The following is a 72,089-nucleotide window of genomic DNA, read 5'->3' on the forward strand; positions in this document are numbered from 1 at the left end:
CTCCGGAAGCCATCCTACAACTCATCCGCTTCATCCTGGATCACAATGTCTTCACCTTCGATAACCAGTTCTTTACCCAAACACACGGAACAGCCATGGGGACCAAATTCGCACCCCAATACGCCAACATTTTCATGCACAAGTTCGAGCAGGACTTCTTCACTGCACAAGACCTCCAACCAACACTATACACCAGATACATCGACGACATTTTCTTTCTATGGACCCACGGCAAGGAATCACTAAAGAGACTACACGATAACATCAACAAGTTCCATCCCACCATCAAGCTCACCATGGACTACTCCTCAGAATCAGTTTCTTTCTTGGACACACGAATCTCCATCAAAGACGGGCACCTCAGCACCTCACTCTACCGCAAGCCCACGGACAACCTCACGATGCTCCACTTTTCCAGCTTCCACCCTAACCACGTCAAAGAGGCCATCCCCTATGGACAGGCCCTGCGAATACACAGGGTCTGCTCAGACGAGGAGGAACGCGATGGACACCTACAGACGCTGAAAGACGCCCTAGTAAGAACGGGATATGACGCTCGACTCATCGATCGACAGTTCCGACGGGCCACAGCAAAAAATCGCATAGACCTCCTCAGGAGACTAACACGGGACGCAACCAACAGAGTACCCTTTGTCGTCCAGTACTTCCCCGGAGCGGAGAAACTACGCCATGTTCTCCGCAGCCTTCAACATGTCATCAATGAGGACAAACACCTCGCTATGGCCATCCCCACACCTCCACTACTCGCCTTTAAACAGCCACCCAACCTCAAACAGACCATCGTTCGCAGCAAACTACCTAGCTTTCAAGAGAACAGCGTCCACGACGCCACACAACCCTGCCACGGTAACCTCTGCAAGACATGCCAGATCATCGACACAGATACCACCATCACACGAGATGACACCACCCACCAGGTGCATGGTTCATACTCCTGTGACTCAGCCAACGTTGTCTACCTCATACGTTGCAGGAAAGGATGCCCCAGAGCATGGTACATTGGCGAGACCATGCAGACGCTGCGACAACGGATGAACGGACACCGCGCAACAATCGCCAAACAGGAGGGTTCCCTCCCAGTCGGGGAACACTTCAGCAGTCATGGACATTCATCCACCGACCTTCGGGTAAGCGTACTCCAAGGCGGCCTTCGAGACACACGACAACGCAAAATTGTCGAGCAGAAATTGATAGCCAAGTTCCGCACCCATGAGGACGGCCTCAACCGGGATCTTGGGTTCATGTCACGCTACACGTTACCCCACCAGCGAACAAATGTTATCTGTTTTTAATATAATGGGTCATTTGCTGGCTCTCTCTGCCTTCCGGATGTTTCTGCCTCTCTCTGTGTTTTTTTTTCTGTTTTTTTTCCCTGTTTGTTTTTTTGTTGAATGTGTATTCGGAGGTTCTGCAGGTAACACCTCTCTGTCTGAACACGGTGATTGCCTTGGCAACGGGCAGTTGCAGGGGCAGTCTGTAAACACCATGTTTTATTGTTCAATATGTATAAATGCGTAGGCTTCAAGGAGATCTTGAAACATTTGCCTGAGGAAGGAGAAAATCTCCGAAAGCTTGTGAATTTAAAATAAAATTGCTGGACTATAACTTGGTGTTGTAAAATTGTTTACAATTATCTTAGAACCAGTATCCCAACATGGTCACTTTTCTGTCACTGTAGGTGTGAAACAGCATTCTGCTAACATAGCAAGTGTCCCAGAACGAGGCAACACTGCATCCCTCTCTGCAAATTTTGGCAAATACCAATAAAGCTACACCAATCCCACAGAATAGTTAGTGAGCTTCAGAAGGTAGCATCAGGTGAGTCAGTGAAAATGTGAGGACAAGCAGATGGCCACGACTACCATAAATAACCCCCACACCATGGAAATTGAAGCAGTACAAAAACATCGGGCAGCTGCGTTATGCCGCTGATACTAGTGGGAAAGAAAATGAAATTGCTGACTGTGCTGACTGATGGGTTAGTCATGTATTATATGTGAGCAGTACATTGGCTGATTCTAAAAGAGATGATCCCTAAATTAGCCTGGAATGACGCAGACACAAATAAAAATTTGATGACACTAATGACTATGTTTGTGATGTCCTTGTAGCAGATTCAATAGCTATGCAACTGGTTCTGTGTTAGCCCAGAGCCTGTTGCCCTCAGTTACTGGCAGGTGGGTGTGCCTGCAGATATGATTTGTAGAATAAGGACAGAAACAGCCAGTCTCACTCTAGTGCCAACTGATCTGCCTGGCAGTTTTCTTTCCTCTTATACTTCAACCATGAAAAACTGCAATTGGATTACATTAAAAGCAACCCATATCATCAATATAAAAATTGTCCAGGCAGCTGTCACAGAACTCTAACTACCCGTTAATTTTTTGGTATAGTCCCAATGGAAAATCAGCTTGCAGCAGGGACTGAGTGCTATGCAATTTTGCAGAAACCAGTAGGCAGGAAATATGTCCAATGTTTATGGAGTGATCCTTCATAAATTGAAACCCTCTCTGCAGAAGGCACACTGGGGCTTTTTAAAATATATTTGTTCTCCGCCTATTGACAACGCTGATAAGGCTGCATTTATTGCCCATCCCTAGTGGGCCTGAGGGCATTAAGAGTCAGCCATGTGGTATGGTGCTGGAATCACAACAGCAGCACCGGTAATTCCAGTCCTGAACCATTAACATGGCCCAGGAGCACTCCTCAGCAAAGACCCATCCCCTGGCAAGGCAAGGAAATCTGAGCAAAGCTGCAGCTGTGGGTCTTGGGAATCAGGGCCTTCTTGCTGCTGATGGAAATTTTGAGCCAGAATACTTGAGTTAACTCTAAACATTATAGGGGAGAGGTTCCCCTGGAAAGCCCAAAGGCAAAATAAACAGGGTAGATATCCAGCAAAATAGGGTTCAACCTCTTCCTCCCTGTGCCAGGAGAAATGGGGGGGGGGGGGGGCAAAGGTCAGGAAAATCTTTCCCATTATTTCAGATACCTATAATACTATATTAATAATGGATCAGTACAAAGTTTTAGTTAGCCCTTATATCGTGCATGATCATTTATATAAGGATAGTTAGAAAAAGGTTTACTCAAAAAAAAAAGCAAACTTTTGTGACTATTGAGACATAAGGAACAGTAATCAGCTTGATAGATTTGCAATTATAGCTGCGAACAATAAGATTAACAAAGCACCCAAGTTCAAAGGTCATGAGTTCAAGTCTTAGTCCAGAACTTGAGCACATAATCTTGCCTGACACTTCAATGCAGCACTGCAGGAATTCTGCATTGCTGGAGGTGCTGTCTTTTGAATAATGATTCCCATGGCACTATTCACTATTCACAAAAGAGCAGTGGAGTTTTTCCTTTGTACTGGCCAACATGTACCTCTCAACCAACAGCACCAGAATGGATTAATGGGTCATTTATCTCATTGCTGTAGGACTTTGCTGTGTGCAAACTGTCTGCCACATTTGTCTACAAACAGCACGTACACTTCAGCAGTAATTCATTGGCTGTGAAATGTTTTGGGACATCTTGGGATGTGAAAGGTGCTATATAAAACCCAATTTTGTCTATACCATAATTACCAGCAAAACAAAATATAAAGCTGCCTCATGTCATAAATATAGAGTTGAGAATGCAGGGACCTCATTCAAATACCTTATTTATGTATGATTGTTAATCATGAAAAGTAAATATTTCTGCTCAATGTAACTCGAGGATGCTCAAATCTCTAGGTCACTAATAAGTTCTGCACAATAGAGACACAAGTCTACTGCTGCATTTTAATTGAACAGGATTAAAAACAAAGTATAGAACTCTGGCAAAAACCAGTCTGAAAAATTCTACACAAATACATAAATACAAAAGGAACACTGCTGAACATAGATGAACATTTTATTAAGAGCATAAAATGCTCGAACAGAATTCACATTTCGCCCCCATCATAAATCTAGGATTTTCTTTCTTCAGTTTTCCATGTATGTGACAGGCAACATGTTACTATACAATTTTCCATAGCTGTTCATGTTAGAGAAGTTATTATTCAGAGAAGCATTTTAAGCATGTTTCCACTAGGCCACCATCAAGTTTTCTGCTTGCAGGTTACACATCAACTCTCTAATCCAATGTTTTGAGCCCTCATTTTTCTCTCCAGATCCTCCAAAATCTTCTTCAGTTGGTCAGGATCTTGGAAGAAATAAACATAAAGAACTCTCTCGCCTTTAAGATTCAAGTTGCTCGCCAACATTTGCCGTTTTGACTTTATATCATCAGCTATATTCCCAATGATCTGGGGCAGTCTCTGTAATTGGCATTCCAATTTTTGAAGAGGTTCGGTCAAGTCCTTCAAAAGAAACAAAAATAATCAAAGCTTAGATTGGTGCCGGTGAACACTATGGTTAATCACTAAAAGGTCATTGAAAATGTATACTTAAAGCAGTACAGGTATAAATAATTACTATGGCAACATTTTGTCATTCATTTATTCTAAATACACAAACATTTTCTAGGGGTCAATTTTTGCACTCAAGGAGAGGAATAGAACATTTTAGTTAATCAGTATTGTGCACTCCTAAGACAGATAGATCACAAGCCAGATAGCAGAACTCTGTACTCCACCCCAACTCTGGAAAAGCACCTATATTGTGCCAGTGCCCTTTCGTTTTTTTTCTCATTTCAACCCCAGCTCTCCGTGGTCTCTTCGACCTCCTAGTAGAGCCAGATTAGGGTTAGTTTTGTATTGTCAACCATGTCTAATAGAAACGGTTTCAAATTTGATTCTTATTCAGATCCAGTAGCAAGAGACTTCCATCCTCTCATGTCTGGGAAGGATTTATAACCAGGTCTCAGCAGGCAAATCATAATATGCAAACCAACCAATAGTCCAGTTAGCAAGTTAGAATCATAGAAAATTTAAGGCACAGAAGGAGGACATTCAGCCCATCATGTCCACGCCGGCTGAAAATGAGCCACGCAGCCTAATCCCACTTTCCAGCACTTGGTCTGTAGCCTTGTAGGTCATGACACTTCAGGTGCATGTTCCAGGTACTTTAAATTTCTGCCTCTACCACCCTTTCAGGCAGTGAGTTCCAGACCTCTACCACCCTCTGGGTGAAAAAACTTTTCCTCAGTTCCCCTCTAATCCTTCTACCAATCACTTCAAATCTATGCCCCCTGGTTATTGACTTCACTGCTAAGGGAAGTAGGTCCTTCCTATCCACTCTATCTAGGCCCCTCAATTTTGTACTCCTCAATTAAATCACCCCTCAGCCTCCTCTGTTCCAAAGAGAACAACCCCAGCCTATCCAATCTTTCCTCGTGGCTAAAATTCTCCGGTCCTGGCAACATCCTCGTAAATCTCCTCTGTACAATTACACCCTTCTTGTAATGTGGTGACCAGATCTGTATTCAAGCTGTGGCTATGGAGGAACTGTATATCTTATATACTATGCCTCGGCTAATAAAGGAAAGTATTCCAAATGCCTTCTTAACCAACTTATCTACCTATCCTGCTACCTTCAGGGATCTGTGGACATGCACTCCAAGGTCCCTCGCTTCATCTACACCTTTCAATATCCTCTTATTTATTTTGTATTTCCTTGTCTTGTTTGCCCTCCAAGTGCATTACCTCCCACTTCTCTGGGCTGAATTCCATTTGTCACTTTTCTGCCCACCTGACCAGTCCATTGATATCTTCCTGCAGTCTACAGCTTTCTTCCTCACTATCAACCACATGGCCAATTTTTGTATCATCTGCAAACTTCTTAATCATGCCCCCTGCATTACTGTCCAAATCATTAATATATATCACAAAAGGCAAGGAACCTAGTATTGAGCCCTGCGGAACCCCACTGGAAACAGCCTTCGTGTCACAAAAACACCCGTCGAGCATCACCCTTTGCTTCCTGCCACTGAGCCAATTTTGGATCCAACTTGCTACTCTCCCTTGGATCCCATGGGCTTTTACTTTTTTGACCAGTCTGCCATGCGGGACCTTGTCAAAAGCCTTGCTAAAATCCATGTAGACTACATCAAATGCATTACCCTCGTCGACCCCCACCTTGTTACCGCCACAAAAAATTCAAATCAAGTTAGTCAGACACGACCTTCCCTTAACAAATCCATGCTGACTGTCCTTGATTACTTCGTGCCTTTCTAAGTGACTGTTAATCCTGTCTCTCAGAATTGATTCCAATAATTTGCCCACAACCGAGATGAGACTGACTGGCCTGTAATTACTCAGTCTATCCCTCGTTCCCTTTTTAAACAATGGTACAACGTTAGCAGTCCTCCAATCCTCCTGCACCACGCCTGTATCCAGAGAGGATTGGAAAATGATGGTCAGAGCCTCCACTATTTTGTCCTTTGCTTCTTTTAACAGCCTGGGCTACATTTCATTCGGCCCTGGTGATTTATCTACTTTCAAATATGCTAATCCCCTTAATACTTCCTCTCACTAAATTTATCCCATCCAATATTTCACTTCTCCTTAACTACAATGTCTGCATCATCCCTCTCTTTTGTGAAGACAGACACAAAGTATTCATTAAGAACCATACCAACATCTTCTGCCTCCTCTTGGTCTCTAATAGCCCCTACTCTTTCCTTAGTTATCCTCTTGCTCTTAATGTATTTATAAAACATCTTTGGGTTTTCTTTAATTTTATTTGCCAATATTTTTTTCAAAAAGGAATTTACATCACATCTGGATATTAAATACTGAGATCAATATCCATGAACTATTTCTGGTAAATTAGCTGTAAAATAATCTGCAAACCAACTATTGGTTGTATATAGTTCTGCAGCAAAACAAACCATTCCCGCTCCTGGTACATAAAATACATTGCAAATTTCATTCAAATCTGTATTTTCTGAATATAGGTACACTAAAAAAAGTTCTCATATTATAACCTAATTCCATGCAAAATTACCTCACAACGAAGTAAAAGTTGCTTGGAACCAGAATACATAACACCCTGAAGTTTCTCAATATCAGTTTCCAGTGCAGACCGGAGGTATGACTGCTCACGCATGGTTGTTCCCAACTGGTCCTTTAATGAAATATCTTCCTGCTGTAGATTTCTGGCTTCCTGTTCCAGACCACTGTACGTTCTGAACAGCTGCTGTTTGTTGTCTCTATCGAAAATCCGACAGAGTCTGAAATAAAGGACAAGAAAAAAATCATGTTTTAAAAGTACAACGTTTAGATGGAAGTAGAAAATAAAACACCACCCATTAATGCTGCAGCAAGCGGGTTTTCAAAAAGATTAGAATGCTTAAAATACAAGAAATTTTGTTTATCATTTTCACATACATTATTTTACATTTCTAAACATTGCATTTTTCCCCTACAAGTGAACATTGTCAACTTATGGAGAAAGTTACTACATTAAAATCAATATAATTTAGTTTCCCCTAAACATTTCTATGATTTATCTGTCTTTAATATCTTCAATGTACAAGATTTTCATTCCAGTAGTGAAACAAATCAAGCAAGGTTTGGCTAGATTTTCAAACTATTGACTATAATTGGATGGAAAGCTAACCCCTTCCCAGCAAACCAAAGACCAATAACATTGGTACATGCATGAGTTGTGTTCCATTTTTAAATGACTCACACAAATAGTGGCAAAGAATCAAGGCTACTACAATAGCAACAATGGAAGCCATTACAAGAACCAGGATATTTCCTCCATTAGAAGAAAAAAATTCTGGGCAAGCTACCTTAAGTTGCTCTTGTACACTGCACAGTGCTTTGTGCAGTAGTGAGCTAGAGGCTTAGAAACAAGTCATTTGCTGAATAGTATTTAGTAGGGTGGGAAAATTAAGTACCATCCAATAAGAAAAAGAAAAGATCCCACCATAAAACAGACATACTACTGAGTAATCTTGGATTAATAGAGTAAATAGTGAAAGATTGCTTTTGCCAGTTACCAAATTAGTAACAAGAGGCACACTCTGAGGAAGAGTAAAAGAACAAAAGGCAGAAGTTAGAAGACATTTTTCCACACAGGTTTATTAGAACATGCACTTCACGTGTAGTAGATTGTTGAAGATGCTACCTTTCGGTGCTCCATTGGAGATTGGTGCATAAGTTTAGAAAGCATGGCATAGCTAAAGTGCTTCTGAAATGGATCAAATATGGAGAAAAGGAAGCAAAGGTCATTGTATGCACAAATGGATTGGCCTGGAAGGAGTTAATTAGAATGGTTCCACAGGATTCAGTGCTGGATCCACTGTTGTTTACAATGCAAGTATAAATGACTTTGCATGAGGAAAGAAATGTGGCAGATGTCATTTAATATGAGCAAATGCAGTTATGAGATTGGAAAAGGATAATAGCTGGTTTTAAAATAAACCAAATATTATTCTACAGGACACAATAGAAGAGCAATTGGGGGTATTAGTAGATAGATCGCTGAAGCCATCAGCATAATATGCAGCAGCAGTGAAGACAGCAAACGGGATCTTGGGCTGTACAACCAGAGGAATAGAGCACAAATCTCAAAGTGATTCAGAGTTTGTAGAGTGTTGGTCCAGCACCACCTAGAGCAGTACCATGCACAATTCTGGTTACGGTATTACAAAAAAGGCATTGGAGAGCAGCATCCTAATTGATGTTGGGATTAGGTAATGTGGCAGTGTTCACATTGGAGAAAAAGGCTATGTGCTAAAGATCTGTTGAGGCTAAATTAATTGAAAATTTTAAAAACTGAGATGGATAGATGTATCCATCTCAGAGAGATGCATGGCTGTTAGGGAACTTGGGGAAATAAATAGTGATGTCTTGAGGAGTGTACATATTACAGAGAGGGAAGTGCTGGAAGTCTTAACGCGCATCAAGGTAGATAAATCTCCGGGACCTGATGAAATGTATCCCAGGACGTTATGGGAGGTCAGGGAGGAAATTGCAGGACCCCTAGCAGAGATATCTGAATCATCGACAGCTACAGGTGAGGTGCCTGAAGATTGGAGGATAGCAAATGTTGTGCCTTTGTTTAAGAAGGGTGGCAAGGAAAAGCCTGGGAACTACAGACCGGTGAGCCTGACATCCGTAGTGAGTAAGTTGTTAGAGGGTATTCTGAGACAGGATCTACGGGCATTTGGAGAGGCAGGGACTGATTAGGAACAGTCAGCATGGTTTTGTGAGAGGAAAATCATGTCTCACAAATTTGATTGAGTTTTTTGAAGGGGTAACCAAGAAGATAGATGAGGGCTGTGCAGTAGACGTGGTCTACATGGACTTCAGCAAAGCCTTTGACAAGGTACCGCATGTTAGGTTGTTACATAAGGTTAGATCTCACGGGGTCCAAGGTGAGGCAGCCAATTGGATACAAAATTGGATTGACGACAGAAGACAGAGGGTGGTTGTAGAGGGTTGTTTTTCAAATTGGAGGCCTGTGACCAGCGATGTGCCTCAGGGATCGGTGCTGGGTCCGCTGTTATTTGTTATTTATATTAATGATTTGGATGAGAATTTAGGAGGCATGGTTAGTAAGTTTGCAGATGACACCAAGATTGGTGGCATTGTGGACAGTGAAGAAGGTTATCTAGGATTGCAACGGGATCTTGATAAATTGGGCCAGTGGGCCGATGAATGGCAGATGGAGTTTAATTTAGATAAATGTGAGGTGATGCATTTTGGTAGATCGAATCGGGCCAGGACCTTCTCCGTTAATGGTAGGGCATTGGGGAGAGTTATAGAACAAAGAGATCTGGGAGTACAGGTTCATAGCTCCTTGAAAGTGGAGTCACAGGTGGATAGGGTAGTGAAGAAGGCATTCAGCATGCTTGGTTTCATTGATCAGAACACTGAATACAGGAGTTGGGATGTCTTGTTGAAGTTGTACAAGACATTAGTTAGGCCACACTTGGAATACTGTGTACAGTTCTGGTCACCCTATTATAGAAAGGATATTATTAAACTAGAAAGAGTGCAGAAAAGATTTACTAGGATGCTACCGGGACTTGATGGTTTGACTTATAGGGAGAAGTTGGATAGACTGAGACTTTTTTCCCTGGAGAGTAGGAGGTTTAGGGGTGATCTTATAGAAGTCTATAAAATAATGAGGGGCATAGATAGGGTAGATAGTCAAAATCTTTTCCCAAAGGTAGGGGAGTCTATAACGAGGGGGCATAGATTTAAGGTGAGAGGGGAGAGATACAAAAGGGTCCAGAGGGGCAATTTTTTCACTCAAAGGGTGGTGAGTGTCTGGAACGAGCTGCCAGAGGCAGTAGTAGAGGCGGGTACAATTTTGTCTTTTAAAAAGCATTTGGACAGTTACATGGGTAAGATGGGTATAGAGGGATATGGGCCAAGTGCAGGCAACTGGGACTAGCTTAGTGGTATAAACTGGGTGACATGGACATGTTGGGCTGAAGGGCCTGTTTCCATGTTGTAAACTTCTATGATTCTATGATAGATTTTTGTTAGGCAAGGGTATCAAAGAATATGGAACCAAGGCAGGTAAATGGAGTTACGATACAGATCAGCCATAATCTAATTCAATGGCAGAACAGGCTCAAGGAGCTGAACAGCCTACTCCTGTTCCTATGATCCTAAAAGTTTTTTTAAATTTGTGCCCATCCCTAATTTCCATGAGGGCTTAAGAGTCAACCATGTTGGTGGGACTGGAGTTATATACAGGTCAAATTAGGTAGGGGTGGCAGGTCCCTCCTTGAAGGATATTAATGACAGTTAGGTTTTTACAACAAAACAGCAAATTTCATGGTAATTTTTCTGGTGCCAGTCCATAAACAGAGATTTTTTAAAAATTCAATTTCATAACTTGCCATTTGGGGATTTGAACTCATGCATTTGCTCAGGTGGCTCTGTAAATGGTTACCACAAGGTTTGCAAGATCATCCCACCACGTTACCCACAGGGGGAAGCATCTTTCCTACCCACCCTCAATTGACTCCGACCGGGATGGTCTTCACAAGATTTTTATTTGCTCTTGGGAGGTAGGCAAGGCCGTATTAATTGCCCACCCCTGGCTGCCCTAAGTCCACCATATCACGCAGGACTGGAGTCACATGTCGGCCAGACCAGGTACAGGGTCTCTTCTTTGAAGGACATTAGTGAACCAGTTAGGTTTTTACAACAATCCAGCATCTTCTGTGATCATTTTTTTTTTAGTCTGCTAGCTCATAAATTACTAAATTTATTGAATTCAATTTCACAACTTTCCATGATGCGATTTGAACTCTTAATCTCTGGGTTGCTAGTCCAGTAACAAAACACCTAGGTTAAGCATAAGTAAGCAAGAAATTGAACCCACAGTCTTTCTATTGTATATTTTCAACCTTATTTTTACCTGACAGTAGAGGTATCGCTTGAATCAATTATGTTTCGTTGTTTACTGCTTGGTGATAGAGACTGATCAGACAGCATCTCTAAACGTTGAAAGAGGTCTCCCCTGCTTTGTTCAAGCTCTGCGGTCAGATTCTCAAGCTGTCGGTGGACATCTCTGTGTTTACACAATTCCATTTCATACGCTAGCTGAAGAAGTTCAAATCGGGTTTTCTGTCTGATCAGCTGGCTTGCAACCTGATCCTGCTTGGAGGTATAGTAGTCTTGGCGAGACATCTGCAGGTCAAAATTTCCCTTCACCACAGGCATATTCAAGAGTTGCGCATTCTCCACAATCAGATCAGGAAGCTCCTTGTTAATTAGGTGCTCCACGTGGACATTTATCGGAATCAGTTCTTTGGTTAGACTGTTCTTCTTGGCTTTTGCACCATTTACGTCATCAATCACCTATCAAAAAATTGATCAAACTACAGTTTCTATAACATTTAAAGTTACAGTTGCTCCCAATATTTCACACCAGTTATATGCTTTTAGTTCCTTATTCTCTTTTCCCTCCCAACATTATTCCCTAACAACATGTCATCTGTGCATTTTCAGCCAAAGTTATTTAGAAAATTACAAGCGTCTTTTTTTAAAAAAACATTCTCTCCTGAAGGCAGTGATTCTGCTGAAGTAGAGTGCCACTGGTGCTGGTAGATCTCAAACTAGTGATCATTCAGCCTGTACACACTTCACCAGTCTAAACAGAGCCCTTTCCATAGTACATCAACCTAAATTTTCAACTGTGGCGGCATTCTCGCCTCTAAAATCAGAAGGTCATAAATTAAAGCCTCAATCCAGGTATTGAGCATGTAATGTAGGATGACACTTCAGTGTAGTACTGAGACTCCTGCACTGTCAGAGGTGTCATCTTTCAGATCAGATGTTAAACCAAGAGGTGCCCTCAGGTGGACGTAAAAGATCTGAGAGCAAGGCAGCTCTCCCAGTATCCTGGCCAACATTTATTCCCTCACTAACACCATCAAAAACAAATGACCCGGTCACCGATCCCATTACTGATTGTGGGAGCTTGCTATGCACAAATCGGCTGCTGCGTTTTACCTACAAAACGGTGACTGCACTTCAAAAGTATTTCACTGGATGTAAAGCACTTTTGCAACATCTCAAGGTCATGAAATATGTAAAGTTCCAGCAGACAAGCTAGATCCACTTCAATAGAATCAGATTTGCAGCACGTCGAGAAGATGTGTAAGATTGCGCATTCACCAACCCTCAAATGTGATCTATGCAACGAGAGTGGAATACACTGTTCTACCCTAATTTCAATTTGTTGCACATGTGCTGCTTTAGACAGCTTCCCACCCATCAGTTAACATGCTTTGAATTTCTCTGCCAGGCTCTTCATCAAATTTACATTGTTGCACAAGTGAATAAAGACTGTTTATCCCCATAAAACCAGAAAGATTCAAGTTCCCATCTCAGCTCTATGTGAATCTACATGACTCCAACTAAGGTATTAATGGAGTGCTAGAATTGGGCTCAGCATTTTGAGCAGAGAAAGGAGGGGGGGGGAGGAGGAGGAGGAGGAGGAGGAGAAGGAGAAGGAGAAGTGAAGAAAGGCATTTCCCTGTTCCTGCCTGCTATCTGTTGACCACTGTTCAAAGTGCACTTGTGGATCTCAGTGAGGAAAGGGTCAGGCCCAAAGACTACGTTCATTGTCAACTGGTCTAGAGGCTCACCATCTAGACTAGAATATAAAGATTTGTTTCTTGGATGAGGGGCAAACAGAAAAAGTAATTCCTGTGAGCTTGTGAAACCGCAAGATGAAAAATAAAATTAGAAGTAGAACTTGACAATTCTTTTAAAAATAAAACGTTTTACCCTTGTATTGGATGGCTGCAGCTTACTTTCAAATCAAATTAATACTCAGTAATGTAGGAGTGCTAAATTTAGTCCAGTAATGGTCAACTTCAGCAATGCCACAGTAAAATATTATGAGGACTTTATTGACCTCCCAACAACGATCTCACTAAATGTCTAAAATATTGCCTACTGGGAAAGCAACATACTCCATTATGGCAATCAGAACTTGCTTGGCACACCGCTAAAGTTGAAGACTGGAACAGGGGAAATTGTTGTGGCTATCCTGATGAAACACAATCATTGGAATTTTTTTTTTAAAAAACAATAATTTTCATCTCATCTCAGTCCTTAAGGAAAAGCTCCAACATGATTTTCAACTTTCCTTGGGAGTATTTCTTTAATGCACTTACTGTTCTGGAAAAATCCACCCTCCACCCCACCCCACATAGTGGGATGGTTTGCCAGCAGCTGCAACTGCCACGGCAACGGCAACATTTATTGCCTCCGTAAACCACTGCAACTGCTGGGTGAGCACAATCCAGAAGGTATTTGCAACGTCTGTGTTGTGAGAAAAAAAAGTTTCTATTGGCTCAATGACTCACACCATATGTCACAAAGGCTGAAAGGCAGACATGGAGGCAAACAGAAATAAACACGTCAATGTATCAAAATGTAAATTCAAACGCCATCAGTAAAAGGAAAGGAGATAGTAGACAACAGGAATCGCAGACAAAGGATGAATTCTATTCTTAGGTCAGTGGCTTAATTAATAGGTATCCTACAAAGCTGCTGACTCCAGACAAACAGAAACTCCCACCTATACTCAAAACGCAGCAAGATTACTGCAATTGCATACTGCAACACAGTGGTAGGTTTTTAAGCTTATACCCATAATGCACCAAACCATAAGCTCCAACGAATGAGAGATTAATTTTAAAACAAGTAAAAGGGGATATCAACCAATACCACATCTGTCCATTTCTTAATGGCCAATTGAAGTTAGCTGTCTGCCTATTCTTTTGTCCAAGTAATGCTGCACAAGGATTGGCATCAGGGGATGAAAATTATTTTTTCTCCCTCCCAAAAAGGAGGGTAGCAAGAATATCAAAATTAACTTTGGGAATGACGTGAAACAGTAACAAAACGTCTGGCCATTTGCCAAAGAAACCAGATTTCATTTACCAGTGACTAATTAGGTTTTAGTCTAAATGGACAAGTTGATTTTAACTACAAAATTCCCTTTTTTCTTTAGTTTTAGCTCATGTTCAAAAACTACATGGTTTCCAGAAACTAAAAGTAGGCCAATATATAAAATGTCTTAAATACTTCATTAAAGCTGCACTTCTATTTCTGGTATCCAACAATTTCCTTTCATAGTTACTTTTTAATACTTTCTTTAAACTGAAAAGCAGCAAAACCTCCAAAATCTAAGTTTCTCCCCCTGAAAAAAATTAACTGACACAGTTCATGTTACCATCACAGCCTGTGAAATTATTCAGAGCAAACAAGTGCATGCCCAAGAGGACGAACAACAGCCATAAACAAAGGCCCATCAAATGGCTCAGCAAGTATTCCATCCTGGAAAGCAACCAATTCAATTCTCAAACTGTGCTGAGTTACCTGATGTCAACTGGGGATGAAACATGGACACAATTAGTCCCAGCACCCCAGGGGAGAAATAAACTCAGTTTATACAATAACCTCTGCTAAAACAGCATAAACACGGATGTCAAGAGGACAGGATCAGGTTTGCCTGTCCGATGCCAATTAATTACTTTTGAAGTGTAGTCATTTTCTCGTGTAGGCATACGCAGCAGTCAATTTGCAGACAGAAAGGGCCCACAAACAGCAAATGAGATTAAGTGACAGTTAACCTTTTGGATCTAGTTTTATTCAATGCTTTCACTTTTATTCTTGATTTGGACTCAGGCATAATGAGCGTGACATTGAAATTTGCTGATAACACAAAAATTGGGAGTTTGCCAAACAGTGAGGAGGATGGTAAAATATTTCAGGAGGACAAAACACAGGTTGGCAAAATGGCCAGGCAGGTGGCAGATACAATTTAATGCAAGTGTGAGGTAATACATTTTGGGAGGCAAAACAAGGAATGAGAGTATATGTTCAATAGATAAATGAAGGAACAGAGCGCTCAAATACATAATTCCCTAAAAATGCAAGTAACAGGTAGATAAAGCACCATAAAAGTGGTCAATAGCATTTTGGGTTTTATAAATGGGGGCATAGAGTATAAGAGCAAAGAAGTAATCATAAATTCTTACATGGCAACGGTGAGACCAGAGAAATGTGGGTAGTTTTGGGCACATAGAAAGGGCATTAAGCTATGAAGTATGTGCAGTGCAGATTCATCAGGATGATGCCACGGATAGGAGACTACAGTTATGAGAGGAGACTTGAGATACTAAGACTTTTTTCCTGCTAGATCAGAGAACGCAAAGAGGAAATTTAATAGAAGTTATTGAAATCATGATGGGTTTTGATAGTGAATAAGGGCGGGCTACTTCCTCTGGCTGGAGAGTCATGGGGCCATCAATTTAAAATACTGGGAGTGCATAGAGCTGTTGGAGCATGGAATGGTTTGCCACAGGGAGTAGCTGAAACAGAAACAATTGTATCTTTTAAGAGAAAAGTAGATAAAATTTGAAACAGTAAAATATATGCACACAGAGCAAGGCAGTGGGATTAGCTTTGGATTGCAAAAGATAATGAGATAAATGGCTTTTCATTGATCTGTAAACTTCTATCATTCCATGATTTTTGAGGGTGTTGGTTGAGAGATAGGAATGTTGGCCAGGACACTCGAGAGTTGCCCGCTCTTCTTCAAAAAGCGCCATTGAGTCTTTTACATCCACCTGAATAAGCAAATGGAGTCTTATCACATCACATCCTAAAGATGTCATGTCCAACAATGTAGCAGTGCACTGAGTATCAGCCTAGATTGCATGCTCAAGTCCTGGAGTAAGGTTTAAACCCACAACCTTCCAAATGAGTGCTGAGCGTGCTACCACTGAGCTAAACTGACACCATTCTATTACAACTACATTCAAGTATTACATTGAAATTGTTTACCTAAACAAAAAAGCACATTAATATTGGATTAAAACATAGCCTCCCAATCTTCCTTATTAAGCTCTAAAGAAAATACTTGCCAAGCAATGGTACCACAAACATTTGTTACACGCTCACAGTGACACTATTTTAGCTGATCACATGCTTATACACAGTAGACATTTTATGCACTTGTTGCTGAAAATTAAAACCACAATTGACCAGCCCTTTCAATGTGCAATAGTCTACCAAAATTTGTTTTACAAGGCCAGCCAGCATAAATTTGTTCAGTAAACTTTGGTGAGGAAAGAAAGCCGGACAGCCAAGTACCTTTTTTATAACGGTACAGACAAGTGACACAATGGAGCTTCAATAAACCTTCCACCATACATGTCACAAGATAGCTATTGATGAGGACATCCATTCAGAGGCCTGGACTAATAATCCAGAGATTGAGTATTCAAATCCCACCATGGCAGTTTGAAATTTTGAATTAAGATTTTTTTTAAATCTGGAAATAAAAACTGCTATCAGTAAAAATGATCATGAAGCTGCCAGATTGTTATAAAAACCCAATCGGTTCACTAATGTCCTTTAGGGAAGGAAACCTGTTGTCCTTACCTGGTCTGGTCTTTATGACTCCAGTCCTACACCAACCTGGTTGACTCTTAACTACCCTCTGCAGTGATCTAGCAAGCCAATCAGTTGTATCAAACTGCTATTTGGGAAACTAGGGATGGGCAAAAATACCGGCCTTGCCAACATCCGCATCTCGAGAATAAATTTTTTTTTTTTTTTTTTTAAAAGCCCATCCTACATCATCTGCCCAGAAGGAACCCACATTCTTACCAAGCATCCAGTTATAAATACAGTTTACCAAAAAAAAAATTGAGGAAATAGTTGTAACAATTACTTTTCGTCAGATTCCAGTACTCAAAAAATATCCTACCTTTCTGTTTCGTATCGAGGAGATTAGCTGCTCCATATACTGAAGTCTAGCCTTGGTGCTCTGTTCCTTCGCTTTTGCCAAAATTAACTGTCGTTGGCTGCTGGTATATGCTGCTTGGATTCTAGCCATTTGTTGCTGATACTCCTTGCGTACCTCATTAGACTCTCCCTGTATAGGTTGCGAAGTTAAGTCCACTAGTTGAAATTTTTCTATGTCAGAGCTTTCAACCAGCTCCGCTATGCCTTTAAAAAGCTGTTTCTTTGTATATTCAGTGAGAGCTGCTGTGCATTGTTCTTCCTGTTGCAGATAGTTGTCCAATACAAGCTGTGACAGAAAGATTATAGGTTGCCCTGGTCTCCTTTCTGACCCACTGGAATACATAGCACTCAGCTGCTGAACCTCTTCAATTACCTTCAACAGAGTAATATTTAATTTAGCATTTTCAGCAGCCAAAAGTTCCTGTGTCTCTCTCAATAGTTTGGCACTTTCTTCCTCCTCATCTCTTAGTCTCATTGGCATATGATGTATTCCCGAAGCCATCAATTGCTGCTTATTTCGTCGCTGGATTTTAAGATTTCGAATCAACTGTAATGCCTTAACCTCCTCTTCCAATTCCTCTACCGTGATCTCTGACAGGTTGCCATATTTTGTTTCTGCATCTTTAGGACGTGTCTCCAAGGCCTGATCCAAGGCTTTCTGATCCAACAGACAATCTTTAGATTTAAGTTTTTGGAACCCGTTTAGCTCCTCTACAGTCAACACATTCTGTTCATTTATGCTATTGCAGAACCATTCCACAAATTTCTTTTCATCTCCAATGTCAAACCACCAATCAAAATGCTCCCCATTCAATTGATTGGCTTTAGGATAAGCAATTTTCTTTAATGTCTCTACAAATATCTTCCCACCACTCATAGTGGTTAGCACATTATTATTTTTTTCTGGGGTCTGAATGAAAGGAGTTTTTAATATATCCAACTGCAACAAAGTGGGATGCTGGATGTCTGTTTTAATCCCAAGCAGAAACAATATATTAACTTAATTTACAAAAAACAAAGAGCAGATCAGTATTTCTAAAATCAAAACAGAACCAGAGACCAAAGGGATCAAGTTTCACAGAGTTGCACTCACTTTGTAGATACCAATTGTAAACAATTTTACAACACCAAGTTAGTTATAGTCCAACGATTTTATTTTTAATCCCACAAGCTTTCGGGGGCTTTCCCCTTCCTCAGGCAGTGTGGAAAAGACAATTTCGAATCCTTTGCATTTTAAGATCACAGAACAAAGCCTGGTGATTACTGCCCGTTGCCAAGGCAATCACAGTGAGCAGACAGAGAGGTGTCATCTAAAAGGCCACTGAATATACAACCCCCCAAAAAAAGAGAGAGAGAGATAAGGAAGACAGTCAATGACCCGTTATATTAATTGTAAACAATTTTACAACACCAAGTTATAGTCCAGCAATTTTATTTTAAATTCACAAGCTTTCGGAGGCTTCCTCCTTCGTCAGGTAAATTAAAAACAGATAACATGTAACAATTTGTAGATACCGACAGTGACATTTCCCTTAATGGAAAAAGTGCCCATTTTCCTCTATATTTAAACAACAACTAAAAGAAATCGCATTCTCACAAATCATACATTTCAAAGCCACACATTCACGTGATTTAGTCAGATCTTGAATTATGTTGAAAATTAGAGCATGTCCTTTCTCATGTCAAGATGAATTTCCCCATCACTGATCGTTGGAATGCTACTTGGAAAAAAAGATATCACTTCATGGGGACGCAAACACAATTACACTTATCAGAATAGGCCCTTCTGGCCATCAGCACTGACAGCGATCATTGTGAGGCCCAGTCGCTTCTAGAGAAGAATGATGAATCTCAGAAATTACAGCACAGACAAGCCATCCAGCCCACTGTGGCTGTGCTAACACTAATTGGAGCTACCTACTGCAATCACATTTCTCAACCCCATACAATATCCATTAATATCCTTTTCAAATACCTATCCAATTTATTTTTAAATTATTATATGTTCTAATAATTGTGAAATTTAACTTCCACCTTCATTCTTCCAGTGATAATCGTGAGTCTGCTGCCCCTTGTTACCAATTCAACAACCAATGGAGACAATCTTATTATTTACCTTCTCAAAATATTTCATCCTAGTTCTATTAAATTTCTCCCTATTCTATTCCAGCTAAAAAAAAACAAATTCTTTTCTTTTAGGGGAAAAGGTAGGCCAACCAAAGCCAGAGCTCCCTGGATGACGAAAGAGGTAGAGAGTAAGATGAAGCAGGAAAAAGGGGGCGTATGACAGATGTCAGGTTGGTAATACAAGCGAGAACCAGGCTGAATATAGAAAATACAGAGAAGTGAAAAAGGAAATAAGAGGGGCAAAGAGAGAATATGAGAATAGACTGGCGGCCAACATAAAAGGAAATCCAAAAGTCTTCTACAGGCATATAAAATAGTAAACGGGCAGTAAGAAGAGAGGCGGAGCGGATTAGGGACCAAAAAGGAGATCTACGCATGGACGCAGAGGGCATGGCTGAGGTACTAAATGAGTACTTTGCATCTGTCTTTACCAAGGAAGATGGTGCTGCCAAAGTCACAGTAAAAGAAGAAGTAGTTGAGATACTGGATGGAGTGAAAATTGATAAAAAAGGAGGTACTAGAAAGGCTGACTATGCTTAAAGTCACCAGGTCCAGGTGAGATGCATCCTAGGTTGCTGAGGGAAGTAAGGGTGGAAATTGCAGAGGTGCTGGTCATAATCTTCCAATCCTCCTTAGATACGGGGGGTGGTGCCAGAGGACTGGAGAATTGCAAATGTTACACCCTTGTTCAAAAAAGGGTGCAAGGGTAAACCCAGCAGCTACAGGCCAGTCAGTTTAACCTCGGTGGTTGGGAAGCTTTTAGATACAATAATCCTGGAAAAATTAAGAGTCACTTGGACAAGTGTGGATTAATAAAGGAAAGCAAGCACAGATTTGTTAAAGGCAAATCGTGTTTAACTAACTTGATTTGAGTTTTTTGATGAGGTAACAGAGAGGGTTGATGTTGTGCATATGGACTTTCAAAAGGTATTTGATAAAGTGCCACATAATAGGCTTGTCAGCAAAATTGAAGCCCATGGAATAAAAGGGGCAATGGCAGCACAGATACGAAATTGACTAAGTCACAGGAAAGAGAGAATAGTGGCAAACGGTTGTTTGTCGGACTGGAGAAAGGTATCCAGAGGTGTTCCCCAGGGAGCGATACTAGGACCACTGCTTTTTATGATATATATTAATGACTTGGACTTGGGTGTACAGGGCACAATTTCAAAATTTGCAAACTTGGAAGTATAGTAAACAGTAAGGAGGATAGTAATAGACTTCAAGAGGACATAGACAAGCTGGTGGAATGGGTGGGCACATGGCAGATGCAATTTAATTGCGAAGTGATACATTTCGGCAGGAAGAACGAGGAGAGGCAATATAAACTAAATGGTACAATTTTAAAGGGGGTGCAGGAACAGAGAGACCTGGGGGTATATGTACACAAATCTTTGAAGGTGGCAGGACAGGTTGAGAAAGCGGTTTAAAAAAAAGCATATGGGATCCTGGGCTTCATAAATATAAGAGGCATAGAATACAAAAGCAAGAAATTTATGTTGAACCTTTATAAAACACTAGTTCAGCCACAACTGGCGTATTGTGTCCAATTCTGGGCACTGCACTTTAGGGAGTATGTGAATGCCTTAGAGAGGGTGCAGAAAAGATTTACAAGAATGGTTCCAGGATGAGGGACTTCAATTACATGGACAGACTGGAGAAGCTAGGGTTGTTTCCTTAGAACAGAGAAGGTTGAGAGGAGATTTGCTAGAAGTGTTCAAAATCATGACAGGTTTAGATAAAGTAAATAAATAAAGAGAAACTGTTCCCATTGGCGGAAGGATCAAGAACTTGAGGACACAGATTGGCAAAAGAGCCAAAAGGCGAAGCAAGGAACCTTTTTTTTGGAAGGGTGGTGGATGCAGATTCAATCGTGGCTTTCAAAAAGGAATTCGATAAATATTTGAAGGGAAAAAATTTGCAGGGCTACAGGGAAAGAGCAGGGGAATAAGACTAACTGGATTGCTCTTACAAAGAGCTCAATGGGCTGAATGGCCTCCTTCTGTGCTGTAACAATTCTATGATTCTAAAGTCTGCCTGCATAACTATTACCTCATGCCAGATCATCGACACAGATACCACCATCACACGAGAGGACACCACCCACCAGGTGCATGGTTCATACTCCTGTGACTCGGCCAACGTTGTCTACCTCATACGTTGCAGGAAAGGATGCCCCAGAGCATGGTACATTGGCGAGACCATGCAGACACTGCGACAACGGATGAACGGACACCGCGCAACAATCGCCAAACAGGAGGGTTCCCTCCCAGTCGGGGAACACTTCAGCAGTCAAGGACATTCAGACACCGACCTTCGGGTAAGCGTACTCCAAGGCGGCCTTCGAGACACACGACAATGCAAAATCGTCGAGCAGAAATTGATAGCCAAGTTCCGCACCCATGAGGACGGCCTCAACCGGGATCTTGGGTTCATGTCACGCTACACGTTACCCCACCAGCGAACAAATGTTATCTGTTTTTAATATAACGGGTCAGTTGCTGTCTTTTCTATGTTTCTACCTCTCTATCTCTGTTTTTTTTTGTTTGTTGTTTTTTTTGGTGATTTGTATATTCTGAGACCTGGCAGGTAACACCTGTCTGTCTGCACACTGATTGCCTTGGCAACGGGCAGTTGAAAAAACTGTCTATAATCACCAAGCATTGTTCTGTGAATTATAAATGCGACTTCATTTCGAGGATTTCATTTCCACATCGTTCACCTGAGGAAGGAGGTAGCCTCCGAAAGCTTGTGAATTTAAAATAAAATTGCTGGACTATAACTTGGTGTTGTAAAATTGTTTACAATTGTCAACCCCAGTCCATCACCGGCAACTCCACATCATTCTAATATATTAAGCGAAAGAGGGTGGCTAAGAGTAATGTGGACCTCTTAATGACAGGCGCATTATGGCAGGAAATGGCAGACTTACTAAATAGCTACTTTATATCGGTCTTCAAATAGACAATTGATAAAATACCAGAGATACAAGGAGAACTAAAAATAAATCAAGGGGAGGAACTAACTAGATTTAATATAAAAGTAAAAAAAAGGGCAAAAATGGAGAAATTAAAGATAGCAAATCTCCAGGGCCTGATGGTTTCCAGCCTAGGGTATTAATAAAGTAAGTGAGGAAATTGTTGATGCGTTAGTCTTGATCTTCCAAAACTCTCGATTCAGGAATTTTCCCTGTGGATTGGAAAACTGCCAATGTCACTCCACTATTTAAAGAAGGGAAGGAGAAACGAAGGAAATTATAGGCCTATTAGACTAACATCAGTTGTAGGGAAGTTACTGGAATCTGTTATTAGGGACAGAGTGACTGAGCATTTTGACAAATATGAGCTGATCAGAGAACTGGCATGGATTTGTAACAGGTAAGTCATGTCTAACAAAACAAGTTTGAGGAGGTAACAAATGTGGTAGATATGGGAGTGTCTATAGATGTTAAATATATGGACTTCCAGAAGGCATTTGATAATGTTCCACATAAGAGACTGTTAACAAAAATGAGAGCTCATGGAATTGGAGGCAACCTATTGGCTTGGAAAGGAAATTGGTTAGGAGATAGGAGACAGACTGGGAATAATGGGTATGTACTCAAATTGGCAGGATGTGACTAGTGGTGTCCCCCTGGGATCTGAACTGGGGCTTCAGCTTTTCTATATTTATAAGTGACTTGGATGAAGGAATAGAGCTCCGTATATCTAAAATCGCTGATGACACTAAGTTAGGTGGCACAGTATATAGTGTAGATGGGAGCAGAAAGTTGCAAAGGGACATTGATAGATTAAGTGAGTGGGCAAAACTATGGCAGATGGCATTCAATATGGGAAAGCGTGAGGTCATCCACCGTTGGGCCCAAGAAAGATAGATCAGAGTATTTTCTGAATGGCGAGAAGCTAGGAACTGTGGATGAGCAGTGATTATGGGGTCTAAGTACATAAATCACTAAAAGCTAGTGCACAGGTACAAAAAAAAATTTAAAGGCTAATGGAATGTTAGCATTTAACTCAAGAGGGCTGGAATATAAAAAGGGTGGAAGTTATGTTACAGATGTAACGAGCTCTGGTCAGACCTCATCTGGAGTACTGCCTTCAGTTCTGGGCACATTTCAGGAAGGATATATTGGCCTTGGAGGGGATGCAGCACAGATTCACCAGGATGAATACATAGAATTTACAGCACAAACAGGCCATTCAGCCCAACTGATGCATGCCAGTGTTCATGTTCCACACAAGCCTCCTCCCATCCCTATTCATCTAACCCTATCACCATAACCTTCTTTTCCTTACTTCCTCTTGTGTTTATCTAGCTTCCCCTTAAGGCTACCACAAGGAGTAGTTATTTGCATTAACTACTCCTTGTGGTTGCCAATTCCACATTCTAACCACTCTCTGGGTGAAAAGGGGCTAAATTATGAGGACAGGTTACATAGACTAGGCTTGTATTCCCTTGAGTATAGAAGATTATGGGGTGATCTAATTGAGGTGTTTAAAATGATTAAAGGATGTGATATGGTAGAGAGAGAGAAAGAAACTATTTCCTCTGGTGGCGGAGTCCAGAACAAGGGGGCAGAACCTTAAAATTAGAGCTAGGCCATTCAGGGGTGATGTCAGAAAGCACTTCTTCACACAAGGTAGTGGAAATCTGGAACTCTCCTCCAAAAAGCTGGTGAGGCTGGGGGTCAATTGAAAATTTCAAAACTGAGATTGATAGATTTTTGTTACATAAGGGTATTAAGGGTTACAGAACCAAGGTGGGTAGAGTTTAGATACAGATCAGCCATGTTCTAACTGAATGACGGAAAAGGCTCAAGGGGCTGAATGGCCTACTCCTATGTTCCAATTATTCTAGTAAATCTTCACTGTACGCTTCCAATGCCTCTAATATGTCCAGAATGGCATACATTACTCCAACTATGGTCTAGCCGATGTCTTATACCAATTTAACATGACTGCAAGAGTAGCTTATGTGAAAAAGAGTTGTCTCAGCTTTTATCTTCTAGATGTACTTTTGAAAAAACTGATCACCACCATCTTTTGAATGAAATCTGATTGGAGTGTTTCCTTATTCAACCAATGTGTACTCCTCTGGAAGATCTCTTATTACTTTACAAAAGGTTATTCAAATACTATGTTTCACAAGGTAGTTTGAGTTTTGGATTTGAATATAGTATTTGCAATTAAAGTATCATGAAATCAAGAGCATTTTTTTTAAAAAATTAACGTTAATTTAAATTTATTAAAAAGGAGCCATAGTTAGTTCATCTCCTCGGAGTGGGCAAAAATTATGACTTGATGGTAATAATAGCTAATTGGGTTACATTGCAACATTAGTGTTCTAATGATTTAAAGCAGAAATGTTATTGCCATAGTTGAGATAACATAAAATGCTTCAGTATTCTAGATTGAATGTACATATTTTTATGCTGAAACATTTTTCCATGGCAAATTTCACACTATTTTGAGCTCCTCTGCAAATCACTCCTTTAAAATAGCTGGAAGACACATTTTGTCTATCTACAATGAGGTAACAATGCTTAACAGAATTGAATATGCAAACAATTTGAAATTGGGAAAATTGTTAAAAAAACTCAACTCAACACTATAATAAGCCAAATTCTATGGTCAGTAAGCCTATCTTTTGAGATGTTTCCAACATTTTCAGTATTTTCCCCTTTTTATTTAGAATATATTTCTTATTAAAAAATCTTCATCTACACATACTTCCCGTCAATTTTTCCATTAGAAATTCTGCCATCCACATTTGTAATGGAAACTGGCTATGTAAACTTTGTCATGTTGTAAATATACCCATTCCTCCAGAGGCACTGCAGTGCTATTGTGAGTAAGAGGGTGCAATCACAATATGATAGGTTTACACACAGTTTTCATTATAAAATGTGGGCAAATAGATTAATTCCTGGGATGAGAGGGTTGTCCTGTGAGGACAGATTGAGTAGAATGGGCCTATACTCCTGGAGTTTAGAAGAATGAGAGGGGATCTCATTGAAACATATAAGATTCTGAGAGGTCTTGACAGGGTAGATGCTGAGAGGATGTTTCCCCTGGCTGGAGAGTCCAGAACTAGAGGGTCATAGTCACAGGAGAAGGGGTCGGACATTTAAGACTGAGGTGAGGAGGAATTTCTTCACTCAGAGGTTTGTGAATCTTTGGAATTCTCTACCCCAGAGGGCTGTGGATGCTGAACCGTTGACTATATTCATGGTAGTTGAGATAGATTTTTGGACTCTCGGGGAATCAAGGGATATGGGGATCGGGCAGGAAAGTGGAGTTGAGGCCGAAGATCAGCCATAATCTGATTGAACGGCGGGGCAGGCTCGAGGGGCCGTATTACCTGCTCCTGCTCCTATTTCTCACGAAGGCCCAGGGCCCCAATAGCCAAGTAACTGGCGGCCTCCCATTGGCTGGCGGCACAGAAATGGCGCGAAAGATCAAACCGGTGCGCGCGAGCCCGTCGTATGGATCTTTTATTAAAAAAAAAGAAAATCCACAAAGTCGACCGACCGCCCCCCCCCCCATATATCGAAAGAATCGATCGCCTTCACATTCACACAAACGTCCGTGTAAAACTCCGGCGGGATCGCCTCACTCTTCCCTTTCGTCCCCCTCAAGCCGGCAAGGCTCGAGCCGGCGACCAACGGGCGGACAGGCCTCAGGCCCACTCGACCAAAGCGGATGACAATGAATGAATGAAAAACCGATTCTCACCTCAGTCTCAGCTCATTCCCCGCTCAGCCAGAGTTTTCCTTTTTAGACATATAGATTATATATTCCTTTTTTTCCCCCCTCCCCTTTCCCCACCTCCTGTTCGCCGCTTTCCGTTAAACGCGCGAGCGCATTTTCAGTCGTACAAAACAAGACCGACGAGTTCGTCAGCGAGACAAGAGGAAACTCCTTCCATTTCGCATTATCGCTTTTTGTATTTTTTTTTTCGCTGCACGGGCTTGGAGGACCGAGCTCTGGGAGACCGCAGCGCCGCTATGCGGCTCGGAGGAGGTATGGCATGGTGGTGGTGGGGGGAGGGCTGGACTTCCTCCGCCCGCATGAAGGAAGTAGGTCCGGGGTGGAAAGCAACGGCTGGCGATTCGCACATGGGGGAAAAGTGCGCGCGTTAAAGCCGGCTAGAAGAGTGGGGCGTGCTGGATAGTTACCGCGGGGAGACGGGCCGAGCTCGGGCATGGTTTAGGTGAGTCTCCAGTGGGGTTGCTTTCAGGTCGTGTGTGTGGGGGGGCCTGTTAGAGAGGCTGTGGGACCAAGAGGTCGTGGCGACTCCCTGAGGGCACCGGTTATGGCCGCCTAGTTTCATCCCCGTCAACGTGAGACCGCTCTTTAAATGGATCCAGTCTCTGCCACCTGTCCAAGGGGAGAGATTCAACCACCTGCTGGGGGCCCTGAGGTGTAGCCCCACTCACTAGACTATTCTAGCCCCCCCCTCCTCCTCCTCCTCCTCCTCAGAGGCTTTGGCCTGTCACAGGCTATGATCATAAAATCATAGGAGGTCGTTCGGCCCATCGTGCCTGTGCCGGCTCTTTGAAAGAGCAATCCAATTAGTCCTATTCTTCCCCCTGCTTTCCCCATAGCCCTGCAAATATTTCCTTTTCAAGTATTCATCCATTTCCCCTTTTGAAAGTTACTACTGAATCTGCTTCCAAGTCCCTTTCAGGCAGTGCAGTGCATTCCAACAACTTGCTGCGTAAAAACATTTCTCCTCATCATCCCCCTGGTTCTTTTGCCAATTATCTTAAATCTGTGTCCACTAATTGCTGATCTTCCAGCCAGTGGAAACAGTTTCTTCCTATCTACTCTTATCAGAACAACTCATAATTTTGAACACCTCTATTAAATCTCCCCTTAACCTATGCTCTAAAGAGAACAATCCCAATAAGAAGATAAATTCTCCTATTTTGTTCTCTGTGTAATGCAAATTGGGGAGGTGGGTGTGTGCGGTGGTGTAAGTGGTTATGATATTGGATCTGGCAACCTAGAGGTTGTGGGTTCAAATCCCACCAGAGTGCAAGTTGTGAAAAATTGAATTCAATAAATCTGTGGGCTGGCACTAGTTTAAAAAAACAACAGCTGGTGTAACAACCCAATTAACTCAATACTATGAGGAAAATCAGGGATAGGTAATAAATTATGGCTTTCCAGTGTTGCTTGCAGCTTATGCAATGAGAGGAGGTATGGAGTGTAGTTGTAGTAGTTTCATAATATGATACAGCACAGAAGGAGGCCATTTGGCCCATCATGCCTTTGCTGGCTCTTTAAAAGAGCTATTCAGTTAGTCCTTCTCCCCAAATTTTTTCCCTTCATGTATTTATCCAATTCCCTTTTGAAAGCTATTATTAAATCTGCTTCCACCACCATTTCAGGCAATACATTCCAGATCATCACAACTCGCTGCATAAAAAAATGTTTCCTCATGTCGCCTCTGGTTCTTTTGCCAATCACCTTAAATCTGTGTTTTCTGATTACTGACCCTTTTGCCACTGGAAACAATTTCTCCTTATTTACTCTTAAAACAGTTCATGATTTTGAACACCTCTATCAAATCTCCTCTTACCTGACTCTGCTGTAAAGAGAGCAACCCCAGCTTCTCCAGTCTCTCCACATAACTCGAGTCTCTCATCACTGGTACCATTCTAGTAAACCTCTTCTGCACTCTCTGTAAAGCCTTGACAGCCTTCCTAAAGTATGATGCCCAGAATTGAACACAATACTCCAGCTTTGGCCTAACCAGTGTTTTATAAAGGTTTAGCATGACTTCCTTGCTTTTGTACTCTCTGTCTCTATTAATAAATGTAAACAATTTTACAACACCCAGTTATAGTCCAGCAATTTTATTTTAAATTCACAAGCTCTCGGAGGCTTCCTCCTTCCTCAGGTGAACGAAATGATAAAGCCCAGGATCCCATTTATTTTTTTAACAGCCTTCTCAACTTGTCCTGTCACCTTCAAAGATTTGTGTACATCCACCCCCAGGTCTCTCTGTTCCTGCACCCCCTTTAAAATTGTACCATTTAATTTATATTGCCTCTCCATTTAAAGATCAGTTTCATATTGCCTCTCCTCATTCTTCCTCCCAAAATGTATCACTTCATACTTCTCTGCATTAAATTTCATCTGCCATGTTTCACCAGTCTGTCTATGTCCTACTGAAGTCTGTTACTAACCTCCACATTGTTTATTACATTTCCGAGTTTCATGTCATCTGTAAACTTTGAAATTATACTCTCTATATCCAAGTCCAGGTCATTAATATATATAAAAAGAGCAGTGGTCCTAATACTGACCCCTGGGAGCCGACTGTTTACTTCCTTCATTACTTCATCAAAGATCTCAATCAAGTTAGTGAAATATGATTTTCCTTTAACAAATCCGTGCTGACTTTCATTTATCAGTCCATACTTTTCCAAGTGCCAATTATGGCCAGTTATACTCCAGCACTTTACCTGTGCACACCCGCATGTCCCTAAGCCTTCGCTCTGGCCCAAGTTCTCTGGGTTTGGATAAGTAAGGTTTGTCACTAGAGGGAGACTGTATGCATTTTATGTCAGGCAAACAAATACTCTGCATATGTGAGTACCTCGGCACTTTGGAGGCATTTAAACATGGTAATAGGTTTCAAAGCATGTTGGACACCCAGCTAACCCAAGACAAACTCACCAGTTCCATCACTGTCTGTGCAATGTTGGTGCTGCAATGTTTTCTTACACCTCAACGGTTTCTGATGTTCCACTTTGGCTGCTTAACCCAGAGGACAGGGGGCTGAGATTCAGTCAGGGTCCGAGGGGACAGGGGGCTGCGTTTAATCAGGAACTGAGGGGACAGGGGGCTGAGATTCAGTCAGGGTCTGAGGGGACAGGGGGCTGTGGTTCAGTCAGGGTCTAAGGGGACAGGGGGCTGTGGTTCAGTCAGGGTCTCAGGGGACAGGGGACAGGGGGCTGAGGTTCAGTCAGGGTCTAAGGGGACAGGGGGCTGAGGTTCAGTCAGGGTCTGAGGGGACAGGGGTCTGTAGTTCAGTCAGGGTCTGAGGGGACAGGGGGCTGAGGTTCAGTCAGGGTCTGAGGGGACAGGGGTCTGAGGTTCAGTCAGGGTCTGAGGGGACAGGGGTCTGAGGTTCAGTCAGGGGCTGAGGGGACAGGGGGCTGAGGTTCAGTCAGGGTCTGAGGGGACAGGGGGCTGAGGTTCAGTCAGGGTCTGAGGGGACAGGGGGCTGAGGTTCAGTCGGTCTGAGGGGACAGGGGTCTGTGGTGCAGTCAGGGTCTGAGGGGACAGGGGGCTGTGGTTCAGTCAGGGTCTGAGGGGACAGGGGTCTGTGGTTCAGTCAGGGGCTGAGGGGACAGGGGGCTGAGGTTCAGTCAGGGTCTGAGGGGACAGGGGGCTGAGGTTCAGTCAGGGTCTGAGGGGACAGGGGTCTGTGGTTCAGTCAGGGGCTGAGGTTCAGTCAGGGTCTGAGGGGACAGGGGGCTGTGGTTCAGTCAGGGTCTGAGGGGACAGGGGGCTGTGGTTCAGTCAGGGTCTGAGGGGACAGGGGGCTGTGGTTCAGTCAGGGTCTGAGGGGACAGGGGGCTGTGGTTCAGTCAGGGTCTGAGGGGACAGGGGGCTGAGGTTCAGTCAGGGTCTGAGGGGACAGGGGGCTGTGGTTCAGTCAGGGTCTGAGGGGACAGGGGGCTGAGGTTCAGTCAGGGTCTGAGGGGACAGGGGGCTGAGGTTCAATCGTAGAGGAGGGAGGAGGCTCTGCTGCCACTGGGGACGAGGGGCTCTGCAAAGGAAATCACGTTTGACAAATTTATTACATTTTTTGAGGACGTAACTAGCAGGGTAGATAATTGGAAACCAGTGGATGTAGTATATTTGGATTTTCAAAAAGAATTCAATAAGGTGCCACATAAAAGGTTGTTACGCAAGATAAGGGCTCATGGGGTTGGGGGTAACATATTAGCATGGATAGAGGATTGGTTAACGGACAGAAAATAGAGTAGGGATAAATGGGTCATTCTCAGGTTGGCAGGCTGTAACTAGTGGGGTGCTGCAGGGATCGGTGCTTGGGCCTCAGCTATTTACAATCTATATTCATAACTTAGATGAAGGGACCGAGTGTAATGTATCCGTGTTTGCTGACGATAGAAGATAGGTGGGAAAGTAAGCTGTGAGGACACAGAGTCTGCAAGGGAATATAGACAGGTTAAGTGAGTGGGCCAGAAGGTGGCAAATGGAGTATAATGTGGAGAAATGTGAGATTATTCACTTTGGTAGGAACAATAGAAAAACAGAATATTTTTTAAATGGTGAGAAACTATTAAATGTTGATGTCCAGAGAGACCTGGATGTCCTCGTACAAGAAACAAAAAGTTAGCATGCAGGTACAGCAAGCAATTAGGAAAGCAAATGGCATGTTGGCCTTTATTGCAAGGGGGTTGGAGTACAAGAGTAAGGAAGTCTTACTACAATTGTACAGGGCTTTGGTGAGACCTCACTTGGAGTTCTGCATACAGTTTTGGTCTCCTTATCTAAGGAAGGATATATTTGCCTTAGAGGCGGTGCAATGAAGGTTCACTGAATTAATTCCTGGGATAAGGGGGTTGTCCTATGAGGGGTTGAGTAGAATGGGCCTATACTCTCTGGAGTTTAGAAGAATGAGAGGTGATCTCATTGAAACATATAAGATTATGAGGGAGCTTGATAGGGTAGACACTGAGAGGTTGTTTCTCCTGGCTGGAGAGTCTAGAACTGGAGGGCATAGTCGCAGGATAAGGGGTCGGCCATTTAAGACTCAGATGAGGAGGAATTTCTTCACTCAGAGGCTTGTGAATCTTTGGAATTCTCCACCCCTGGGGCTGTGGATGCTCAGTCATTGTGTATATTCAAGGCTGAGATGGATAGATTTTTGGACTCTCGGGGAATCAAGGTTATATGGAGATCGGGCTGGAAAGTGGAATTGAGGTCAAACATCAGCCATGATCTGATTGAATGGCGGAGCAGGCTTGAGGGGCCGTATGGCCTACTCCTGCTCCTATTTCTTATGATGTTATGTGCACCAGAGTTAAGGTAGCAGAGGACGTAGAATAGGTTGAGGGTGCAGGGGGTTGAGGGCACAATTTGGTTTTAGAGTACAGATCCCAGATGTATGTGTGTATCTGAGTGTGTATACATGTATGTGTGTATCTGTCAGAGTGTGTGTATGTATTTACCTACATCTGCTCCCCTGGTGGTGAACCATGAGGATTGATAGATTTTTGTTAGGCAAGGGTCTCAAGGGTTACGGAACCATGGCGGGTAGATGGAGTTAGGATACAGATCAGCGATGATCTAATTGAATGGCGGAAAAACCTCAAGGGGCTAAACGGCCTACTCCCATTCCTACACATACACACGCAAATGGAAGAATTAGCGGAGGGCACCGGTAAATGGGGAAATTAGGGGAGGGCACCGGTAAATGGGGAAATTAGGGGAGGGCACCGGTAAATGGGGAAATTAGGGGAGGGCACCGGTAAATGGGGAAATTAGGGGAGGGCACCGGTAAATGGGGAAATTAGGGGAGGGCACCGGTAAATGGGGAAATTAGGGGAGGGCACCGGTAAATGGGGAAATTAGGGGAGGGCACCGGTAAATGGGGAAATTAGGGGAGGGCACCGGTAAATGGGGAAATTAGGGGAGGGCACCGGTAAATGGGGAAATTAGGGGAGGGCACCGGTAAATGGGGAAATTAGGGGAGGGCACCGGTAAATGGGGAAATTAGGGGAGGGCACCGGTAAATGGGGAAATTAGGGGAGGGCACCGGTAAATGGGGAAATTAGGGGAGGGCACCGGTAAATGGGGCACAGGGGAGGGGATCAGTAAATGAAATTAGGGGAGGGCACCGGTAAATGGGGAAATTAGAGGAGGACACCTGTAAATGGGGAAATCTGGAGAGGGCACGAGTAAATGGGGCACAGGGGAGGGCACCTGTAAATGGGGTACTTAGGGGAGGGGACCAGTAAATAAAATTAGGCGAGGGCACCAGTAAATGAGGAAATTAGGGGAGGGCACAGTAGATGGGGACGTTAGGGGAGGGCACCAGTAAATGGGGACATTAGGGGAGGGCACCAGTAAATGGGGACATTAGGGGAGGGCACCAGTAAATGGGGACATTAGGGGAGGGCACCAGTAAATGGGGACATTAGGGGAGGGCACCAGTAAATGGGGACATTAGGGGGGCACCAGTAAATAAGGAAATTAGGAGATGGCACCAGTAAATGGGGAAATTAGGGGAGGGCACCAGTAAATGGGGGGAATATGGGGAGGGTACTAGTAAATAGAGAAATACTTTGGTGAATGGAGGAATTAGGTGAGGGCACGAGTAAATGTCCGAATTATGGGAGGGCACCAGTCAATGGGACAATTACGGGAGGGCACAATTTAATGGGGGAATTAGGGGAGGGCACAAGTAACTGGGGGAATTAGGGGAGGGCATCTCCATGATAGCCCCCGTCTCCTCCCCTGCCTCAGCTCATCCATGCTTTTGTTACCTCCAGACCCGACTCATCCAATGCTTTCCTGGCCGGCCTCCCATCTTCCTCTCTCCGCAAACTTGAGCTCCTCCAAAATTGCTGCCCATACCCCAACTCGAACCAAGTCCCATTCACCCATCACCCCTGTACTCGATGAACTACATTGGTTCCCGTCCCGCAACGCCTCAATTTTAAAATTCTCATCCTTGTGTTCAAATCCCTCCATGGTCTCGCCCCTCCCTATCTCTGTAACTTCCTGCAGTCCTACAACCCTCTGAGATCCCTGCATTCCTCCAATCCCAGCCTCTTGTGCAGCCTCGATTTCCTTCGCCCCACTGTTGGCAGTCATGTCTTCAGCTGTCTTGGCCCTTAGCTCTGGAATTTCCTCCATGAACATCTCCACCTCTCTCTCTTCCTTTTAAGACGCTCTTTAAAACCTTCCTCTGACCAAGCTTTTGGTCACCTGTCCTAATATCTCCTTATGTGTCCCTGTGTCAAAATTTGTCTGATAACACGCCTGTGAAATGCCTTGGGACGTTTTACTACGTTTAAGACGCTTTATAAATGCAAGTTGTTATATTTTATAAGCATGAAACAGGAGTTGATGGTACTGGTGAGTCGGCCTTTTACCTCCCAACACAATGCAATGCATTGAATGCTAATGATTTCCCATCAGTGTCTGGCCATTACCATGGTTGTGACCAGGGACAGCGCTGAAAACAACTTCACATAACACCCAAACACCCTGCACTCTTGGTCATGCAAGAATTTAGTGCACAATTCAAGAATGTCTGGTAGCGTGAAAGTTACTCACTTTGCAGGATTACTTTAAATGATCGATCAAAATAATTGTCGAGAAAGAATATAGAATTCGGTGGAGAATTATCTGCAAATAAGCATCTTGCATCTTAAACAATAATCCTGACCGCAGGCTACAAAGTGGTGAAACAGTGGTGATAGAAGCGTCCGATGCACAGATAACCAATGTTCATTGGTTAGGTTAAAGGCTTACCCAGAAATGATCTGTAAAGGTGATATTGATGCAGTTCCTGCAGCGAGTGACGTCAATCTGTAAGTTGTTGTGTTGAGTCACTTCCTGAGTTTCAGCCGAAAAAAGCTTAGTCTTTAACATGTAATGCAATATATTAGTCATTGTGGCTAGGAAACGGAAATGGTTCATAGCCCCGACTAGCCCACCCGATCACAGTTCTGAACATTGTGTTTGATAAACAAACGGTAGAGATAACATAGGGATCAAACTTGTATCGATGTAGTGTAATTTTTACAATTTACAGGGAGGGGGGTGATTTTCTGTGCATATTGATGATTGATTCAACAGTTGTCCAAAAATTGATGCCCGGAGCCAGGATTGGAAACTCCGAGGTGGGATGCACGGAGCATTCGTAACAAGATAGACGCATTAGTTGCACAAATAGAGATAAATGGGTTTGATCTTGCGATCATGTCCCTGTAATGACTATAAGATGACCAAGGTTGGGAACTAAATGTTAGGGAACTTGGGGAAATAAATAGTGATGTCTTGAGGAGTGTACATATTACAGAGAGGGAGGTGCTGGAAGTCTTAACGTGCATCAAGGTAGATAAATCTCCGGGACCTGATGAAATGTATCCCAGGACGTTATGGGAGGTTAGGGAGGAAATTGCGGGTCCCCTAGCAGAGATATTTGAATCATCCACCGCTACAGGTGAGGTGCCTGAAGATTGGAGGGTAGCAAATGTTGTGCCTTTGTTTAAGAAGGGCGGCAGGGAAAAGCCTGGGAACTACAGACCGGTGAGCCTGACATCTGTAGTGGGTAAGTTGTTAGAGGGTATTCTGAGAGACAGGATCTACGGGCATTTGGAGAGGCAGGGACTGATTAGGAACAGTCAGCATGGTTTTGTGAGAGGAAAATCATGTCTCACGAATTTGATTGAGTTTTTCGAAGGGGTAACCAAGAAGATAGATGAGGGCTGTGCAGTAGACGTGGTCTACATGGACTTCAGCAAAGCCTTTGACAAGGTACCGCATGGTAGGTTGTTACATAAGGTTAAATCTCACGGGATCCAAGGTGAGGTAGCCAATTGGATACAACATTGGCTTGACGACAGAAGACAGAGGGTGGGTGTAGAGGGTTGTTTTTCAAATTGGAGGCCTGTGACCAGCGGTGTGCCTCAGGGATCGGTGCTGGGTCCGCTGTTATTTGTTATTTATATTAATGATTTGGATGAGAATTTAGGAGGCATGGTTAGTAAGTTTGCAGATGACACCAAGATTGGTGGCATCGTGGACAGTGAAGAAGGTTATCTAGGATTGCAACGGGATCTTGATAAATTGGGCCAGTGGGCCGATGAATGGCAGATGGAGTTTAATTTAGATAAATGTGAGGTGATGCATTTTGGGAGATCGAATCGGGCCAGGACCTACTCCGTTAATGGTAGGGCGTTGGGGAGAGTTATAGAACAAAGAGATCTAGGAGTACAGGTTCATAGCTCCTTGAAAGTGGAGTCACAGGTGGATAGGGTGGTGAAGAAGGCATTCAGCTTGCTTGGTTTCATTGGTCAGAACATTGAATACAGGAGTTGGGATGTCTTGTTGAAGTTGTACAAGACATTAGTTAGGCCACACTTGGAATACTGTGTACAGTTCTGGTCACCCTATTTTAGAAAGGATATTATTAAACTAGAAAGAGTGCAGAAAAGATTTACTAGGATGCTGCCGGGACTTGATGGTTTGACTTATAGGGAGAGGTTAGATAGACTGGGACTTTTTTCCCTGGAGAGTAGGAGGTTTAGGGGTGATCTTATACAAGTCTATAAAATAATGAGGGGCATAGATAAGGTAGATAGTCAAAATCTTTTCCCAAAGGTAGGGGAGTCTATAACGAGGGGGCATAGATTTAAGGTGAGAGGGGAGAGATACAAAAGGGTCCAGAGGGGCAATTTTTTCACTCAAAGGGTGGTGAGTGTCTGGAACGAGCTGCCAGAGGCAGTAGTAGAGGCGGGTACAATTTTGTCTTTTAAAAAGCATTTGGACAGTTACATGGGTAAGATGGGTATAGAGGGATATGGGCCAAGTGCAGGCAATTGGGACTAGCTTAGTGGTATAAACTGGGCGACATGGACATGTTGGGCCGAAGGGCCTGTTTCCATGTTGTAAACTTCTATGATTCTATAAATATTCCAGGCTACTTGACATTTCGAAAAGGCAGGCAGAATGGAAAAGGAAGGGGTGTAGCCCTAATAATAAAGGATGACATAAGGACAGTGTTGAAAAAGGATCTTGGCTCGGAAGATCAGGAAGTAGAATCAGTATGGGTGGGAATAAGGAATAACAAGGGCAGAAAACACTATAGGCCCCTAATAGTAGCTATACCATTGGACAGAGTATTAATCAAGAAATATTAGGAGCTTGTAACAAAGATAATGCAATAATCGTTGGGGACTTTAATCTACATCTAGACTGGACAAATCAAATTGGCAAAGGTAGTTTGGAAGTCGAGTTCATGGAATGCATTTGAGACAGTTTCCTAGAACAATATGTCATGGAACCAACCAGGGAACAGGCTATTTTAGATCTTGTACTGTGTAATGAGGCAGGATTAATTAATAATCTCACAGTAAAGGATCCTCTGGGGAAGAGTGATCATAATATGATAGAATTTCACATTGTGTTTGAGAGTGACGTACTTAAGTCAGACAGTAGAGTCTTAAGCTTAAATAAAGCCAATTACATAGGTATGAGGATCAGGCGAGAAAGTGGAGTTGAGGTCGAAGATCAGCCATGATCTGATTGAATGGCGGAGCAGGCTCGAGGGGCCGTATGGCCTACTCCTGCTCCTATTTCTTATGTTCTGATGTGCTGTACAGATTTGAAGCAGAAAAGGCCTGTGAACTCTGTCAACATGAGCGTAAAGTCCAGGCTGACACGGGAGTGATGTATGTCGGAGGTGCCGTCTTTCAGATTTGACGTTAAACCGAGGCCCTGTCTGCCCTCTCAGGTGGACATAGAAGATCCCATGGCCACTATTTCGAAGAAGAGCAGGGGATTTGTCCCCGGTGTCCTGGCCAATATTTATCCCTTAAACAACATCACTGAAAACAGATTAACTGGTCATTTATCTCATTGCCATTTGTGGGACCTTGCTGTGCGCAAATTGGCTGCCGCGTTTCCTACATTACATAAGTGACTACATTTCAAAAGTACTTCATTGGCTGTAAAGCGCTTTGGGACGTCCTGAGGTCACGAAAGGCGCTATATAAATGCAAGTTGTTGCGTTGTTGTATGTTCATATGAATAAAAGGCACATCTTGCTAAACCACTCAGTCCCCTGCCCTCAACGAGTAATTTAAAACATTAGGGAATTTACTGCTGCAATTATAAAAAAAAACAGTATTATCTGGGAGTTCACTTATTGCCAGCTCAAGTGCATCACGTGGTGTGGAATTGGGCCGTACTGACCAGGAAGGTTCCACCTATAATGCTGGTCTAATTTGGCTAGTCTTAGGGTGGGGCTAGGCTGCAGATGTAAAAATTGGCCAGAGTTCCCTTGCCTGAACATGGTCTGGAAGTGTGGGTGGGAACAGAATTGAGCTAAATGTTAGTTTAAGCATATATAAATAGAACTGAGAAAGAGGGATTCAGTGTGCTTCTTGATCGCCTATTATTTAGTAGCCACTTAGGCTATTTGCGTCTCTATCCTGCCTTGCCACCAAAAACTGGCAATCGGTCCACTTTTCTCGGAATGCTACAGCTGAGTCTGTATCCGTGGTGCTAGGTGACTATTAATTTAACTTCTCGAAAAAGTGTTTCGTTGCTGACGTCGCGAGACAGCTCAGGAATTCATGCTGCATACGTGTGACCTTTCCTTTGAGCTTTTGTTTTTCCCAATTCCAAGTCTCCTTTATGTTCCCAGGGAGCCTCTGCTTTGAATGTGCGTCAAACATTCTCTCACACGCACCACACCCCCCCCACCCCGTCGGTGAAACAATGTGCTTCATTCTGTGCCCTGCGTCTCTAAACTCCTTGCGAGTTTGCCTAATTCTAGCCAGCTGCCCAAAGCCAGTTCAAATCAGAAAGGTCAAAAGTAAAAACACGGGCAGCAGGAAGTCTCGTAAGGGCATTAGCATTTTACAAATGTTGTTTCCCATTGCCATTATCCCTGAAAGCAGTAGAAAAAAAATAGCCCCAGCATTTGTTATGCAAGCCAAGGGAGCTCCTGTTCAGTAAGCAGGGGAGTGACTTGGCATTTGTAGTAACTGGTGAAATAATACAAAACAGCTCCAGTACACTAATATCTCTGTGCAGTGATTTTCACCATAGATTCATTAGAACAAACAAGGTTATAAGATCTAATCCAGGTGTTCAATACTATGAAGGCTTTTGTAAAAGTAAGTCAGGAAAAACTATTTCCACTGGTTGGTGAGCCAGTAACCGGAGGGTTTAAATTTAAGAGCATCACCAAAAGACCTAAACGAGAAGTTAGGAGATTTTTTTTTAAACAGAGTATTGTTAGGATGTGGAATGCCTGACCAGAAACGGGCGTGGATAAATATTTGAAACAGAAAAATTTAAAAGGGTACAAGGAATGGAACTAAGAGGGGTTGGCTCTTTCAGAGAGCCGGCACAGACACAATGGGCTGACTGGCCTCCTTCTGTGCTGTAAAATTCTATAATTATTGGGATTATCATGGGAATGCTCAATATAACCGGTGGCATTTATGAGAAATACTGTTTTGATTAGCTGCTTCCCTACAGAATTTGGACCCTGGCAATCCACACAAAAAAAAACAATGTTGATCATCCCTTGTTCCTGGGCCAATTGTACACTCATTGACCTTCTTGCCTTCAAACCATTCCTTGATGTCAAGATATGTGCATCTCTATCTTCCTCTTGCTCTCTTTTCTTCTATTTTTCTCGTCAGCAATTCACCTGTGATTCTCAAATATGTTTACAGTATCTGGTTTTTGGGCTTCTGATTTTTTTTCTTTTTTTTTTGCCCTGCAAAATTGAGTACGGAGGTAGTGCATTGTGAGCTACACATCCTGTGGAACATCCAGTGATAAGATCATATTTCAGATGTCTCCAGTCTTTGGCAGTCTCACTGTCTGCAGGGTCCAGGTTTCACACCCAAATGTCGTATTTCAACATCTTGTTGCAGACTACCTGTATATAGAGCCATTATGTAGTCTTATTCACCATGAAAAGGAGATGAAATAAGAAAGAAAGAACTTGCATTTATATAGTGCCTTTCACGACCTCAGGACACTCCATTGCGCTTTACAGCCAATTAGTTACTTTTTGATATATAATCACCATTGTAATGTAGGCAACACGGCAGCCAATTTGCACACAGCGAGGTCCCACAAACAGCAATGAGACAATGACCAGTTAATCTGTGTTTCGTGGTGTTGGTTGAGGGATAAACATTGGTCAGGGCACCGTGGAGAATTCCCCTGCTCTTCTTCGAATAGTGCCATTGAATCTTTTACGTCCACCTGAGAGGGCAGATGGGGCCTCAGTGTTACATCTCATCCAAAAGACGGCACCTCCGACAATGCAGCACTCCCTCAGTACTGCACTAGGAGTGCGAGCTTAGATTTTGTGCTCAAGTCTCTGGAGTGGGACTTGAACCCACAACCTTCTGACTCAGAGGTGAGAGTGCTACCACTGAGCCACGGCCGACACCTAATATGTAGGCAAACGTGCAGCCAATTTGCACCCAGCAAGGTCCCACAAACAGTAATTAGATCAATGAGATGAATGACCAGGTAACCTGTATTAAGTGGTGTTGGGTGAGGGATCAATGTGAGCAGACCATTAGATAGTTGCTTGAAAAAGAGGATTTAGGAAGTGAATGGGATTGGACTAGGTGTCTCATGGAAAAAACCACTGACACAGACTCAGTGGTCTGGTTCTATGCTATAACATTCTTTGAGCAATTGGCTCCTTCATCTGAGATTATTGGGTGCAAATTGCAGATGTAGTGATTTTTTTTATACTGTGGGGCAGGGGGTACACTGTCTTCATTAAATTGATGTTCGCAGTCACAGTGAGTATTAATTGTGGCACACATGATTTAACAACCACATATTTCAGCTAACCCTCAGAAGTAACCAGTAGTAGTTTCACTGTAGGATAAATGCTGTGATGGACGGTGGAATGGCACAGCAGTACTGAAAGGCACTTCCCCCAACTGAGGGGAAAATTGGGGCCAGTTACTCCAGGACACACTCCTATGAAGCTAAAAGAGGCAATTTGTCTCATCAAGCCCAATGCTATGTACAAACTACCCAATTACTGACACTACCCCAGGTTCTCCCTCATCGCCAATGCATACGGAGCAAGGCTTCGGAGTATTCTTTCATCCTCACTATCTAATCCTGCCTGCTGCCCTCCACAGGCAGTGTACTTCCCCTGCCCCATCAGCCCAGGAGCCGTCTGGGTAGATTTTCATCCTTACCGCCTGGGTGGAGAAGCTCGCGGGGGGGGGGGATCGCACTCTGATAACGGAACTTAGCTGATTTGCCTTCCATTTAAGTTAACAGGAGGAAATTCTGGCGGGTTCTCTAAGGGGTGCCTGATCCTCCTCTCTGCACTCCACCCAGATGTTACTTATCACAGGTAAAGGTGCAAGTCTTATCCCGATGGTTCCTGTACCGAGGGGGAATGGGAAGCACGCTGCCTGTGGAGATGTGAGAATGGGAGAATATTTTGCTCAGTCACCTGTGTATATCTGTAATATGTCATTAGATTTGTTGTGGGATGTGTTGTCTGGAACCTTTCAGTGAATGATCAGTGGTTGCACACACACGCACCATTTTCTGTTTCAATTTTTGCTGCTTCGCTGTGTACATACTTGCTATTTCCTGTTCCAATATCCATTACCTTAAGTTCACATATATCTATATTTTAAAAAAGTCTATCTGGCCCATCTCATTAATTGATCCACATCTCTTTGAATCCTGTTTATCTCCATTATATTTGTTAATTGGCTTAATAGTTTGATATGATTTGTGTGCAATTATAGATCATTCACTGAAGGTTGACAGTCAAATGATGCTGTTATCAACAAAGCTAATTAAATATTATGGATATACTTCAAGAGGATTTGTTATCAGCAAATGTCATTATGATAAACAATTTGGAGGAGAGTACCTTTTGTATATGAATCACATGGATTCAAAGCACACTCCCATGGATCCCCTCCAGTCTGTCGTTCTTCCTCCCCCATCACCTACAGATCTTCTTCCATTTATCATTTTAGGTCTTCTATTGCCAGGCTAGTTTTCAATCCAACTGGCTAATTTGTGATTAGTTCTATGAGCCTTAATATTAAACATCTCACTTGTGAATGCCTTCTGAAAATCGAAGTAAATTTTGTTCTTTAGATCACCTTCATCCACTGACTATAGTTACCTCCTCAAAGAGTTTCAGCGGTTGGCTTGAGTGGTCGCTTGGCTGCTTTCTTGCCTGTACATTGGCGTAGAGCAGGATGTCCAAACTACGGCCCGTGAGGCCCATGCGGCTCCTGACCCCAGCAATCTAGCGCTCAAAGCCCAGGCGAGTCAGTTCTAGTTGCACTTTCATTTCTTACTTGCTGGTCCATCTTGTTTTGCGACCCTGGGAGTTTGGAAAAGACCTGTTCTTGGCACTGTTGCACCGTTGATGGCTAAGTCTTAAACAAAAAAAAAACGCTAACCAGAATAACTTGAATTCATATAGTGCCTTTAGTGTCCAAAAATGACCCAAGGCACTTCACAGGGGCGTTATCAGTCAAAAATTGACACCAAATCAAAGGACATTAGGACAGGTGAAAGGAGGTAGGTTTTTAGGAGGAGCGAGAGATTGAAGCGGATGGGTTTAGGGAGGGAATTCCAGAGCTTAGGCCCTAGTAAGCTGAAGGCAAGACCGCCAGTGGTGGGGTGAATAAGTGGGGGATGCACAAGAGGCCAGAATTGGAGTAACGCAGAGTTCTCTGTACCACTGGAGAAGGTTACAGAGATAGGAAGGGGCAAAGCCATGGATAGATTTGAACATGAGGATGAGAATTTTAAAATCAAGACATTGGTGGACCGGGAGCCAATGTAGGTCAGCGAGCACAGGGGTGATTCAGATAAACACAAATGAATGGGAACCTGGATTGGAACTTTACGGCCCCTTGCGGCTCCATGATACACATCTATACGGCCCACAGAGACAAAGGGCTCGGACGCCCCTGATGTACAGTACCATAGGAACGGCAGAGAAAAGGCACTATATGGAGGAGGTGGATTCAACAATGTGTGCATCATTAGACTTGTATTCCCTCGGGTACAGAAGATTAAGGGATGACCTAATTGAGGCGTTTGAGATGATTAAAGGATTTGATAGGGTAGATAGAGAGAAACTATTTCCCCTGGTGGGGGGGGTCCACAACATGGGGGCATAATCTTAAAATTAGAGCTAGGCCGTTCAAGGGGTGATGTCAGGAAGCACTTCTTCACACAAAGGGGAGTAGAAATCTGGAATTCTCTTCCCCCAAAAAGCTAATGAGGTTGGGGGTCAATTGAAAATTTCAAAACTGAGATTTTTGTTAGGCAAAGGTATTAAGGGTTACGGAAACAAGGCGGGTAAATGGAGTTAAGATACAGATCAGCCATGACCTAATTGAAATGCGGATCAGCCTCGAGGGGCTGAATGGCCTGCTCCCGTTCCTGTTGCCACAATTGTTTCAGTCCATCGTCGTATTCTTTCCAGCGCAGCTGAGGATGCCAGGTTGGTGGTTGGATGTTCCAGTCTCACTTGCTGTTTCACTCTACAGGTGACTCTATAACTCCTCTTTGTATCTGCAGCCTGAAAAGGCTCAGGCAGGAAAAATGGTAAAGTACTTCTTCGATTTAACCACTCTCAAGAGCTCATGGGACCAGGTTGCCTCGGCAGTGTGGCAGCGATATCCAAACCCCTTCAGGTAGGTTTCTGACTTCTGCTTTTGTGGCTACCGTTTTTGTCGCGCTAGTTTGTCGGGGTTTTTTTTTTGGGGGGGTGGGGCGGTGTTCTATCAGCATTTCTGCCCCAAAATTGTTCTAATGCTGCGAATTATCCTGCTCTGTATGCTTTAAATCTACTTTTAGAAGTTTCCGTATTAAAAATGAACAAATTATTTTCAACAAAAAGAAATGTTGATGAGCATATATTTTGAATATTTAATTTCAATTGAACTTGTCACTGCGCCTTAGTTTCCTTAAATGGCTGATTGGTTCGTTACTGTCCAAATTAAAACCTCACCATCGTGTGGAATAACTGCCCAACGGTAGTAAAAATACTGAAAAAACTGGTGCTAATGAAAAACGTTTAAGTCAGTTAGTCTGCAATGGCGCTTAAATGGCCATCTCAATAGTTTGGAGATTAGATTGCAGAAGTCGCAGATAGCTGTCTTTTCCCCCCCCCCCAACACAAAGGGCCCACACCCCATTAATTAAACTGGTCCCCCTGAACCTATTTAAAAAGAGGCTTAAGCAAAGTGTTGCAGCACTTTGGAGCGCACATGTGCAGTGCCACGTATTTACTGTTTCTGCCTTCCCTATCTTCTCTTTCTGACCCCCTCCCAGGAAAAGCTCCGGGCAGTTCCTTTCTGCCTCTTCAATAAACACATTTGAGTACCAAACTGTATTGTGCCCTCTTCAGCAGTTTTATTTATTTAGTGCCTGTTTGGAAGCAGTCACTTGCTGTAGTTTAGAGTCACCAGGGTTTTTTAATTTACAATGACCCATTGCTTTACCATGTTTACTCCTGTTGGCGTTTGATTCTGCCTGTAATGGTACGGCCCATTTAATTTTCAGTGGGACATCAACTTTGGTTGGCAGAATCAAATCGGGGCCCCAGGTGTGCGTTTGAAAGCCAGTGACGACGTCACAAAGTAATCTATGCTGCTGTTTGTATTGTGACTGAACAGAGCATTGCGATTAATTACATTTCCAATATCGAATATAGACTCACTAAATAAACACTACTTGTAAATGTATTGTAATCAATTTAAATGCAAATATATAGAAAGGAAAAACAAAATTGTAACCACAAATCTGAAGACAGTTCTAAAAGGTACCCCCTTTTTTTCGTTTCAGCAAACACGTATTAACTGAAGATGTGATTTACCGTGAGGTGACCTCTGACAACAAGCTGTTTTCTAGACGTCTTTTTACGAAGACTAACCGCTTGCCCCGCTGGGGAGAGATGATCTTCCCCACTAACCTGTCGCAATCTGTCTTTGTTATCGAAGACTCCATAGTCGATCTTCAAAACCGAACGTTTACCACTTTAACGTGGAATGTTAACCACACGCGCCTCATGGTAAGTGCTGCCCTCAAGTGCACTAGCTGCTCCCTGGTTGAGATCACACTTGCTGTTTTCTACTTCGTTTATGAGTGCATTTATCTTATAAGTTTCACGGGGAAATGAACCGTCGCAATGAAACCAGAATAAAGATCCAGGCGTTGTGTTTTGTTTTTAAACCTTGATAGGAATGGTGAAAGATACAAACATCAAACCCGCAGTGTCTGCTTGACTCAGTGGTGACAATCTCCCCTCTGAGTCAGCAAGTTGTGTGTCTTCAAGTCCCACTCCACGACTTGAGCACAAGAATCTAGACTGACCCTGAGGGAGTGATCCGTTGTCGGACGTGCTGTCTTGCGAATGAGGTATTAAATAGAGGTGTTCAGGTGGAAGCAAAAGATCCCATGGCACTTTCTTGAAGAGCAGGAAGATCTCCTGCCGTCCCAGTCAATATTCATCCCTCAGTCAAAACCACTAAACAGATTCATAAACACAGAAGCCAAATTATGCGCAGCAAGGTCCCACAAAGAGCAAGGAGGTAAATAACAAGTTAATCCATTTCAGTAATGCTGGCTGATGGATAAATGTTGGCCAGGACACCGGGAGAGTTCCCTGCTTTTCTTCAAAATAGGGTGCTATGGGATTTTGTACATCCATCTGGATAGGCCGGCAGGACCTCAGTTTATGTGTCATTTGAAAGACAGCACCTCTACGCTCCCTCAGCGCTGCACTGGGTTGTGCTAGATCTGTGTGCTCAAGTCCAGGAGTGGGGCTTGAACCAACAACCTTCTGATGCAGAGTCAAGAGTGTTAACAACTGAGCCGAGCAGGCACTTAGAGTTAGCCTGGCAACATCAGTGTCGTAACTTGGCAATCATTAGCTTTCTGTCACTTGACTGGCCGAAAACCATTTCTAAAGGACTTTTTTTTAACCAAAGCCCAGTTTTTTTTCCCCCACTGCAGACTTTCTCTGGAATGGATGGTAAGATATGGGAGGGGGAGGAAAGCCTATATATAAAGAATTTTAAGCATTAAGTGGGGGGAACGGTATTACAAGAGCAGGCGTGTCCAAACTACAGCCCGTGAACTCAGGAATGCTTCCTTTTTCGCCTTTAATTCTTATTCATTGACCTCTCCCGTTTGAAGTTTGAAGGTCTGGAGCTTTGGAAAGGACTGTTTTTAGGGCTGTTGTCTCATTGGATAAATCCTAAATGAGAACACCAGTGCAGCACCACTGATTGGTATGATGCAGGTTAGCTGTCCCGCCCATATGGTATAATCTGTTGATAATCACTGCGACATTTAATAGTCAAAATATGAAAAGTAAGATCATAGGAACAGGAGTAGGCCATTCAGCCCCTCAAGCCTGTTCCGCCATTCAGTGAGATAGATCATGGCTGATACGTATCCTACCTTTTTTTTATTCGTTCATGGGATGTGGGCGTCGCTGGCGAGGCCAGCATTTATTGCCCATCCCTAATTGCCCTTGAGAAGGTGGTGGTGAGCCGCCTTCTTGAACCGCTGCAGTCCATGTGATGAAGGTTCTCCCACAGTGCTGTTAGGAAGGGAGTTCCAGGATTTTGACCCAGCGACGATGAAGGAACGGCGCTATATTTCCAGGTCGGGATGGTGTGTGACTTGGAGGGGAACATGCAGGTGGTGGTGTTCCCATGTGCCTGCTGCTCTTGTCCTTCTAAGTGGTAGAGGTCACGGGTTTGGGAGGTGCTGTCGAAGAAGCCTTGGCGAGTTGCTGCAGTGCATCCTGTGGATGGTACACACTGCAGCCACAGTGCACGGGTGGTGGATGGGGTGTCAATCAAGCAGGCTGCTTTGTCCTGGATGGTGTCGAACTTCTTGAGTGCTGTTGGAGCTGCATTCATCCAGGCAAGTGGAGAATATTCCATCACAGTCCTGACTTGTGCCTTGTAGATGGTGGAAAGGCTTTGGGGAGTCAGGAGGTGGAGTCACTCGCCGCAGAATACCCAGCCTCTGACCTGCTTTCGTAGCCACAGTATTTATATGGCTGGCCCAGTTAAATTTCTGATCAAATGTGACCCCCAGGATGTTGGTGGTGGGGGATTCGGCGATGGTAATGCCGTTGAATGTCAAGGGGAGGTGGTTAGACTCTCTCTTGTTGGAGATAATCATTGCCTGGCACTTGTCTGACGCGAATGTTACTTGCCACTTATGACCCCAAGTCTGGATGTTGTCCAGGTCTTGCTGCATGCGGGCATGGACTTAATTAACCTACCTTGGCTCCATATCCCTTAATGCCCTTGCCTCGCAAAAATCTGACAATCTCACCCTTTGTGTGAAGAAGTGTTTCCTAACTTCTCTCCTGAATGGCCTGGCTCTGATTTTAAGGTTATGTCCCCTGGTCCCAGACTCCCCCATCGGGAGAAAAAGTTTCTCTCTATCTACCCTATCACAGATCAGGAAAAAGTCGTTCTCGGAAAGTTCCGAGTTAAAACTTGTGTAAAATGTGGTTGTTTCCTGCCATGCAGTCAACACAGAATAAAAGTTCCAACAACTTCAAACTTTTGAAACTGCTCTCTTCACTAATTTCAGCTTGTAGAAGAAAAATGTATATATCATACGAATCAAGAAAATCCGACCTGGACCCAGGTACAGCGTGAGGCGTGGGTCACTTCAAATGTATTTGGCTTCTCACGAGCAATTCAGGTAATGGTCTATCGTTGTTAAGTGTATCAATGATTTTGTTAGCAATTTCTGCTACCTTCACTCGGGTGTACCGAAGTCACACAAAATCATAGAAAGTTACGGCACAGAAGGAGGCCATTCGGCCTATCGTGTCCGTGCCGGCCGAAAAAGAGTTACCCAGCTAAATCCCACTTTCCAGCACTTGGTCCATAGCCCTGTAGATTACGGCACTTCAAGTGCACATCCAAGTACTTTTTAAATGAGTTGAGGGTCTCTGCCTCTACCACCCTTTCAGGCAGTGAGTTCCAGACCCCCTCTGGGTGAAAACATTTCTCCTCAACTCCCCTCTAATCTTTCTACCAATTAGTTTAAATCTATGCCGCATGGTCACTGACCCCTCTGCTAAGGGAAATAGCACTCTATTCCCTATCCACTCTATCTAGTCCTGTCATAATTATATACACCTCAATTAAATCTCCCCTCAGCCTTCTTTGTTCCAAAGAAACCAACCCCACCCGATCCAATCTTTTCTCCTAGATAAAATTCTCCAGTCCTGGCAACATCCTCGTAAATCTCCTCTGTATCCTCTCTAGTGCAATCACATCTTTCGTGTAATGTGGTGACCAGAACTGTACGCAGTACTCAAGCTGTGGCCTAACCAATGTTTTATACAGTTCCAGCATAACCTCCCTGCTCTTATATTCTACGCATCAGCTAATAAAGGAAAGTATCCCGTATACCTTTTTAACCACCTTATCTACCTGCCCTGCTACCTTCAGGGATCTGTGGATATGCACTCCAAGGTCCCTTTGTTTCTCTACACCTCTCGGTATCCTCCCATTTATTGTGTTCTCCCTTGCCTTGTTTGTCCTCCCCAAATGCATTACCTCACACTTCTCTGGATTGAATTCCATTTGCCACTTTTCTGCCCACCTGACCAGTCCATTGATATCTTCCTGCTTTCCTCCTCACTATCAACCACACGGCCAATTTTTGTATCATCTGCAAACTTCTTGATCAAGCCACCCCACATTCAAGTGCAAATCATTAATATATATCACAAAAAGCAAGGGTCCTAGTACTGAGCCTTGCGGGACCTCACTGGAAACAGCCTTCGAGTCGCAAGAACACCCATCGACCATTACACCTTGCTTCCTGCCACTGAGCCAATTTTGGATCCAGCTTGCCACTTTCCCTTGGATCCCATGGGCTTTTACCTTTTTGACCAGTCTGCCATGTGGGACCTTGTCAAAATCCTTGCTAAAATCCATATACACTACATCAAACGCGTTACCCTCATCAACCCTCCTTGTTACCTCCTCAAAAAATTCAATCAAGTTAGTCAGACACGACCTTCCCTTAACAAATCCATGCTGACTGTCCTTGATTAACCCATGTCTTTCTAAATGACGATTTACCCTGACCCTTAGAATCGATTCCAATAATTTGCCCACCACTAAGGTTAGACTGACTGGCCTATAATTACTCGGTCTATCTCTGTCTCCCTTTTTAAACAACAGTACAACGTTAGCAGTCCTCCAATCCTCTGGCACCACGCCTGTATCCAGGGAGGATTGGAAAATGATGGTCAGAGCCTCTGCTATTTCCTCCCTTGCTTCTCTTAACAGCCTGGAATACATTTCATCCAGGCCTGGCGATTTATCAACTTTCAAAGATGCTAATTCCCTTAATACTTCCCTTCCCACTATGTTTATCCCATCCAATATTTCACATTCCTCCTCTTTAACTACAATCTCTGCATCGTCGCCCTCTTTTCTGAAGACAGACACAAAGTATTCATTAAGAACCATAACCACATCTTCCACCTCCACACATAGGTTACCTTTTTGGTCTCTAATAGGCCCTACTCTTTCCTTAGTTATCCTCTTGCTCTTTATGTATTTATAAAATATTTTTGAGTTTTCACGACAGGTGAAATGTAATCAAACAAATGCCATATAATCTACCAACATATTGTCAGAAACTGATTTTTTTTAAATAGCTTTACTTCCCCAGTGGCTCAGCAGTGATGACAGTCCAAGAATGCTCTGGGTTTGATCCCTGGCATTTGCTGAGTCAGTGTCTGGGCCAAGATATGATAAGACCATTAACTCCTTCAAAGAGCCAGCACAGACACAATGGGCCAAATGGCCTCCTTCTGTGCTGCATCATTCTATGATACTGCTCTGCTGGAGGTCTATGCGTGTATTTTTTTAATTCATTCTCAGGATGTAGGCACGATGGCAAGGTCAGCATTTATTGCCCCAGTTGCCACAACTGAGTGGCTTGCTAGGCCATTTCAGAGGGCGATTTAAGAGTCAACCCATTGGTGTGGGACTGGAGTGACACATAGGCCAGACCAGGTAAGAATGGCAGGTTTCCTTCCCTACAGTACATTAGTGAACCAATTGGGTTTTTACATCAATCTGACAGCTTCATGGTCACTTTTACTGCCACCAACTTTATATTTCCTTTCTTTAAAAAATTGCATTCAAATTCTCACACTGCCATGGTGGGATTTGAACTCACATTCCCAGGATTATTAGTCCAAGACATAACCACGGTGTGTGTGTGTGTATATACATACACACACATGCACATATACATATACGTGTATCTATACTCGTGTGCGCATGTACAGTGTTAGGTTTCTTTCCCCCCACCCCCACCCCGACCAGCAGTCAAATATCCCGTCAACACTATCAAGGCTTGAATTTGAGTAGTGCCCACTTGAGTGAGGTCCTAGCTGGCAACCATGAAACCATCCACCAGCAGGGAGGCAGCGGAGCAGGAGAAAATCTGCAATATTTATTAACGACTCAGATGAAGGCATAGAAAGTCTCATATCTAAGATTGCCGATGACACAAAGATTGGTGGCATTGTAAGCAGTGTAGATGAAAACGTAAAATTACAAAACGATATTGATAGATTAGGTGAATGGGCAAAACTGTGGCAAATGGAATTCAATGTAGACAAATGTGAGGTCATCCATTTTGGATCAAAAAAGGATAGAACAGGGTACTTTCTAAATGGTAAAAAGTTAAAAACAGTGGATGTCCAAAGGGACTTAGGGGTTCAGGTACATAGATCATTGAAGTGTCATGAACAGGTGCAAAAAATAATCAAGAAGGCAAATGGAATGCTGGCCTTTATATCTAGAGGACTAGAGTACAAGGGGGCAGAAGTTATGCTGCAGCTATACAAAACCCTGGTTAGACCGCACCTGGAGTACTGTGAGCAGTTCTGGGCACCGCACCTTCGGAAGGACATATTGGCCTTGGAGGGAGTGCAGCGTAGGTTTACTAGAATGATACCCGGACTTCAAGGGTTAAGTTATGAGGAGAGATTACACTAATTGGGGTTGTATTCTCTGGAGTTTCGAAGGTTAAGGGGTGATGTGATTGAAGTTTATAAGATATTAAGGGGAACAGATAGGGTGGATAGAGAGAAACTATTTCCGCTGGTTGGGGATTTTAGGAGTAGGGGGCAGAGTCTAAAAATTAGAGCCAGACTTTTCAGGAGTGAGATTAGAAAACATTTCTACACACAAAGGGTGGTAGAAGTTTGGAACTCTCTTCCACAAACGGCAATTGATACTAGCTCAATTGCTAAATTTAAATTTTGGCAACCAAAGGTATTAAGGGATATGGGCCAAAGGCAGGTATATGGAGTTAGATCACAGATCAGCCATGATCTTATCAAATGGCGAAGCAGGCACGAGGGGCTGAATGGCCTACTGCTGTTCCCATGTTCCTAATCGGCGAGAATATTTTTTTTAAAAAAGGATTATGTTGTAGGCAGAAATTGAATTGTTGGAATTTAATTTGAAAAGTATGGTTCAATTGGTGTGCAAAGTGCTCGTGGGCTCATCAATTGGTGGTTTACATTGGTGTGATCAGGAGCTTGCTGGACAGATAACTCCTATCAGTTTCCCCAGTGTTGGTCTTGAAACTATTCCTTCATGTAAAGTAAGCAGCTTCCTAAAGGTCTCTGCACCGAACCAATGGGTCCTCACAGGTATCCTTTATCCCCATCTCCATGAACACCTTTCAACTGATTATTAATATGTTTGGAAGTGAGCTTGTTAACTCAAAACTACTGTGTAAGTGTTTGAAGTTTTAATAAAGTATAATTTTTTGCTATTATAGGAATTTGGTCTTGCCAGATTTAAAAGAAATCAGATAAAAGCAACAGAAGGATTTGAATATATACTTGCTAATTTACAAGGTATGTGAAATATTTGTGATATCCTTTATTGTATCCTTCCCAGTATCTGTCTTTTGTAAATTTAGTTTTCTAAAGTGCCATCATATTTCCTGAGTCGTGAAAATCAATCATTGTTTCAGAATCCCAATATTTTTTTATAGGAACAAAACATGACTATTAAGTGAAGGATAAACAGCAGGAAGCATGGAATGCAATATCTTTGGATGAGTGACACGACTGGGCATAACCCATGAGTGATGGTCAGTCACAGGTTATATCAGTGAAACCTTGATTGGAATATTTTTCATATTGCAGTGGTCACAGGTGCATTCTATTCAGACCATAACAGTGGGGGCAGATGACGTTGCTACTGTTTGGGCTTTTGCAACAGATTTTTCCCTCGAGCTGATGGTTTCAGTTAGCGGGCTATGCACCGTATGAACTGAAATCTGCATCTTTCATTTGATAGGAAGAGGAGTAGGCCATTCAGTCCCTCACGCCAGTTCTGCTATTCAGTTACATCATGGCTGATCTGTATCTTAACTCCATTTACCCACCTTGGATCCATGTCTCTTAATACCCTTACCTAACAAAAGTCTATCAATCTCAATTTTGAAATTTTCAATTGACCCCCCAGCCTCAACAGCTTTTTGGGGGAGAGAGTTCCAGATTTCCACTCCCCTTTGTGTGAAGAAATGCTTCCTGACATCACCCCTCAACGGCCTAGCTCTAATTTTAAGGTTACGCCCCCTTGTTCTGGACTCCCCCCGTCAGAGGAAATAGCTTCTCTCTATCTATACCGATTGGCAGAACTAAGCACAGCCTAGGTCTAACAATAAATCTCTTTGTGATGTAAGTTACTTGCTGGAATTTACATAAGGTTCCCACTGCTCCAAATAATCACATGCCATGGCAGCTTGGTACAGGCTAAAACAACGCATCCAATTTATTTACCATTAAATAATTTGCAACAGCAAAGACGTTAGGCAAATACTACTCAGCGTAGATATATTAAAAAAAAAGTTTATAGAAGATCTAGAAATGTTCCACAAAGGATTAATTTACCCTCTTCAACCTTTAAACTTTCTCCAGTTAAAAACACTTTCAGTAGACTCATTCAGGTCCCCTTTTTTGTATCTGTGAAATTAGAGTTTAATAGTAAATGGGTAGGATTGTGTATTTTTCTGTTCCTCGTGGTTTGAGTAGAAAGACTAGGCGACACTTCACATTTGTACAGTTTGATTTGATGCACCATGTCAATTCTTCCCGACCTCTCCACAGTAGCACACTGTAAACATCAAGTACTGTGAAATCGGGTTTGCGTCGTGAAGTGCGGAACTAGAGGGATCTTCTGTTTTAACTTTTCACTCCTTTGAAGAGAGGGGTGTCGCTGAATTCTTATCAAAGCAACAATAACACAGATTCTCATAATATTACATGACCATATTATGAAGGCTGCCCTAATGAAACAGTAAATGTGCATTGCCTGGAATCTTGGCATCCTTTCGTTTTAGACTGACACTCCCAGTGCGGTACTGGGGGAGTGCCGCACTTTCTGAGGTGCCGTCTTTCGGATGAGAATTTAAATTGTTGCCCAGTCTGCCCTCTCAGGTGGATACAAAAGATCCCATAGCACTATTTCGAAGAAGAGCAGGGTCCTGACCAATATTTATCCCTCAGCCAACATCACTAAAAACAGATTAACTGGTCATTATCTCATTGCTGTTTGTGGGACCTTGCTATGTGCGAATTGGCTGCCACATTTCCTACATTACAACAGTGATTATATATCAAAAAGTACTTAATTGGCTGTAAAGCACATTGGGATGTCCTGAGATTGTGAAAGGCACTATAGAAATAATGGGATGTTTATCTGGCCACTTTCACAAATGTTGACCAGCTGTTATTGACATGAAACAGCAACAAAAGACACACTTGTGTCTCAAGATCAATCCATTCACAGACTTCTTATAAACAAAACTCCAGATACACAAAGTTGTTAGCAGTCACAGAATGCAACATTTCACGCCACTGAGGGCACTTTATTCCCTTCAGAGAGTTGCCTGTAACTATATTAAATTAGGATGTGGTGGATGAGCTTCATTAAAGAAACCCAGAATAAAAATCTGTGACTGGCCACAGCTGCATTTTTTTTTACAAATTAAAAATAAACCAGATCAAAAAATCTGCTAGCGCCACATTCCATAGCACAAACATGAATTTACAGTGACACTACTTGATGTTCACCGTGTGCGTCTGTGGAGAGACCAGACATGTGGCTCATCAACCCGACTTTTTAAGTCCGAGTAGTCTTGTTTCGTCTCCTGTACGCATACCACGGGAGTAAATACTCAGTTCCACAGTTCACTATACATAGAAAGAAGGAAAGACTTGCATTTATATAGCGCCTTCCATGACCTCAGCACATACCAAAGCGCTTTACAGCCAATGAAGTACTTTTTGAAGTGTAGTCACTTAGGAACGTAGGAAATGCGGCAGCCAATTTGGGCATAGCAAGCTCCCACAAACAGCAATAAGGTAATGACCAGATAATTTGTTTTTTTTAGTGATGTTGGTTGAGTGATAAATATTGGCTAGGACACTGGAGGGAATTCCCCTGCTCTTCTTCGAATAGTGCCATAGGATCTGACAGGGCAGATGGGGCCTCGATTTTTTTTATTATTCATTCATGGGTTGTGGGCATCACTGGCAAGGCCAGCATTTATTGCCCATCCCTAATTGCCCTTGAGAAGGTGGTAGTGAGCCGTCTTCTTGAACTGCTGCAGTCCGTGAGATGAAGGTTCCCCCACAGTGCTGTTAGGAAGGGAGTTCCAGGATTTTGACCCAGCGACGATGAAGGAACGGCGATATATTTCCAAGTCGGAATGGTGTGTGATTTGGAGGGGAACGTGCAGGTGGTGTTGTTCCCATGTGCCTGCTGCCCTCATCCTTCTAGGTGGTGGAGGTCACGGGTTTGGGAGGTGCTGTCGAAGAAGCCTTGGCGTTTTGCTGCAGTGCATCTTGTAGATGGTACACACTGCAGCCACGGCGCGCGGTGGTGGAGGGAATGAATGTTTAGGGTCTCATCGAAGGATGGTACTCCGACAGCGCAGAGCTCCCTCAGTACTGCACTGGAGTGTTGAACTAGATTATGTTCTCAAGTCTCTGGAGTGGGACTTGAACCCACAACCTTGTGACTCAGAGGGGAGCGTGCTACCGCTAGAATGTGAGACGTGCAAGATTGATTGCTTGACAATTCACAAAGCCTTTAGTGACTTCCCATTTATTTTTGATGAATAAAAGTAGGGCACTGAGAGTCAGCCCTGTAGTGGGACTGGGGCCACGTGCCGACCAGATTGTATAGGAGTGGCAGGTTCCCTTCCCCTGAAGGAACCAGTTGCATTTTTGCAACAATCCAGCAGCTTTCTTGTTGCCAGTCCACAAATGACTGGATTTATTGAATTCAGTTTTCCAATTTGCCTTGGTGGGATTTGAACTCACTGCCTCTGGGTTGCTAGTCTAGTGCCGTAACCACCACACTACCGTACCCACTACTGGCACATCAATATGAAAGTGTGGTGGGATTTCAATAAGGTTATTGATATTCAGACAATAATACTAATCTTGGAGTTGCCGAACAGAATACATTTCCACTCCGCACTGTGCAGAATTAACTGTGCTATCTTTGACAATAACCTTCTCCTTGACCCTCCTTTTAGTTCCATATCTGAAAAATTTCTTCAGGTCCCTCTGAAGTGTGAGACTTCTCTATTTGACCTCCAGCTGTGTTTTGTGATATAGAATTATTTTGTTATGGAATGTGTCCTGCCTTACAATAACGGCTGTAAAATAGAGCAGGAGGGAAAGAATTACTTTACTTTATTGTACTTCAGCCTTAAAAAAAAAAGATGAGGCTCAAGTGAGCCAGTTTAATCTCTGCTTTGTAAGGCATAGCCCTTGTTACTGAAGGAGGTTAAATGATACTGTATCTAGTCAACGCATAGAGAAACCTTTATTCTGAGATTTGATACAATTAAACAATGGAGTGGTTAAATTGGAGTGGATTGTATTGTGAATGTGTAATCTGAAATTGTAACAATTATGTTGTGTGATACTGTTTTTTACTATAAACAGTGAATCTTTTCTTTTAACCCCACTGTTTAAATTTAGCACAGGACTGTACCTATTTATTGCGTTAGTGGGTGAGTAAAAATGCATTTGGAAAAGGTGCAATTAAGGATGCTGAGTGCATCTTACAGCCTAGCTTGCATATCAGATATAGACTCCTTCCCCCTCCTATAGCACCTAACTTTGTAATGTTCTGTTGCTTACCCCCAAGGAACATCTCAAAATGTGTCCTTTCTCGCAGGGGGTGGGGGTGTGTGGGTGGGGATGGGTGGGTGTGTGGGGGGGTGTGGGTGTGGATGTGGGGTGGGTGAGTGGGGTGGGGGGGGGGGAAATAAGGTCAAGGCTTTACAGTGGTTCTGGTAAATTTGAAAATGGGAAGCAATTGTAGGATGTTACAACAGACAGGTTATTGACTTCAGGTTCAATTACACTGGGTGGGAATTGCACCGTGCGATTTTTGGTAATGATCACTGTGACACATTGATCTAAAATTCCTTGTCCCCTATTCTAAGATGTTATTTTAAAGGGTTAACAGTCCTTTAAGGGGAATTTCAGACCTACGGGTAACACGTTCATTGCTAACCTCTTTAACCCAAAGAGGTTTAGCGAATGTCTATTTCTGCTCGTTCCCCGTAAGTGCTAGCTTTAGCGTTTTGTTCCTTTGTGAGTGCAACAACCAACCGGTTCACTAATGCCTTTTAGGGAAGGACACCTGCCGTCCTTACCCATTCCGGCCTGTTTGTGACTCCGGTCCCACACCAAAGGTGGTTGACTCTTAATTGCCTTCTGAAGTGGCTTAGCAAGTCACTCAGTTGTATCAAGCAGCCACAAAGAATGACGAGGGACTGTAGCGGTTCAGGAAGGCGGGCCACCGCCATCTTCTCGGGGCAACTAGGGGGTCAGCAATAAATGCCGGCCTTCCCAGCAACGCCCACATCCCGAGAACGAATAAAGAAAGAATCACGCACAACCCATGGGCGGTGCAACCGCAGTGAGATTTCGTCCGGTTGCTTGCTGGTGATTTGAGTTGCACATTCTTTCACCCGTGCAAAGTAACTTCTGCTCTTTGGACATCTACACATTTTATAAAGAACAGTACTTTTTAATTCAAATCGCTGGAAGCTCCTCCTCCTCCCTCCATCCTTGCTGCCTCGCAATCTAAATTCACTTTCCCGATTTGCGCTCCCTGTGGGCGAGGCTCCTCTCTGGCAGCGCATTCCCACAAAATCAGCACTTAAGTACATGAAATCAGATTTATCCAACCCCCCCAAGTCCCCCAAAAAGGGTGCAGTGGCCACTGGCTATTTTTTGCAAGTTCTGCAGCATCACTTCTGGTTTTCGCTGGTGGTGGGAAGCGGGAGAGAAAGGACCTTCCAGCTGCAACATTACCCGGTTTCTGTGATCTATATTTTTTTTTTGATGTTAACATGTAAAGCAGTAGTCTTTCATTTATTTTTAAAATAAAGTAAAGGAAGTCAGTTACATTTATCTTAAGAACAGGCAGAACTGAAACTGCTTCTCTAAATTAATCCCGGTGCTTCCTGAAGGAGTATAGTTTTAGGGCAAAAAATAAAGTGGGGGCGGATGATTCACCCAGAGTCCCTGCTCCTGGTCACTATCCAGTGACCATTGTTGGAAAGTGATTCATCTCCTCCTCACAGTCAAATGGAAGAAAGAACTTACATTTATATAGGGCCTTATGATGTTCTGAGTGTGTCCCAAAGCACTTCATAGAATCTTACAGCACAGAAGGAGTCCACTTGACAACCAATGGACTAATTTTGATGTGCAGTCGCTGCTGGTTTTTGTAGGCAGTCAAGTTACACATAGCAAGATCCCACAGACAGCGGGGAGATAAGTGACCAGTTAATCTGCTTTTGGTGGAATGGGTTGAGGGAGGAATGTGGGCACCGGGAGAATCCCCCTGGTCCTTATCAAAGAGTGCCATGGGGTCGCTAACGTCCACCTGAGCAGACAGACGGGTCCTCTTGTTTAGGAGGGCATGCACCTCCATGAATGCAGAGCTCCCTCAGTGGAGTGACGGCCTAGGTTATACGCTCAAATCCCAGAGTGGGGCGTGAAACCACACAGCCTTCTGACTCAGTCAAGAGTGGAAGCAAGCTGAAAATGAAAGCAATTTTCTTTAGTTTGGCCTCAGCTTTTTCATAGAATCATGCAGCACAGGAGGCGGCCATTCGGCCCATCACGCTTGTGCCGACTCTTTGAAAGAGCATCCAATTGGTCCCACTTGCCCCACTCTTTCCCCATGGCCCTGCAAATTTTTCCTTTTCAAGTGTATATCCAATTTCCTTTTGAAAGTTATTATTGAATCTGCTTCCACCACCCTTTCAGGCAGCGCATTCCGGATCATAACAACTCGCTGCGTAAAAAAAAAATTCTCATCTCCCCTCTGGTTCTTTTGCCAATTACCTTAAATCCATCTCCTCTGGTTATCAACCCACCTGCCAGCGGAAACAGTTTCTCCTTATTTACTCTGAAATAATATGACTGGATTTCTTTACTCAAAAGAAAAAATGGATGAAAATAAGGCTGTCAGTGTAAAACTCCATGTTGTAACACAAGCAACTACAAAAAAAAGAGTCACAGTAAACATTACACCACGGCTGAGTGACCTGCCGATATTCATGGGGAGACGGCTGCTAGCATCTGTAACTCTCCTCCAGCAAGAGAGTCAGTACCTTCAGGAGAAGAAGGGAGAAAATTGGGAGAGGGGAACCACACAAAATCAGATCCTGAAAAGGGGGTGAGCAGGATTGGCTGACTAAACTATATGCATCTAGCGTGAAACCTCGTTGAATCAGTGGCCCGAAATGGAAGTCTTTCAAACTGCAGGTGGGACTGTGAAATCCGCCCCACAGTATCGGCGGTGCTTTAAGTAGAAGTGGTTCTGGAAAGTATAAACTCGCTGTACGTCTGCACCAGGCTGGGTCATCTTTGCTCATGTGTCGACTACCAGACACGTTACATTTGGTGCGATGAGTGCTACGTTGCTTCATTCATTCACCTCACCTCTTTTAAGGATACAGACCGTAGGTGCACAAGGGAGGGGGAAGACGCTTAATAAAGTCGAGCACGTAGAGGAAGACTTGCATTCACGTTGCACTTTATCATAACTCGTATCAAAGTGCTTCTTTACACAGAGCTGTGAGGCTGTGGCATTCGCTTCCAGGGTTAGTGTTTGAAGCGGAAACTGTCTTTGTTCAAAATTAGATTGGAGAGGTGAATGAAGGAGAAGGGGTTGAAGGGATGAAAATGGAAACCGAGCGGGTAAATGTGATTAGGGCTATTTGTTCGGGTGGAGGGTAAGTACCAACATGGAGCAGTTGGGCGGAATGGACTGTTTCCATGTTGTAACTTCCAAGTATTTCTATGTATGAGTCATTTGGTTAATCAATTTTTGGTGGTGTTGGTTGAGGGAGAAATATTGGTTAGGAGAACTCTCTTGTTCTTCATGTTGTGCCATGGGATCATAAACACCAACCTGAACCACTGGAACAAGCAGGTGGGACCTTGGTTTAACAGCTCATCCAAATAATGGCTGTGAACATTGAGAAATGACTTTTGTTTTTGAGATGTTACCTTGTGGCCAAGAACATTTATGTATTATCAGATTAGTAATAAGCAAGACCTTTTAGATATAGCAATGTACATTAGACAACTCAGTTGTCACCCTGGACACGTTGCTAATTTTCTTTTTGTGATTCTTTCAGGTGAGCTGCCAAATAAGACTTTAAAAGAAACAGCAAAAGGAGCTACTGAGAAGGCCAAGGAAACTGCACTGGCAGCCACAGAAAAGGCAAAGGATCTAGCCTCCAAAGCAGCACCTCAAAAGTCAAAACAGTTCGTCTGAAACCAGAAAAGAGATCTTGATCACAATTACATAATTTTTTTTTAAAAAGGGTTTATTCCAAGAGCTCAAAATGGTCCATGTTTCTCAGAATCGACTTTTATCGTATGCACTGAAAGTTTACAGAATTATTTTTTGATTTTTACGATGTCCCACAATAGATAAGATCTGTTTTCTGAAAGTCTTATTCTCGATGGATTAATTTAATAAATGTACAGTTAGGCACCAAGTCTTTCAAAGGAACTTGCAGCGGCCTTGAGATTTTTCCTTCTCCTCCCTCCCCCCCTCTCTAGCACTTAATTGGAACGAGCAATTATTAATATATTTTAGTTGTGAGACATTATTTTTTTTAATATTCTTTTATTCTATCAAATGAACCAAATAAAAGAGCACAGCCTGTGACAGTAAAGTGAGTTACAACCAGCGGCAATCATTAAACATTGGTGAAATTGAACATTCCTGGGCGAAGAATTGAGGTGAGGGCAGAGTCCTTTGTTTGTCTTCCTGAACACTCTGGGTTAAACTCGGCACCAAGTTTAACAAATGAAATCAAGGTGGGACTTTGGTCTGATCTGTTTTTAATTGGGTGCTGGATTATTTATTTATTAATTTTTACTTGTTGCCTGTGTTCAGGAATATGTCTCGTCAGTTGTTTAGATGTGAGGTGCAAAGCATTGATCCTTGGTGTTATGGCAGAGCTCTTAAATTACATTTCAAAATTTTTTTTAAAAATGTATTTGTAACACAGAAGTAAAACTATCAAAACTTGAACAACCTGGGGACTGAAATGAACCCCGGCCATAGACAGCTGCTCTGTTGGTATCTGAAAAGATGCGTCGAGATTTCCAGTGTTGGGCCCATCCATCTTAGACGGATGCTGGATTATTTATTTTAACCCATGATCTGATTGAATGGCGGAACAGGCTCAAGGGGCTGAAGGGCCTACTCCTGTTCATATGTTCCATCGATCTAAAAGATAAGCGAGTCCTTCTACAGAACTGAATAACATGAAGGGGGCAGGTAGCCCTGACCTTTCGATTTTTACACGCTGTTCTCCTCTCAGCCTTTGGTTTTGTTCAGCCCTATAGCTTGCGAATTACCAGGTTTTTTTTTTAGTTCTGTTGAAGGGGTCCAGCCACCTGTCTTTTCCTCTCCTCGAATGCTGCTGCTGCTGCATATTTCCAGCAAGTTTTCTCTGCTCAGGTACTGAAACTGTTCAGCGCTCTTGTTTCTGCAGCAGCCCTATATTTACATTTCCTAGTTTGTAAGATGAGAAGGATCACTGCAGTGCTGAAAAGTTTCTTCAAGATGACGAAAATAACTTTTTTGTACAAACCCTTGCTGATGAAACCTCTTTAGCCGTTAATATGTTATTAATGTCTAACCAGACCGGTAAAGTTTACTTATTTATTCTGTATTTTTGGAACAAAAGTTCTAAAGATTCAATTGTCCGTCAAACCACCAGTATCTTTCTTAATGTTTAATAAATGTCAACTCAAAACAAACCAGCGAGTGAAATGTTGCCCTTTTCAACAACAGGGGAGCTTGTGCTGTCCAGCTGAGCATCCCTTGGTGTGTCGTGCTGTTCATACTCTGAACTCGGTGAGTACCTCCTGAAATAGAATTCTGTTCTTAGCAGAAGGCACGAAAGGCTATTAATTAAACTCAAAAGTGATTCAGACTAAACTCAGAATGGGTAAAGTAAGAAAGACTTTAATTTACATAGCGTCTTTCATGACCTCAGGACGTCCCAAAGCGCTTTACAGCAAATGAACTACTTTTTGAAGTGTTTTTGAAGTCACTGTTGTAATATAGGAAACCTGACAGCCAATTTGCGCACAGCAAGGTCCCACAAACAGCAATGAGAGAAAGACCAGATAATCTGTATTCTTTTTTTAGTGACGTTGGTTGAGGGATAAATATTGGCTAGGACACCGGAGAAAACTCGCCTGCTCTTCTTCAAAATAGTGCTGTGGGATCTTTTAAGTCCACCTGAGAGGGCTGATGGGGCCCTCGATTTAACATCGCATCCAAAAGACGGCACCTCCTTCAGTACTGCACTAGATTAGTCTAGATTATGTGCTCAAAGGAATTGTATAAATGTTTTTTTCATTCATAGGATGTGGGCATCGCTGGCAAGGCCAGCATTTATTGCCCAACCCTAATTGCCCTTGAGAAGGTGGTGGTGAGCCGCCTTCTTGAACCGCGCAGTCCCTGTGGTGAAGGTTCTCCCACAGTGCTGTTAGGTAGGGAGTTCCGGGATTTTGACCCAGCGACAATATATACTTGACGGAGGAAAAATTGAATGGCTTGGGGGAAAGAGCAGATGAGTGGGACTCTTTCAAAGAGCTGGCACAGGATAATGTGCAGAAAAGAGTAGGATTGGATACTAAATATTCCTGGATACAAGGTGTTCAGGAAAGAAAGGAGAGGGATGGCAGTATTGATTAAGGAGAATATTGCAGTGCTGGAGAGAGAGGATGTTCTGGAGGGGTCAAGAATCTATTTGGTTAGAGTTAAGGAGCAATAGAGGTGCCATTACACTACTGGGTTTATTCTATAGACCACCAACTAGTGGGAAGGATATAGAGGAGCGAATTTGTGGGGAAATTACAGAACGGTACAAAAACTATAGAGTAATGATAATGGGGGGCTTCAATTATCCTAATATAGACTGGGACAGTAATAGTGTAAAGGGCAAAGTGGGGGGTGGGGGAAGAATTTCTGAAGTGTGTTCAGGAGAACTTTCTTGATCAGTATATTTCCGGCCCAATGAGGAAGGAGGCATTGCTGGATCTGGTTCTGGGGAATGAGGAGGGTCAAGTGGAGCAAGTGTCAGTGGGGGAACATTTAAGGAACAGTGATCATAGTATCATAAGGATTAGATTAGTTATGGAAAAGGACAAGGAGCAATCTAGAGTAAAAATACTTAATTGGAGTAGGGCCAATTTCAGTGGGTTGAAAACGGATCAGGTCCGGGTAAATTGGAATCAAAGATTGGTAGGCAAAATTTTAATTGGCAATGGGCGGCCTTTAAAGAGGAGATGGATCGGGTACAGTCTAGGTACATTCCCACGAGGGGGAAAGGTAGGGCAACTAAAGCCAGAGCTCTCTGGATGACAAAAGAGATAGAAAGTAAGATGAAGCAGAGAGAGGGGGTGTATGACAGATGTCAGATTGATAACACAAGTGAGAACCAGGCTGAATATAAAAGCCCAGAAGGGAAGTGAAAAAGGAAATGAGGGGCAAAGAGAGAGTATGAGAATAGACTGGCAACTAACATAAAAGGGAATCCAAAAGTCTTCTATAGGCATAAATAATAGTAAATGGGTAGTAAGAGGCAGGGTAGGGCCGATTAGGGACCAAAAAGGAGGCCTATTCATGTAGCCAGAGGGCATGGCGGAGGTAGTAAATGAGTACTTTGCATCTGTCTTTACCAATGCTGCTAAAGTCACAGTAAAAGAGGAGGTAGTTGGGATACTGGATGGGCTAAAAATTGATAAAGAGGAGGCTGTACTTAAAGTAGATAAGTCACTCGGTCCGGATGGGACGCATCCTAGGTTGCTGAGGGAAGTAAGGGTGGAAATTGCGGAGGTACTGACCATAATCCTCCAATCATCTTTAGATACGGGGCTGAGGCCAGAGGACTGGAGAATTGCAAATATTACACCCTTGTTCAAAAAAGGGTGTAAGGATAAACCCAGCAACGACAGGCCAGTCAGTTTAACCTCGGTAGTGGGGAAACTTTTAGAAACGATAATCCGGGATAGAATTAACCTTTAACAAATTCACACTTGTCAAAATTAACTGGGACGGTAATAGTGTAAAGGGCAAAGAGGGGTGTGGGGGGGGGAAGAATTTCTGAAGTGTGTTCAGGAGAACTTTCTTGATCAGTATATTTCCGGCCCAATGAGGAAGGAGGCATTGCTGGATCTGGTTCTGGGGAATGAGGAGGGTCAAGTGGAGCAAGTGTCAGTGGGGGAACTTTTAAGGAACAGTGATCATATTATCATAAGATTTAGATTAGTTATGGAAAAGGACAAGGAGCAATCTAGAGTAAAAATACTTAATTGGAGTAGGGCCAATTTCAGTGGGTTGAAAACGGATCAGGTCCGCGGAGGTAAACTGTCAATCTGACATCTGTCATCAAAGATTTTGACAAGTGTGGATTTGTTAAAGGCAAATCATGTTTAACTAACTTGATTGAGTTTTTTGATGAGGCAACAGAGAGGGTTGATGAGGGCAATGTGGTTGATGTGTATATGGACTTCCAAAAGGTGTTTGATAAAGTGTCACACAATAGGCTTGTCAGCAAAGTTGAAGCCCATGGAATAAAAGGGGCAGTGGCAGCATAGATACAAAATTAGCTAAGTAATAGGAAACAGAGAGTAGTGGCGAACGGTTGTTTTTTGGACTGGAGGAAGGGATACAGTGGTGTTCCCCAGGAGTCGTTATTGGGACCACTGCTTTTTTTGATATAAATGACTTAGACTTTGGTGTACAGGGTACAATTTACAAATTTGCAGATGACACAAAACTTGGGAGTGAGTAAACGATGAGGAGGATAGTGATAGACTTCAAGAGGGTATAGACAGGCTGGTGGAATGGGCGGACATGTGACAGATTACATTTTTTTATTCGTTCATGGGATGTGGGCGTCACTGGCAAGGCCAGCATTTATTGCCCATTCCTTAATGCCCTTGAGAAGGTGGTAGTGAGCCCCCTTCTTGAACTACTGCAGTCCGTGTGGTGAAGGTTCTCCCACAGTGCTGTTAGGTAGGGAGTTCCAGGATTTTGACCCAGCGACGATGAAGGAACGGCGATATATTTCCAAGTCGGGATGGTGTGTGACTTGGAGGGGAATGTGCAGGTGGTGTTGTTCCCATGTGCCTGCTGCCCCTGTCCTTCTAGGTGGTAGAGGTCGTGGGTTTGGGAGGTGCTGTTGAAGAAGCCTTGGTGAGTTGCTGCAGTGTATCCTGTGGATGGTACACACTGCAGCCACTGTGCGCCGGTGGTGAAGGGAGTGAATGTTTAGGGTGTTGGATGGGGTGCCAATCAAGCTGGCTGCTTTGTCCTAGATGGTGTTGAGCTTCTTGAGTGTTGTTGGAGCTGCATTCAACCAGGCAAGTGGAGAATATTCCATTACACTCCTGACTTGTGCCTTGTAGATGGTGGAAAGGCTTTGGGGAGTCGGGAGGTGTGTCACTCGCCGCAGAATACCCAGCCTCTGACCTGCTCTTGTAGCCACAGTATTTATATGGCTGGTCCAGTTAAGTTTCTGGTCAATGGTGACCCCCCAGGATGTTGATGGTGGGGGAATTCAGCAATGGTAATGCCATTGAATGTCAAGGGGAGGTGGTTAGACTCTCTCTTGATGGAGATAGTCACTTATCTGGCACGAATCTTACTTGCCACTTATGAGCCCAAGCCTGCATGTTGTCCAGGCCTTGCTGCATGCGGGCACGGACTGCTTCATTATCTGAGGGGTTGCGAATGGAACTGAACATTGTGCAATCATCAGCGAACATCCCCATTTCTGACCTTATGATGGAGGGAAGGTCATTGATGAAGCAGCTGAAGATGGTTGGGCCTAGGACACTGCCCTGAGGAACTCCTGCAGCAATGTCCTGGGGCTGAGATGATTGGCCTTCAACAACCACTACCACCTTTCTTTGTGCTAGGTATGACTCCAGCCACTGGAGAGTTTTCCCCCTGATTCCCATTGACTTCAATTTTACTAGGGCTCCTTGGTGCCACACTCGGTCAAATGCTGTCTTGATGTCAAGGGTATTCAAGAAGGGGAGTAGGGAAAAACCGGGGAACTACAGGCCAGTGAGCCTAACATCAGTGGTAGGAAAATTATTGGAAAAAATTCTGAAGGACAAAATTAGTCTCCACTTGGAGAAGCAAGGATTAATCAGGGATAGTCAACATGGCTTTGTCAAGGGAAGATCATGTCTGACTAATTTGATTGAATTTTTTGAGGGGGTGACTAGGCGCGTGGATGAGGGTAACGCAGTGGATGTGGTATACATGGATTTCAGTAAGGCCTTCGATAAAGTCCCCCACAGGAGACTGGTCAAGAAGGTACGAGCCCATGGAATCCAGGGTGCCTTGGCACTTTGGATACAAAACTGGCTTAGTGGCAGAAGGTAGAGGGTGATGGTCGAAGGTTGTTTTTGTGACTGGAAGCCTGTGGCCAGTGGGGTACCACAGGGATCTGTTCTGGGGCCCTTGCTGTTTGTGGTCTACATTAACGACTTGGATATGAATGTAAAAGGTATGATCAGTAAGTTCGCTGATGATACAAAAATTGGTAGGGTGGTAAATAGCGAGGAGGATAGCCTCAGTCTGCAGGACGATATAGATGGGTTGGTCAGATGGGCGGAACAGTGGCAAATGGAATTTAACCCGGAAAAGTGCGAGGTGATGCACTTTGGAGGGACTAACAAGGCAAGGGAATATACAATGAATGGGAAGACCCGAGGCAAGACAGAGGGTCAGAGGGATCTTGGTGTGCAAGTTCACAGATCCCTGAAGGCGGCGGAACAGGTAGATAAGGTGGTAAAGAAGGCATATGGGATACTTGCCTTTATTAGCCGAGGCATAGAATATAAGAGCAAGGAGGTTATGATGGAGCTGTATAAAACACTGGTTAGGCCACAGCTGGAGTACTGTGTGCAGTTCTGGTCGCCGCATTACAGGAAGGATGTGATCGCTTTGGAGAGGGTGCAGAGGAGATTCACCAGGATGTTACCAGGGCTGGAGCGCTTCAGCTATGAAGAGAGACTGGGAAGATTGGGTTTGTTTTCCTTGGAGCAGAGGAGGCTGAGGGGGGACATGATTGAGGTGTACAAAATTATGAGGGGCATAGATAGGATGGATACTAAGGAGCTTTTTCCCTTCGTTGAGGGTTCTATAACAAGGGGGCATAGATTCAAGGTAAAAGGCGGGAGGTTTAGAGGGGATTTGAGAAAGAACTTTTTCACCCAGAGGGTGGTTGGAGTCTGGAACTCACTGCCTGAGAGGGTTGTGGAGGCAGGAACCCTCACAACATTCAAGAAGCATTTGGATGAGCACTTGAAATGCCAGAGCATACAAGGCTACGGACCAAATGCTGGAATATGGGATTAGATTAGACTGGGCTTGATGGCCGGCGCGGACACGATGGGCCGAAGGGCCTCTATCCGTGCTGTATAACTCTATGACTATGACTCTATAACTGGAGGAGCCCTATTTAAAGGGGCAGTCCTCCAATGCTGCTACTGCAGCAAACAGCCAAAATTACAGCACGGAGCAGACCAGGGGAACGGCTGCTCCCAGCTTTAGTGATGCCTCATTCCAGGTCTTACTGGATAGGGCGAGGAGGAGGAGGGATGTGTTCTATCCCGCCGACGGGAGGAAGTGGCCTCCCTCTGCCACCAAGAAGGCCTGGCTCGAGGTGGCAGAGGAGGTTAGCAGCAGCAGCCCCGTCTCTCGCACCTGAATTCAGTGCAGGAAGCGCTTCAATGACCTAACCAGGTCAACCAAAGTGAGTACACTTACTCATTCTCCTACACGCCGTCTTCCACATCACTGCCCCCACCCCACAACTCCTTCTGCACTGCCAACACCAATCTATCACATCACTCCTTACACCCACTCAAAGCTCATTCTCAACTTACCTGCACTTCCTCACCTCCCCAGTACTCAACCCTTACCCCAATCCTCATACAATGTCATGGCCCTGTCTCATACTCACCCTCTGATGGATCACTTTCACGGTCAGCCACACCCAAACCAATGCATTTAGCGATTGGCCACGTCACTATCACTCACGCCTCTCTACTTTCTCCCCTTATCGGGGGAGAGAGCCCAGAATGCAGGGGAGAGGGTGAAGACCGGAGGGGGGGCCGCAACATCAGGTTGTCCTCGAGGGCGCAGAACAGGAGGCTCTTGAAGTGAGCCGCATCCTCGAGCGCCTGCCCGTCAGGGACGCTGAGACTGCCACCCGACAAACGGCTGGTGACAGAACTTTAACATTCAGCACTCACAATAGCAAATGATGTTAACATGCCTCGCCATCTTCAGCACCTCAACATCTGTCATCATGCTTAATATTGCCTTCTGTTCTCTTACAGGGCCTTCAGCGACCGCCGTGACGGCGGAGGGAGATTCCTCAGAGGACCTGCCGGCCTCTGAGGGGGCACCGTCACATCTGAGCGAGCCATCCACCAGCGCAGATACACACACCTCGGTGGGTCCCCGTCCTCAGTTAGTTGGGGTCGCACATGGTGAGTCACCACACACGTGAGCACGAGCAGACACTGGTGGCAGGGGCAGCTGTGGAGAGTCCGCGGCGGTGAGAGCACTCCCCTCCAGGCTCTGCTCAGCTGGACACAGATGCTGAACCCTGGGGTCCATCCTTTAAAAGGAGAATGATCGAGGGGCAGCAGCACATTTGCGAGGTGCTGGAACAGGTGCCACGCGCACTCTCCACAATCGTGCAGAGGATGGAGGAGTCCCAACTCCTGCATGAGTGGAATGGTGGCACAGGTACAGGAGGGAATCTCTGAGATACTGTCACAGGGACGAGGGCATCTCTGATATAGTGTCGCGGGTAAGTGCGGGAATGTCTGCGATGGAGGGAAGGCTAACCTCCATCGACTTCAAGCACAGCTCACCAATGAGTCCATTGAGGCCCTGACAACGGCCCTTCGGACTCAGGGTGAGCAACTTTCTGCCACCTTAAGCAGGGAGGCAGATACTCTGGCACTGGCCTTACAAGGCTTCACACATGTCCTCCAAACAGTCGTCCAGCAGGGTGGTAGGAGTGATGTGGGCCTTGCCCATGAGAGGGATGATGGCAATAGGGGACATGGAAGTGGAGACACCATTCAAAGCGCATCCACGTCTCACCCGTTGCCCCCCTCTCAACCAGTACCCGCAGTGGTGCCTCCTTTCCAGGTGCTCGAGTCTGCCCCTGCACAGGTGCAGGTGGAGCAGTCTTTGGAGGGGCCCTCACGGGCACTGAAACCCAGAGGGTGTAGGCCCAAAGCATCTAATCGGTCAGGGCATGAACAAGAGCAACCTGCCACTACCTCTGCTGCAGCCACAGGGGAAACACCAAGTAGGAGTACTCGTAAACTTAAGGCAAAGGTTTTGTGAGCACAAAGGGGATGCACAAGGGTGTTTGATGGTTTGTCATGTTTTTTATTTATATTTGATTTTTGTTAATGGCACATTAAATATTATATTGTCACCACTACTGCCACGTCTTGGCCATTCTTGACTGGCTTGTGCAATAAGCCCCTTTCATGAGGTTCACCATGAACACCCACACTTGATGCCACCCATTGGGTCACCCTACAGTGGGTGTATGTGTAGTTGCACGACTATTTTGTGCAGGTGCCTGTGGCGCAGCACTGTGTTGTGGAGCTCCACGTGGCAGAGGTGGACGGCATGCCTGGCGAGGCTGGCGATGTTGTTCGTCCTCGGATGAAGTGATGAATGCAGCTATGGCGCCCCCCCCCATCCTGACGGTGTGAGTTTGAGGGGGTCCGCAAAGTAGGTAAATGTGTTTGCACAACAGAGTTTAGGGTATAAATTAATAATTTTGAGTGGAAAGACAAAGGTGTTACAGCCAAAACTTTGTCTGAAGTGACAGAGTGCCCTGCTGCAATAAATGAGGTTTCCCCCCACCTGTCAAAAAATCCTTTCCATCTCCCACTGGCTGCTGACTGAAACACGTCTGCTCCAACAGGGAGTGTTTCCCACAGCACGGGAAACACGCTGAGGATTCTTCAAAATTGCACCCCTGCCAAAATCTCCAGTCAATGAGGTCTGTCAAGTACCTCAACTAGCTAAATAACTATATAAAATATCATCCCGCCGGCTTTCATTGCCGGTGGGAGTCCCGCAACCGGGAGCTGCGCGCACCCGAACACGTCATTGGGGAACCCGGAAGTCAGCGGGTTGGAGCTGGGCTCCGAACCCGCTCCAGGATTCCGCCATTTTAGGAGCCCCCCCCCCCCCCCCCACCGCCCCCAATGCACCCGCTCGGCCATCCGAAAATCAGCCCCCACGTCTTTAATGTAAAGAAGCAGTCCCAGCACCGAGTCACTCAGTACCAGCCTTCCCCACCCCACCGTGATATTACCCCTCTAACCAGTACTCATTGTCTTCTAGCTGTCAGCCAGTTGCTTAGTCATTCACAGCGTTAACCAGCAGAGTTTATGAGCTGTACTGTGAAACATCACGAAGGGGCTCGACGTATCAGGAACAGGAGGAGGCCATTCAGCCCCTCGAGCCTGTTCCGCCATTCAGTTAGATCATGGCTGATCTATATCTTAACTCCATCTACCTGCCTTGGTGCCACGTCCCTTAACACCCTCACCTAACAAAAATCTTATCAATCTCAGTTTTGAAACTTTCAATTGATCCCCAGCCTCAACCAGCTTTTTGGGGTGAGAGAGTTCTGGATTTCCACTCCCCTTTTGTGTGAAGAAGTGTTTCCTGATTTCACCTCTGAACGGCCGATCTCTAATTTTCTGATCATGCCCCCCTTTGTTCTGGACTGATAGGTCCCCTGGGAATGTCTTCTCCAACCGAGGGGCGTAACCGGGCTGACTGCCAGCAGCTTTCTTTGAAATGTTGAAACTTTTCTCAGGTTAGAGAATTGGAACTTTCTCTTGGCCAATTTTCTCCCTCGAGCCCTGATGACAGTGAATTCTCGCTGAGGTCTGGTGCTACAGGTACTGGCAGGCCTCTGGGACCCCATCCCACAAAACACATAACCAAGTCATAGTCCAACAATTTTATTTGAAATCTACAAGCTTTCGGAGGCTTCCTCCTTCCTCAGGTAAATGTGGTGCACATTTACCTGAGGAAGGAGGAAGCCTCCGAAAGCTTGTAGATTTCAAATAAAATTGCTGGACTATAACTTGGTGTTGTAAAATTGTTTACAATTGTCAACCCCAGTCCATCACCGGCATCTCCACATCACAAAATACATAAGCCTAGATACCAAGAGTCGGCAGTCTATTTGACTGTGGGGGCATCGCACCCATGCCCAATGTTGTCTTCGTTTACAGGAGCCGCTGAGTGTCAATCTGAAGCAGGAACTGTGACTGATAATCTGCCCTAAGTAGCCCAGCTACACTGAACCCAAGGGCACCATATTTGCTCCCCCAGCTGAGATCAGCTAACTCGGCAGGGACCAACAATTGATGCTACGGATCCCTTGCTGTTGTGCAGTATTACTCACTAAACATGTAGGGATCTATATATATTTTAAAAACATTCTTTACAGGAGGAATAACTGAATTGATCTTCATCCCTGGGCGTTTGATTATTGGTGCATTGCATGCACTGCACGGAATGCTCCCAAATTCACTGAGCGTGGAGACCCTGGCCCTCAGATCCTGCAGGGTCCACCATCTGTCCCAAAGAAATGGCGCAAGTGGCTGATTTCAGTGTCACGGCAGAAAAACCAGTGTTTTGACTGCAGTTTTCACCCCAACGCACCTTTACCTGGCAACCTGGGATCTGCAGTTCACGTATTGGGAGGGCACTTTAGAGTTTCCAGTGCGATGGGGAATCAGTTCGCTGATCTCACTCGAAATTTACTCGAACCTACACTGTTCGCCAACACCTGCACCCCCCCCCCTCAACAAGTCATTAGATAATATTTACCCTGAGTGGTGAGAATGTGGAACTCGCTACCACATGGACTAGTTGAGGTGAATAGCATAGATGCATTTAAGGGGAAGCTAGATAAACACATGAGGGAGAAAGGAATAGAAGGATATGCTGATAGGTTTGGATGAAGTAGGGAGGTTGGAGGCTCGGGAGCATAAACACCAGCATAGACCAGTTGGGCCGAATGGCCTGTATTTCTGCTGTAAATGCATGGTACTCACCACCTGTAATTGTCCTTCCATCGAGATCGATGGACATAAGATAGTGGGCTGCCTGCCCACCGTCACCCACTGGTGGAAAGTGAGGACACAGAGAACCTACCCAACCAACTTCACAGAAAATGGAAACCACTTTGCTGCGAAGCTGATGGTGAGTAAACACGCCCAAAGTTGCTGGAAAAAAATACCATCCATCGATGTCCTTGAACCTGGAGTAGAGGCACCGCCTGGACTGTGAAACCCCTGTGGATCCATTGAAAGGACACTTACGCAATGGTAATGGCTGACCCCTGATCGTTTTGTCAACTGTTTTTATATTACCTATCGCAAGCGTGCCTTTTTAACGATGGTACTGTGCGGTTTTGACACCAGATTAAGTCGGTAGTGCTTGGTATCATTGTCTTGTAAAATGTAGGGGCCCCTTTGCAAGGACTGACCTGGGGAAGAATATTTCCAAAGCACTGGACCACGCTGAACACATACTACCCACTTCAGCTGCTTCATCAATGACCTTCCCTCCATCATAAGGTCAGAAATGGGGATGTTCGCTGATGATTGCACAGTGTTCAGTTCCATTCGCAACCCCTCAGGTAATGAAGCAGTCCGAGCCCGCATGCAGCAAGACCTGGACAACATCCAGGCTTGGGCTGATAAGTGGCAAGTAACATTCGCGCCAGATAAGTGCCAGGCAATGACCATCTCCAACAAGAGAGAGTCTAACCACCTCCCCTTGACATTCAACGGCATTACCATCGCCGAATCCCCCACCATCAACATCCTGGGGGTCACCATTGACCAGAAACTTAACTGGACCAGCCATATAAATACTGTGGCTACGAGAGCAGGTCAGAGGCTGGGTATTCTGCGGCGAGTGACTCACCTCCTGACTCCCCAAAGCCTTTCCACCATCTACAAGGCACAAGTCAGGAGTGTGATGGAATACTCTCCACTTGCCTGGATGAGTGCAGCTCCAACAACACTCAAGAAGCTCGACACCATCCAAGATAAAGCAGCCCGCTTGATTGGCACCCCATCCACCACCCTAAACATTCACTCCCTTCACCACCGGCGCACTGTGGCTGCAGTGTGCACCATCCACAGGATGCACTGCAGCAACTCGCCAAGG

At 44.0% G+C, this 72,089-nt stretch overlaps 2 protein-coding genes across 2 annotated transcripts; one reads left to right on the forward strand and one right to left on the reverse strand.

Annotated features, from left to right (window-relative positions):
- Nucleotides 1–3,897: 3,897 nt before the first annotated feature.
- On the reverse strand, nt 3,898–26,221 carry haus3 (HAUS augmin-like complex, subunit 3). The gene is made up of 5 exons (XM_067982408.1): nt 26,113–26,221; nt 17,214–18,217; nt 11,337–11,779; nt 6,951–7,176; nt 3,898–4,363 (listed from the first exon to the last, which is right to left on the reverse strand). The coding sequence occupies exons 2-5, from the start codon at nt 18,126–18,128 to the stop codon at nt 4,130–4,132; spliced, it is 1,818 nt and encodes a 605-aa protein (XP_067838509.1). The 5' UTR covers nt 18,129–18,217; nt 26,113–26,221; the 3' UTR covers nt 3,898–4,129.
- A 204-nt stretch (nt 26,222–26,425) lies between these two features.
- On the forward strand, nt 26,426–60,571 carry LOC137320711 (PRELI domain-containing protein 1, mitochondrial-like). Its single transcript, XM_067982410.1, has 6 exons — nt 26,426–26,590; nt 42,696–42,842; nt 43,996–44,221; nt 46,771–46,884; nt 51,013–51,091; nt 58,930–60,571. The coding sequence occupies exons 2-6, from the start codon at nt 42,751–42,753 to the stop codon at nt 59,067–59,069; spliced, it is 651 nt and encodes a 216-aa protein (XP_067838511.1). The 5' UTR covers nt 26,426–26,590; nt 42,696–42,750; the 3' UTR covers nt 59,070–60,571.
- Nucleotides 60,572–72,089: the final 11,518 nt, after the last annotated feature.

This window comes from Heptranchias perlo, chromosome 4 (genome assembly GCF_035084215.1).
Source record: "Heptranchias perlo isolate sHepPer1 chromosome 4, sHepPer1.hap1, whole genome shotgun sequence".
NCBI classification, from domain to species: domain Eukaryota; kingdom Metazoa; phylum Chordata; class Chondrichthyes; order Hexanchiformes; family Hexanchidae; genus Heptranchias; species Heptranchias perlo.

What these genes read in the sequence shown, in the direction of transcription:
- haus3 (XM_067982408.1), bottom strand. Translation starts at nt 18,128, where the DNA reads ATGAGTGGTGGGAAGATATTTGTAGAGACATTAAAGAAAATTGCTTAT. An exon ending in CCTCGATACGAAACAGAAAG is followed by an intron (nt 11,780 to 17,213) that starts GTAGGATATTTT and finishes ATTTTTTGATAG; the next exon opens with GTGATTGATGACGTAAATGG. An exon ending in AACTTTTACTTCGTTGTGAG is followed by an intron (nt 4,364 to 6,950) that starts GTAATTTTGCAT and finishes TTTCTTTTGAAG; the next exon opens with GACTTGACCGAACCTCTTCA.
- LOC137320711 (XM_067982410.1), top strand. Translation starts at nt 42,751, where the DNA reads ATGGTAAAGTACTTCTTCGATTTAACCACTCTCAAGAGCTCATGGGAC. An exon ending in TTAACCACACGCGCCTCATG is followed by an intron (nt 44,222 to 46,770) that starts GTAAGTGCTGCC and finishes CACTAATTTCAG; the next exon opens with CTTGTAGAAGAAAAATGTAT. An exon ending in GCTTCTCACGAGCAATTCAG is followed by an intron (nt 46,885 to 51,012) that starts GTAATGGTCTAT and finishes TTGCTATTATAG; the next exon opens with GAATTTGGTCTTGCCAGATT.